At 40.2% G+C, this 68,309-nt stretch overlaps 7 protein-coding genes across 11 annotated transcripts; 3 read left to right on the forward strand and 4 right to left on the reverse strand.

The window, feature by feature from the left end:
• Positions 1-11,960: 11,960 nt before the first annotated feature.
• LOC118445550 (uncharacterized) lies at positions 11,961-13,776 on the reverse strand. Its single transcript, XM_035875223.2, has one exon. The coding sequence runs from the start codon at positions 13,740-13,742 to the stop codon at positions 12,159-12,161; it is 1,584 nt and encodes a 527-aa protein (XP_035731116.2). The 5' UTR covers positions 13,743-13,776; the 3' UTR covers positions 11,961-12,158.
• Positions 13,777-16,997: 3,221 nt separating this feature from the next.
• Cdc10 (cyclin-dependent kinase 10) lies at positions 16,998-25,723 on the forward strand. 3 transcript variants are annotated; one of them, XM_085664475.1, is made up of 6 exons: positions 16,998-17,227; positions 23,754-23,908; positions 24,035-24,635; positions 24,739-25,035; positions 25,207-25,340; positions 25,427-25,723. In XM_085664475.1, exons 1-6 carry the CDS (start codon positions 17,215-17,217, stop codon positions 25,460-25,462), a joined length of 1,236 nt encoding a protein of 411 aa, XP_085520601.1. In that variant the 5' UTR covers positions 16,998-17,214; the 3' UTR covers positions 25,463-25,723. The 3 variants fall into 3 exon arrangements, with proteins under 3 accessions (XP_085520601.1, XP_035731121.1, XP_035731120.1); XM_035875228.2 differs by lacking the exon at positions 16,998-17,227 and adding an exon at positions 23,219-23,376 and having other exon boundaries at positions 25,427-25,722; XM_035875227.2 differs by lacking the exon at positions 16,998-17,227 and adding an exon at positions 23,227-23,515 and having other exon boundaries at positions 25,427-25,715.
• On the reverse strand, positions 17,812-22,913 carry LOC118445549 (uncharacterized). Its single transcript, XM_035875222.2, has 7 exons — positions 22,281-22,913; positions 22,076-22,201; positions 21,776-21,984; positions 18,792-21,643; positions 18,575-18,711; positions 18,296-18,508; positions 17,812-18,195 (listed from the first exon to the last, which is right to left on the reverse strand). Exons 1-7 carry the CDS (start codon positions 22,710-22,712, stop codon positions 17,875-17,877), a joined length of 4,290 nt encoding a protein of 1,429 aa, XP_035731115.2. The 5' UTR covers positions 22,713-22,913; the 3' UTR covers positions 17,812-17,874.
• A 158-nt stretch (positions 25,724-25,881) lies between the features above and the next one.
• CSP6 (chemosensory protein 6) lies at positions 25,882-27,180 on the reverse strand. Of its 2 annotated transcripts, XM_035875229.2 has the most exons (3): positions 27,034-27,180; positions 26,722-26,960; positions 25,882-26,185 (listed from the first exon to the last, which is right to left on the reverse strand). In XM_035875229.2, the coding sequence occupies exons 2-3, from the start codon at positions 26,900-26,902 to the stop codon at positions 25,995-25,997; spliced, it is 372 nt and encodes a 123-aa protein (XP_035731122.1). In that variant the 5' UTR covers positions 26,903-26,960; positions 27,034-27,180; the 3' UTR covers positions 25,882-25,994. The 2 variants fall into 2 exon arrangements, with proteins under 2 accessions (XP_035731122.1, XP_085520602.1); XM_085664476.1 differs by having other exon boundaries at positions 26,722-27,115.
• A 1,223-nt stretch (positions 27,181-28,403) lies between these two features.
• Positions 28,404-29,129, reverse strand: LOC118445556 (uncharacterized). The gene is made up of 2 exons (XM_035875230.2): positions 28,839-29,129; positions 28,404-28,681 (listed from the first exon to the last, which is right to left on the reverse strand). Exons 1-2 carry the CDS (start codon positions 29,002-29,004, stop codon positions 28,524-28,526), a joined length of 324 nt encoding a protein of 107 aa, XP_035731123.1. The 5' UTR covers positions 29,005-29,129; the 3' UTR covers positions 28,404-28,523.
• Positions 29,130-29,704: 575 nt separating this feature from the next.
• LOC118445551 (chitinase-3-like protein 2) lies at positions 29,705-32,486 on the forward strand. The gene is made up of 6 exons (XM_035875224.2): positions 29,705-29,883; positions 30,304-30,564; positions 30,678-30,959; positions 31,043-31,279; positions 31,613-32,036; positions 32,117-32,486. Exons 1-6 carry the CDS (start codon positions 29,825-29,827, stop codon positions 32,258-32,260), a joined length of 1,407 nt encoding a protein of 468 aa, XP_035731117.2. The 5' UTR covers positions 29,705-29,824; the 3' UTR covers positions 32,261-32,486.
• Positions 32,487-33,720: 1,234 nt separating this feature from the next.
• LOC118445553 (UBX domain-containing protein 7) lies at positions 33,721-36,957 on the forward strand. 2 transcript variants are annotated; one of them, XM_035875225.2, is made up of 9 exons: positions 33,721-34,107; positions 34,396-34,635; positions 34,843-35,117; positions 35,204-35,473; positions 35,563-35,617; positions 35,701-35,831; positions 35,916-35,967; positions 36,298-36,386; positions 36,490-36,957. In XM_035875225.2, exons 1-9 carry the CDS (start codon positions 34,068-34,070, stop codon positions 36,646-36,648), a joined length of 1,311 nt encoding a protein of 436 aa, XP_035731118.2. In that variant the 5' UTR covers positions 33,721-34,067; the 3' UTR covers positions 36,649-36,957. The 2 variants fall into 2 exon arrangements, with proteins under 2 accessions (XP_035731118.2, XP_035731119.2); XM_035875226.2 differs by having other exon boundaries at positions 33,722-34,107; positions 35,704-35,831.
• Positions 36,958-68,309: the final 31,352 nt, after the last annotated feature.

Raw genomic sequence — 68,309 nt, forward strand, 5'->3', positions numbered from 1 at the left:
GATAGTTACGCTTTTATCTTTTCTTTTGCTCCTTTTTGCTTATTTTTTTCCTTCTCCTTCTATCTCGCTTTGTACCACCACGTTCGCTTTCTTATCCACGTCATTCATCGAAGTCGTGACTCGAATTACGTAGAGCGAATGAGAAGTGTAAGCGCGAATAATGTATTCCGCCCTCGCACGTATGATTACGTACGCGGAGAGAGACGCGCCTCTGTCTAATGTCGAATAATTACACGGAGTAATAATTACTAATCGTGCCTTGCGAGAACGGGACAACTGTAGAACGACGAGGAGGTAAATAGAAGCGGGGAAAAAAGAAAAGAGTCGAGTCAAATCGTCGGACACTTACTTAATGAGATTTCGAACTCTACCATCATAATATAATAACGAAGGTCTTTCTACATTGGGAACCGCGAGATAGTATCGAAATCGTCCATTCTCACGCCATAAAAATAGGTAAATTCGCACTACGTAATTTCGTAGTTTACGCGAGATGATAAAAATGCTGAGGACGCGCTGAGGAACAGGGACCAAAACACGGACCAACGTTGGGCGACTGGGAAAATAGTTGAGTAAAACTAATCGTCAATAGTCTCACCCCTCTGTTAAGCAACGACCAAAGTATTGGAATATTCGTGGAGGCAGGGGTCTCGACTGGCTCCCATAGACGAAACTCCAATGCAACCTCTGTCCATTGTACGAGTGTTTGTGCGTGCGCACCTTCTGCTCGATAATTCACATCCTACGAGAACGACGCTCGAACTCTTTTCGACGCGTGGGAACGTCCTTCTTGTCTTTCCTACTCTTTTCATTTACAAATTACGCTTCGTAAGATCGATCGGACTTTGAAAACTTTCGTAGAAAGTTTATATTACCGAGAATCGAAAACGTTTACTGCCTATCCATCCAGTCGCATTTAAGTCGCTTTCGAGGGAGAGAAAAGAGCGTAAGAAAAAAGTAGTAACAGCCTTACACTACTCGCGTCCTAAGTCCTGAGTCAAAGAATGCACGCGTGACGTGCCGGGGCCGGCTGATGCCTGTGAACCGAGGCGCGTATGCAAATGAATTCCACTTGAAAAGACGCGTGTCCTCGACTAGGGAAATTGAGAGAGAGAGAGAGAGAGAGAGAGAGAGAGAGAGAGAGAGAGAGAGAGAGAGAGAGAGAGAGAGAGGAGGGCGAAAAGAAATTTCTACGTTTTCCTCGCCTGCGCGAAAAAAAAAGACGGAATACGATCTGGGAGAGATAAGGAGAAGTCAAGGAAATGCGCCAGGAGGTGAAAAAAAGAAAAGAAAAAAAAAAGATAAAAAGAAAAGGAAAAGAAAACGATGGAGAGGGTGGAAAAGAAGGTAGCAACGTTGGTAGGAACGTTTAAAAATCAACGTTCGACGATAGGCGAACGTGTGCACGCTTCAACCGCGAGTCCTCGATTGCCTTAATCGAATCCAATTTCCTCTCTTTTTTTCTCTTTCGGACAGAAGAGGAAAAAGGTTGAAACGCGTGCGCGCACTCCGGCATTTACGTTAATAATTTTATCGCTCGCAGGCCGTTCTCGCGAGACCGGTCCATTTAGACGCACGCTCGATTCTCCCTTATTTTCGTTTACATTACCTACACGTATGCGTAGGTAACATACGTGTGGTCGCGTTTATATGCGTACTCGAAGCAGAATAGGCATAATTACTGCGTGCAAGAGACGGCAAACTGGCACGTCAGAGATATCTAGCACGTTGAGTCTATTTTATTTTTTTTTCTTTTCTTTTCTTTTCTTTCCTTTTTGTTTTTACAAGTCCCGCGACTTCCAAGAAATAATTCAATATGCAAAGAGGCCGCGACGAAGCGAAAGAACCGCGATTCGAGAGGGAGAGAATACTTTTTACTTGTGCCCGTCATTTGGAAAAAAAAAGGGAAAAGGAAATTAAAGCAACGATGCAAACGCTTCCTCGCGAGGCTCTTGGAAATTTCGGCATTTACCTCGGCGATTCTTTGCGCAACAAGTGCTCGATCTATCCTTCGCCAAAGCGAAAGTCGAACACGAACACCCTCGAGCATCGCATTGCCAACGCGGCACTCCCTTTACGGCTTAATTTTCAAAGTTCCGTTCCAAAAGCCCATGGACATCGAGGTCAGCTCGTTGAAATTATTAAGCGGAACGAGAGCTCATCGCAAGAGAATATCAACGATAGATGTTTTAGATAGGAATATGTGAGACATATTGAATGCCCAGACTAACTGCCTTCGCTATGCGATAATACATTCCGTTGCACATGACTTAACATCGCCGTGGGGAAGAACGCGCGCGATTTCATAGACAGAATTTCATAGCTTCCCATTAGCGGCTATCCCGAGCTCTCCTCCATCCTCGGTCCTTCGGTTGCGGAGTAATGGAACTCTGATTACAACTCATCGTACATATAGGTCCTTTTGTTATACGCGTGCGAACGCGCATAGATATATATATATATACATATATATATATATATATATATATATGTATATATATATACATATATGCGTCATCTTAACGCGATACCGTTTTACTCTAATGACACTTAAAACGTACAATCACATTATGAATGATTATGTTGCGCCTTTGCGATATCGATCGATCGTCGTTTGATCGTACCGAAGATAGCGACGCGTCCCAACATCGATCCTAATAGTTTTGCCAATCGTACGACGCGTCGAACTTTTTCTCGAAGACCTTTAGCCGTTGCCACTCTCTTCCTTAGAATCGCGTCGTTACGTTTAAAATCTCCGCGTCCGATATATACATTGGCATTAGCTCGATCAATATTGAAATCGTCGAAACGAGAGATACGTTCGAATAATATCGAGAATAAAATTCCGTCGTCGGCGATATTAACCTGTCGCTACGTGCATATCGATGAATAAAGAATACCATTTCGTTATACGCGACTTGGATGGGCTTATGGGACGCGTCTTTGGCGAATATAACAGTGAAATACTTGAAATGATATATCATCGGCTCGATATCATCGATATCATTGAGGGCTATGAGTTTGAGAAAAATTGATAAGAGGAGTTTGCATTAACGATACAACAAGGTGATTATTTCCCTGGACGGGATGTCCCATTTATAAGAATCTCTTATCTTGGAACGTTCGTTCGTCCTCTATATACCACACACACACACACACACACACACGCACGCACGCACGCACGCACGCACGCACGCACGCACGCACGCACACATATATAAATTAATAGATATCCTCTAATATTCACATTGATCCCAATCGAGAAGGCGAGCGATGCGTAAGCGCATGCATCTCTTACGCCGAAAGAGAAATCGTCGAGAGCGTCTGCGATCGACTGCTTTATTAGCAAGGAATTACGCAAGGTGGGAAAAATTAAGTACGCAAGATGTGCGCTCTCATCGAGGATCGCACAGGCGAACGTTGGATTTATGAGTCCGTTAGAAGGATCTACGACGTTCAAAGTTCCTCCGAGGATTCTCTGGATCATCGTAAACGTCACAGCAGGGATAGAAAAGCGCCGTCGATAGGAAATACGAGAGCAATCCGAACGGCATCGCTTTTCATCGATCGCCTAAAGAGGGACTTTCAGCGTGACGACGACTTTGTGCCACGTTTTCGTACTCATTGTCAAAGGAATTGGTGTCCAAAGTTTACGACGAAATATCTTTGCGAGCCGAAAGAGGGAGAACGGTCGACGACGTCTCTCCGTAGAAGCATCTCCAAGAGTCTCGTGTCCGTGACGCCAAAAGTCTATTCGATCGGCTTGTACGAATCGAGGAAAAAAACGAGAAGAAAGATTTATTTCGATACGGAAGATGACCGAGAGCGCGCCGTCGAATACTTTAAAGACCGCGCTCCTTTGGCACGCAGGTAATAAGAAGATAACAAACTTTTACTCCTCCCTATTGTTCCCTATGATATAAAAAATTATAAACAATCGTACGTTTAACCGCGCAGGAGTCTCTCCCGAAACGAAAACTGCTCGAAGAAATGGATCCCAGATTTGTTCTCGTCGTCGAGCATGTCTATACATCTTATTTCAATTCCTACCGAGTTACACTTACCCATTTTAAACGAAAGCGTCGTCCGATCGAATACCGCGACGACGAACGAATCGATTTACCGATCTCCCAGTCGGCAAGGTCTCCTTGTGGATTACGATAAATTCGATCGGAACGAGTGCGAAAGGAAAAAGAAAGTTTCAGACGCGACGTTCATCTCGAAACGGTTTATATCGAACGTAGGTACGTTAACGGACCAAGATCCTGATAAGGGACTCGCAAAGGATCTCCTTTTAGAAGATATTTCTTCGAACGGATCTTCCATGTCCAACCGTTGCAGAGAATTTTTCACTCCGATAGAAACGACGAGAGAACTGCGGTCCGAATCGGAAGAATACTACAGCGAGAACGGAATCCTCGAGGATATCAGGAAAAGAATAGACAAAGATTTCGATAGGTCTTCCTCGAGGGCCGAAGAAGACTTTTCTTATTCCGATGATACCAGCTTCTTCGACAAGGCCTGTTCTCTCGATCACGAAGACCTTTTAGATCCCAAAGACGATCATTTCTTAACGAGCATCGAACAATCGAAATCCTTACCGATAATACCCACGCACCGTCGATCCTCCAAATCCGTAACATCCTTGTCCGTTCAAGATGATTTTTTCGATCTATCCAGTCAACGTGTATCTATATCGAAGGACACGCTCGACGAATCCTACGATTTCAACGATCCTTCTCGTTCGAGCATTAATTCTACGATTTACCAGGACTACGCGATTTCTCATGATTTTCCATTTGCTCGGCAAGACGTCAATCCGAAATGGGATGATAAAATTCTTTCCGTAAGATCTTCGCTCGATTATCCCGACCTAGGAAGCGCGGCAAGCGTAGCAAGCGTATTCTCTATTTCGAACGGTTTAACGAACAAAAAGTTCGAAGGCCCTACGTATGAGGATAAACCGATTAAAACGGGTGCTTTAACTTTGTCGAAGAGGAAATTAGAGACAACGTTCTCGCGGGTTGGATCCTCGAGATGGGAGAAATTATCGGAACATCGGCTCGTTGAATCTATAGATTCGGGCGTACTGACGGACTATTCTCGGTACGATCTTCATGCTTGCGGGAGCACTTGCGAAGAAGGGAATGCAAATGCTTTTTATATTTACGAAAGACAAAAGCTTCACGGAGATACTTCGTACATCGCGTCGGATAGCGTTTGTTCCGACGATTCTCTCGATCGGCGCGTCGACAGTGCCGTGAGAAAATGTACCGAGGATTTGGTATTACTCGAACGACGAGTTAAACTCAAACTGAAGACCTTCGGAAGTCGGCTCGAAACATCGAAAGGGAATTTATTTGCTTTATTCGATTGGTCTAGCGGGGACGAATGTATCGGTAGTATTTCCACGCCTTCCTTGGTGTCTCTCACGGATTCCGAAGCGACCTGATCGATCGAATGAGAGGATATGACAGAAAAAAAAAACAAAACAAAAAAAAGACAAAAAAAAAAAAAGAAGCGTGTTCTCGTTTGAAAGTGTTCTTTTCTTTTGTTTCTACATTAATCTGCGCTTAATGTTTTGTTTTGATAGAACGACGATGACTAAAGTCTTCGATAAAATACTTCGGTGCGCGTTTACGTATGAACGTTCTCGCACGTTTAGAATATTCGCGTAAACAAGTGCGAAAGGAACAGAGTCGTCTGCGAAAAATAATTGGTAGAACGAATTGGGGTCGTACGATTCAATGAGTTAACGAGGTGTCGACGTACGAGACGATCGAGACGTAGTCACGATGTGGAGACACGTCGACACGTCGAATCTGATTGTAAGCTTTCAGGAGAGGTGCCGCGCGTTCGACCGCATCGTTAGACCATCCTGTTGTCCGCTTCTCTCTGTCCGTTTCCTCTGTGGTTTCCTTTGAAGCTGGACGAGAAACGAGCTCGCCCGTTCGTCCGTCCGTCCGCCGTCCGTTCGTCCGTTCGATGCCCGGCCGAGCGGAAATGCATAAAGCAGTCAGACGCGCGATTCAAGACGCGCGTATTGTTCCTATTTTAACAGACTTTCCTTGTCCTTTGAACAAGAACCGAGAATACATGTACACTCTCGATATAATACACTCTTGATCATCGTCATTGGGATCCCATCGGAGAGTTAGATCGAAACTCGTCTATTATAGGCAGTAGCCTATGCTGGTTGACTAGCGGTACCGTATGAAAGCGTATGAAGGAGTACGGAAGCGTATGGAGGTTTGATAGGAGCGACAAGGAGAATCCTCGAGCCCGGTCGTGTTCCACATCGCGAATCCGAGATTACCGTGATATTTATTTCCTTCTTTGGTCGGACTCACGTCGGAACGAGGGGTAATGCACGAACCGTAGAACGGCACGGCACGGCATCAAAGAAATCTGAGGGAATTAGGTAGCGCGGATATCTCGCGTAAGATGCTTTACCACGGCTGATCCCTCCTGGCATTGAATGCGAGAACCTTGATACAAGCCCACCGACCGGAATACGCTTCTTCCTAATTCCCATCTTACGATGAAAGTAATTATACCTACGTTTCTTAGACGCCTCTTCTTCGTAGGCGCAATCCAGACGTAAGCGCGCACCTTCCTATACAATTCCTTCCTTCTATCGCCTTGCGCGTCACAAAAAATCACTTTTAATCTACACTTTATACGTACATTTACACTTTAATCTTACCTATATACAGTAAAAATCCGTTCGCTTTTTAAAGCGATCTCCCAGCTCTCCCAACTTCGTCGATAAGCTGAAACAGCAGATCTTCGCGCAATATATCTTCGCCATCGGATGTCCGATTCTTTTATCGTCATTATATATTGTAACGATCCAAAAGTAAGTGCTTTTAATTTTTTCTCTCTCTCTCTCTCTCTCTCTCCCCCCCTCTCTACGCGTGTAACTGCGAAACAAAAGATAAAGTTTCTCTTCTTAAGGATTAAAGTTAATGACGATCAAACCTTAATCTTTTTCCCTTTACTTGCTTTCATCATTTCTTCTCGTCAACCTCACGTCGAAAGTCCCTTCACGTTGAAACTTTTATTCCAAAGACAGATACTCCAAATAGATTCTTCCAATCGGCAAATTCTCAAGACACGCCTCCTCCAAAGCTTTTACAGTTATTATCCTCGATATATTTGTCGTTTACGACGATCGAACATCGATGTGCGCCGACGATATTCTAGCGCGTACGAGCTACGTTTTTACGACAAGGGGGTTACAATTGTTTGCCCACCGATAAAAGCACCGTTTGTCCCGTCTCTGTTTGTTCATCTCTCAAATACCTAGTAAGTACTTACTCGCTTACTTACGTCGTCCACGTAAACGCACCGTGTCTTTTCGCCTATCGAGTTTCTATTCACGAGCTTTCTCCGCGCGACGAAACTTTCTCGGTCTACCTCAAAATGGATACTTCCCTTTTACATCTATGCGCATATCTCTCTATTTTTTATAATATCTCTCCATTCTAGGACTCGTATTATACTAGAGAATTTAGAAAACTTTGTAAAATCTATGAATATAATTGTCGCCGATGTAATTCATCGATCGGTGGTGGAAGAGCAAAGAAAAGTTCCAAGTTGACTCTCTGAGAATTCAGCTTTGTCATCATTTCAGAAATGAAAGCGTTTGTTTCTTCACAGATTACTGGAGCTATTGTAAGCATACACACGACGATATAGGGAGAGAACGGCGCGAGTTTATATAGGGGATTTGTCTCTATTCGGGCAGTGTCCCTAAACAGTAAGCGGTCGAAACAATTATATGATTTGCAACGATCTCCTTGATCCTACGGATTCTCGAGACGCGGTAATCTAATCTCCGTCAATTTCATGGTTGGCATTCCGGTCTCGTATCTTAAACGGTTCGAGTTAATGGTCAAACGGTTTTCCCAACCCCCCTCCCCAACCCTTATATATAGGCTTCTTTTCCGTTCCTTTTCGTACGATGGTAGATGTATGAAATTTCTGGGAAAAAATTCGTCAAAATACTAGCTTCGTCGATATATAGCATCATGATGATGGTGGTGGTGGTGGTGGTGGTGGTGTGGGTGTACCCGATAAGAGGCGCTCTTGAGCGACCAGGAAAATTCTATTTCGTCGGGCGAATAGCAAAGCGAAGATGACAAAGTCAAGGAGGAAAATTGCGAAATTGCTTCCTGCAACGGCGGCCAACGCAGTCGCTTAGGCGATATATCCTCGGTCTCGATCTCGCCCTCGCTCTCGTCCTCATCCCTCTCTAGTTCGTCCTCGTCCTCGCCTCCGCGACGAAAGACGTAGGTAAGACCCTCGGGACTAAAGTAGATTCCCTCGATCCCTTTGTCGGCCCTCAATCGAGAGAATGTCGGCACGATCTCTACCTGAAATCGCACGAATCTCCTAGAAATGCACCGCCAATCAAATTCCAGGTTGATGCCTGCTGGGTTGCCAGCTCGAACAAGGGGAGAAAAAGGAAAAGTAAAAGAAAAAGTTAAAGAAAGAGTGAAGATGATCTAACTAAAAATGATCGATGATTTTGGAATATATAATATTTTTTATTATTCCACGAGTTGGTAATTGTCCGGATAATACTAAATTATTCTTATTTATCTCGTTGGACGCGATCCGCCAGAGGATTAAACCCGCTGTTTCTTTCAGAGGCTTTCATCGTTCGGCAACTTTGATCGAACAGAAGTGAGAAAATTTCAACTAGCCAAGTAAGAGGGAACGTATTAGTAATCGTTGCGAAGGACTTTGAAAAATCAGCCTCTTGGGTTTAAAGCTCTTTATCCCCAGGGAGGGTGCGCGACACGTTTCTTTATCCGTTCGGCACAAAGGTTCCACGAAGATTACAGGACTACCGAATCCCTCTATACTAAGTCTATACGAAAGGGCATTATGGCGACAGATAGTAAAGTAATATGCCAGGGCATCGTGTGCATGGACAATAGAGAGAGAGAGAGAGAGAGAGAGAGAGAGAGAGAGAGAGAGAGAGCGAGAGAGAGAGAGAGAGAGAGTCGAATCATTTTGTCTTTGTCCTTTCCTTTCTTACGATAGTCGAAGTCGAACGCTTACCATCGTACTGGTAGCTGGAAATCATCTGAAGGAACAAGATAGAAAAAGAAAAGTCGGGTCTTCGATTTAATCTCTGTATCGTATATTTAAGAAAACCAAAACCTTATATATATATATATATATATATATATATATATATATATATATATATACACAATTAATATATGTACCTACATGATCAATGCTTGCAGGAGATTTATTCTCTCTCAAGTTACTTATTATCCGCGTCCTATCGTTAGAATATAGCTAAAGCGAGATACACATAAATAATTGTGTTATTATACATTTATACATACATCGCGTACGTACGTACAATAGTTTTATTCGTCATTCATTTGGATTCGCATGCAATTATGTAGTGACTAAATTTCTTCCTTTTGTGGATAGCAATAAAAATGCTTATTCGTATTGCAAGCGGTAACGCAGAGACTAGATCGCGGTCTTTCATAAAAGACTTTAATGGCTTTAATCAAACGAGCTTATATTACGAAAACGTAAATTAAAATTGCATTCTTCCCGAAGAAAAAAAACAAAACAAAAGAAAAACAGAAACAAAAAAAGGAGAAAGAACAAAAAAGAAAACAAAAAAATGGGCACTTTCTTGTGTAATTATAAGCCCTATTTTAAGCTGTTACACAGGTGATTAGATTCCCTTCTCTTCCTTTCTTCATTTGTTCTTATAAATATTTCTTACAATTACGACGATGATATTTACTTATACAATAATTACATTCATCTCGCATTCGCTTTGATTCTTACTTTGATTTTTTAAAAAGAGGAATCCATCGATCGGTCTTGAAAAAGTTTAAATACTTCGTTTAAACTTTTAAGCACGTAATACAAATAGATGCACAGATAGATGATTCATGTACATCCGCGGATAAAAATGCGGACGTGCATTTTGATCTGCAGCTGTACGTAGTTGTGCGATTCCCACTTTGTCGCTTAACTCAAATATGTTTGCTAAACGTTTAACGTTTCTATCAACGTTCCTTTATAATTTCATATCTTGGCATTCGAAAGATCTCTCTTCTATCGAGAATGAAATTTTTATTATAAGACTGTCGAGGTAACACGACATTTACATATATTATTTTCACTATAAAATACTCTTCCATTCTAAATGGTAGTAGAACGAAGAATATAACGCAAGATAAAATGAAAAGTTAACGATGGAACATTTTTCTTTCAATGTGTGCGTTACGAGTATCACGAATGCAGAGCTTCTGCGTTACACTAAAATCTATAAAATACGAAATTTTGCTATCGCGCAAATCCAACTCGTAATATCCTCGTAATATCAATTACAAAAAATTCGCATCTTTGTCGTTTTCACATTGTCGTTTCAAATATTCAGTTAGCAACTTGGCTCGTTCACACTTAACCCTTTCGCATTGGCACGCTTTTTCTGATAATGTTATCGCTGTAACTTGTATTTACGCTGTAGGTACGCCGTATGATACGCCGACGACTCGACACTGATATACACATATAGCATCTACGGACGCCAATAATCGATTACGAACGAAACGATAATGTTTCCTTCTATCAAAAACTTTTTTAATGAAGTTTATTTTCTTTTTTTTTCTTTTTTTTTTCTATACAATCCAAAATTACTCTTTAGAAAATAACGTCAAATTTATTTTACACAGGCAATTATATTCCGTTGGAAATATTATATTTTCGATCTATGCATAAGAATATAATGTCATTTTAATTTAATTACAGGGAGCGACGATATTGCAAAAATGTGAAAAATAAAAAGAGAGATAATTAATATTTAATTTTTTGCGAAGGAAAAGGCGGATAATTTAAAAACACGTTACGTTACACGCGCTCTTCGGAGCGAAAGGGTTAAAAGGAGTTAAAAATGTTCAATCAGAAACGCGTATCCAATCAGTAATAATGCTCCTAGGGAGAACACTTGACACTTGAGAATCGTATCCGTAAATACCGTTTCGAAAAATCGCGTCCACCTAAATATAATACATTTTATAATATGTACTTAACGGTAAGCTTGTAAAACGAAGCACGACTAGAGTACCGTTGGAGATTCTCGTGACTAGACGTCATTTGATTTAACCTTAACTATCTTTGATATTTAGCTGTATGACAGTGATACGTCGATCGTATCCCCTGGACCGGTGGATATATATATATATATATATATATATATATATATATATATTTATTGGATATCTTAAAACGAGTACTTTAACGCTAATACGTGCGATTGAATATTATCCAGTAACCAGACCGAAGCGAGCGAAGAATTTTACGCTCAACACGAATCGAGATCTTGACGCTTGATACGCTTCCTCCTCGCGCCTATGTACACCCTACCCTACAACCTGACCTACCGTCACTATCTACACATTTACATCGAACAAAATCCGCCCAGAATCAATTCCCACTTTTACAGAAATTTACAAACTCAAGCCGACACGTTCATTGCGCCCGTCTTATATTTTCCGACTCCTTACGCTTTCTTTTTTTCTTTTTTCTTTTTTTCCTTTTTCTCTGACAATACCAGCGCACACTTATCTAGTAAAATAATACTTTTTTCTGCCTGTGAAATAACAACGAACGTCGTTTATCCCTCCGTTCGAATCCAAGGGATCGCTCTCTTCGCGATTTCTTCCTTTTCTTTTCTTTTCTTTCCTTTCCTTTCCTTCCTTTGTTTTTCCTCGTTTTCTTTTTTTTCTCGTTTCTTTTTTTTTGCTTTTTTTTCGTTTTTTCTTTTTTTTTTCTTTTTTTCAATCTTTTCTTTCTTCTTTTCCCTTTTCTACTTAGTATATATTTCAGTCCTTATCTATAAACCGCCCATTAAACGTAAAATAATAATGAACTGATAGATCGAGTAGGAGAATTTTGATTGTGTACTCACATATTCGAAAATCTTCCGATAACCTAAAAGCTGAAATCTTTTTGAGGTGTGTTAAGTAGTATCAAGTAGTAGAACGAAGGTTCTACTACTACGAATTAGTACAAAGTAATAGTGCGAAGTAGTAGGAGTCTTACAAATCAAGGCCGTATCTCCAATAAAATCCGGGCCGTCGAGGTAGGGGTCGAGCAGGAAACTGGTGTCAGGGCATCACATTGCTCGAAAGAGTGTGTACACCGAGCTGACTACTGTCCAATTTCGATGTACCTTCTGCATCATCGAGCTTGATGTTCTTGCTGTTGCTGTTGTTATTGCTGTTGCTGTTGCTGTTGCTATTGCTGTCGCCGTTGCCGTTGCCGTTGCCGTTGCCGTTGCCGTTGCCGTTGCCGTTGCCGTTGCCGTTGCCGTTGCCGTTGCCGTTGCCGTTGCCGTTGCCGTTGCTGTTGCCATTAAGAACGTTCTCCGGATGTTGATTGACCATGTGCTTTCTCAAAGCAGCCTGTCGATTAAACTTGGCGTCGCATCTGGTGCAAGGTATCTCGGTGGTCATGGTGCTGGCCATGGATGAATTCGAAGTACCAGCGATTGATTCTCCGTTCGGTAATCTCGGCTTGTGCCAACGCCGATGGGAAGCAAGATTAGCCGGACAAGAGAACCTCTTGTCGCACTCTGGACACTTGTACTCGACATGAGCTATTCTGGAGCATCTGTGTTGGGCCAATTGAAAGGCATCCTCGTGGAGTTGCCGGCAGAGCTTGCACTGATACGGTCCCAGTCGATTTTCTATCTTGGCCAGTTCGGCTCGTGCCTCTTCGGTGACTTCGACGATATTGAAGGCTGGATCAATGTCGCCGGTAACCACTGCCTCGTCCGGTCCTAATATTACCGTTCCGGAAACAGGACTGCTCGTATCCTCGTCGAATTTCAATCTTCTCGCGTGTTTCTTCTTTGGTCTTGGAGTAGGCTTGTCGGATAATAGGTTTTGTCGGGGCGTAACGTTAACGTTGCCCATAGAATTCGAAGGCGAGGAGACGTCGTCCTCTCTGGTCTTCCTTCTTGGACATTGCGGTGGTGAGGGTGTGCTCGGTGGGGTCATAGGTGCATGTATACTTTGAAAGTGATGATGTTGTGGAGTCAATAGAAGCTGCTGATGATAAGATTGGATGGATTGCAGTCGAGTCGGACTGTTTAGTAATAGCTTTTGATTTTGTAATTGGTGATACTTTTGGATCGCGTCATTGCTCGGATAAGGAGGTGGCAATCCACGATTGGTCTCGTCTGGAAAGCGAGCCTTTTCGAATACTTCCTGAACGTGCAAGCCACTTTCTTTTACCGACAAATGTCTGTCGTAACTGCGCTGGCTGTGAGCGGACGAGCTACGCTGAGGCTCGGCCTCGGTGTCCTCGATCAACAGTAGATCCACGCTCTCGCTGTCCGTTCGATATCTTTGGTTTTCCGCTCGTCTTTGGGCCTCTTCGCGAATCCTCCTATCTTCCTCGTCGTCTACCTCGATAGCATCTTCGATGGTCCTTGGTGTGCTGGGCGTAGCCGGTGCTTTTAGGGACAAATCCAATGGGCAAGGTGTGGACGGTCTCGAAGATTCCCAACCGCGGAGTACAGTCTGATGCTGTTCGGCAATTCTACCGTACGTACTCGCTATGTTATCCGTTGGAATGTGCCAGCTCGTTCCTGGTCCCGCATACGGATGGTGAATTTCTTCCCCGTAATAACCAAAATAGTTGAGCCCAGGAGCGAGAAACGCTCGAGGCAAAGTACTGTGTAGCATTTTAAAAATGCGCTTTTCCTTTTCCTTCGCAAGATTCTCTCTCTCTCTCTCCCTCTCCTTCTCCCTCTCTCTCTCTCTCTCTCTCTCTCTCTCTCTCTCTCTCTTTGCCTGCCCCCTTCTCTGTTCTTTTATCGTATTTACTCGTATGTACTCGTTTTTGTCCTTGATGAATTTTCACGACGCGCTTCTCCTTCGTGATTCGAGCAGCTCCGTTTTCTCCATTATTTCCAAAAATTTCTTATCCCACCGACGATCGAACAAATTATCTGTCTCGGCAACCTGTCGATCTTTTTTCGTAAAGTCCACCTATTTAAATGAGAACGACACGACCCTCTACCTCGGCGATCGGACGCCGTTTGACAGAAGGACGCTCGTGCCACGTCTCGTATATCCCTATGCTCCGCCCGGGAGCTAACTGCTATCTTTATTCCTATTGGTCGGTTAGCTTATCCTCCCCTCTTTCGTGTTCGGGCGCGTGCTCGTTTAAACGCCCGACGCCCCTCGCGAAACGGGTAGACTTGGGTAGACGCGGCCAGACGCTGCCTACCAGCTGTAAGAGCTGGGTTCGTTTTCTCGTCTAATATTTCATCGAAATGTTTACGAAATCCTACGGACTACGGGTTTAAATAATACTTTTCTTTCCGCTTGTCAGCCTGATACGCGTTGGGCTACAAACGGAAAATTCCATCTTTATTGGAAATATAAATTGAACTCATTCGCATAAGCTATGATACATGATATTTCATGAATTTCAGATCAAGCATTACCTGGAAAAATAAACTGGAACGGTTCTTCGCGCAGCGAAAAGAGAATAAAGAGAAAACGAGCGAGTGCGTATATGTGCGCGTGCGTGTGCGCGTGTGTGTGTATGTGTGTGTGTGTGTGTGTGTGTGAGAGAGAGAGAGAGAGAGAGAGAGAGAGAGAGAGAGAGCAAAAGAGATTGAGGGGTCGTGCTTGAACCGTAAGATAAGGTGCGCAATTATACGGTTGCATTCGATACCTTTAATTGTATACCCGGGTCCCCACATAACGCAACGTTCCACGTCGTTGTTCTCTCACGCTGTCGCTACGCTTCGTGTCTGCCACCTCCTCTCATACTCTACCTACCTTTCTTGCTCGATCGATTATTTTTCTTTATACGGATAGGCATTTACGAACTCGCGCTTTATCCTTTCGATAGGTATACCAAAATGATATAACTGTATATATAGAAGATGGGTATTTATCCTTAATTATTTTCCAAATTTCTTTCCCGAGGCGACATTTGGATGCCTTATCCGTTGATCCTCTTAATTATAAGTATATCGAGCCCGTGGCCGGTTAATCTTTATAAATAATTCCTCGCTTATGATGGGCCTACGTTAATATCGGCTCATATATGTCACTCGTCCGTGAAGGTCGCGTGCTCGCGTGTGAAGCTATACGTGCACGAAGATCAGTCGATTCCGTTAGTTAATCCGCACCCCTGTGGGATCTACGAAGGTCGGACAATCACGCTGTAATTGGACGAGAGGCTGTTGAGATGCACTCAAGACGTTCCCACACCCTCCTCGCTCGAAGAATAGCTCGACAGCTCGACAATCGACGCAATCATTGACAATTATTATCAGAGGAATAGCGAAAAGAAAAAGAAATGGATTTGTTCGAGCGTGGATGATTGTTAGTGCCCGACGCGCGTTTAGAATTTAATTGATTAGTATTAATTAGAATTAATCTGACAATTATGAAGGACAATAAAGTGAGATTGAAAAAAGAGAAAAAAAAAGAAAAAAAAGAAAAAAAAGAAAAAAAGAAAAAAAAGCAAAAAGAGAGAGAAAAAAGCTACCGGTCGAAACGTTCAGACATTGATTCGGTCGGATTAATTCGGCATCGGCGTATATAGCTTATCTCGCGTAATCATTCCGGCGTACGAACGAAAACAGGTGGTACAATAGTCCATTATTATCCGCAAATATTATTCGAACTAATATGCCCAATGTATGTGTATGTAAAATGTGCGTATTGGGCCGCGAGGATGGAGGTCAATCGATACGGATTTCCAATAATTATTTGATACGACGTAAAACGTTTTCCTACGTGTTGCGCGCTGCTTCGGCTAATCTCCGCAGAATGTTCGGCGTGTTCCGAGAGTGCGAGCATAAAACGTAATGTACGGGAAATATTTAAAAGTACTTTTTTGCTTTTTTATTCTTTTTTATTTTAAAGTAAGCGTCAACGACAAACAAGTTGCCGATAGGCGATTTACTATCGCGCGTCGAATTAAATCAAACGACGCGCGTTCATTCAATATCGGGCGGCGCACAACCGGCTATATAACATCGATAACGACACATCATAATAATAATGTGGACTAATAATACGCCGCGACGTATCTAATTTATCTTGTTCGATGCGTCTCGTGAAATTCCTATGGTCTTTCGATACGTTGAAACAAAAGTATCGATCGTTTTTTATTTGTCACTTTTTGACAATGAAGAGAGCAATATATGCACGTAAATGCTAAAAGTTTAATCGTTTAATCATTGTCGTACGATCGTTAAGAGGATGGACAATTTTCCATAATAATGCGAATAAACGTTATTCTTGGGCCTGGGGGAAGGACGTGGTGTGCGTCTTGAAGAGAAAAAGAATGATGAAAAAGAAAGGATAAAGGGGTTGGAGGAGAGGGTAAAGGAGATTGGTTGGAGTAAGCTTTTCGCATACGCGAAATGCGGATGTAAGCGAGTGCTTTCGTAGAAGCAGTTCGGGAACATGGGTACTATGCTATGGGACGTACGATTGGAGGGGGGGGGGGCGGGGGGAACGGTGGTGGAAAAGAGCGAGGGATGCGTCTGCATATTTTATGCGATTTTAATGTGTCTCTGCCTGACTGTTCGGCTTGCACGCTGCTCAACCTCCCAATCCACCTTTCGCGGAGCATCAACGTGGTCTGCTCGTACACCACCCACGCATCTCCTTCCTCCTGCCTGCACGGACTAGGAGTGACTGCCGTGATGCTCTAATCGGCTTACGCAACAAACCACCCTCATTCCCCGTTTCCACCGCAGTCCTGAGCGCTCTCGAGTCTTTTCCTCCCGTCCCTTTCCGACCCTCTTTTCTCATCCTCTCTTTCTCTCTCTCTCTCTCTCTCGCACGCTCGCTCGCTCGGTCGCTCTCCTTCTCTTTGCGCAAAGCAGGAGAAAGCTTAAATGAGGAACCGTCTGTCTATTACTTTGTGGTTTACGACGATCTGTTACGACGCAGAGAAGAACATCCGCTGTTTATCCATCCATCTTTTTTATTCTTATCTCGATATCGTTTAGCTTTGAGAGTGTTAGTGTATCGTAAAAATACGAGCTCATCGAAGCGTTCTGAAATGACGATCGGGGTTAGGAGGACGCCGCGAATAACGTCACGAAGAACGACCGTCTTGAGATAGATTTAGAAAAAAATTAGAAGAAATTTGGCGAAAAAGCTCGTCTCTCACGGAGTCATGCGATTAAAATGTAAGTAATAAATGGAATGTTCTTGTGGATGAGTCAGGTCATAACGCGTGGTTGTGTGCCCACCTCAGCCCTACCTTTCGTGTCGTGTTTGCCGAGCGTGCACGAGGGGCACTCGGTTGCCCTAGGCCAGGACGTGCATTATTGGATAGAGTTACATTAAACATACGCTCCGTGCCGTATTGTTCGGATTATTTTCCAATACCGGTGTATAACGCGAACGCGAGCGCGCGCGCGCCCACTCACGCTCGCACTCGTGAGAGATACCTACCTACCTGCCTGCCTAGTACCTACGGCGCTATCCTCGGACGACGATATCGAATGAACCGGAATGAGAGTTGGTATCGAACAAATGTACTACGGCTCTCGTTACTGCCAGTACGCTCTCTTTTTTTTTCTTGTCTTCTTTTTTTCTTTCTTTCTTTTTTCTTTTTTTTTTTTCCCCTACCCCTTTCCGATCGACGGTCTTTTCCTTTGTTCTTTGTGCAAAAAAAGGAAACTAATGTCAATCATACGACGCATACGTATGTAAATATATTGAAAAAGTATTATATTTCAATGTATATTACGTGATTACTTATTATAATATCGATATTTACAATTTTCTTTTTCTTTTTTTTTCTCCAAGTAACGGCACGTGTGTGGGTATATCAAAGTGTTTTCTTTCCTTTCGTATCCGTTCGTTCTTGGTTAACTCTTTTTGTTGTTTTTGGCGTCGTACTCGACGACGGCGTTGCCTTCCTCTTTCTACGCCGGAACGTTTTGTCATTCGACTCGTTTTCATCCTCTTCGTGGATATTTTCGTTTTCTTCGTCATCGACTTTCTTTACGGGCGGAGTTACATGCGCGAATAAAAAGTTTTTCGTATTCGCTGGCGCCAAATTGATCGTATCATTCAATCGTACTCTCTTAGCGATACGATCTAATTCTTCTTCTCCCCGCGATAAGAACGAACGTTTCTTCATAATGGTCTGAAACCGTCAAAAATATAAATAATATAATTTGTAAACATATTGTCCTTTATAATACATACGATATTACTTGTATAGGTGTGTTTTAATTGTTACTTACTTTAATCGCACCTTTTCTTCCTCCCAATGCGGGCGCATTCAATAAATCGAATAAATTGCGCGGCATTATCGGTTCTATCATGGGCTCATTATCGTTTCCCGAAGAATCATGTTTCTCGGACTGTCCGGATTCGAGTTTTTTCAGCAATTTCACGCCAAATTTAAAGATTTTACTTTTCCCTAAATCCTCCTCGATTTCTTCGTCTACTGCTCTCTGTGAATGCGATCCGCTCCCTTGAGAATTCGTTGAGTTCACATTTTTATATGTTAAATTCCTTACCTTTTTCTCCTCGAGAAACTTGTCTCTTTCGTGTCTAAGTTTACACCATTCCAATTCATTTTCGTTATCTTGTAAATCTAGTCCAGCGTCTGTATCGTCGTCCATACGAGAAGCCTCGCCATTCTCTCCGAGTTTATCTAAGTTAAAAAACATTCGCAATTAAGTTTACGAAATGCCCTCAACAGAACTCGTTTCCATTAGATATATCTCGGAATACCTATATTTTTCCACTTGAACTTTCGCTCTCGCCCATTACCCTCCGTATGCAAATCACCATCTTCGAATAATAATTCTTGCAACATTCTCACTTCTCTTTGATCCTGATCCAATATTTGTCTCATATGAATTTTCTCTAATTGATTGCGCACTTTATTTTCATCTATTTCGTCCTCATCTCCTTCCTCGAATTCCAATTTGTCTAAATCTTTCTCATCTTCGTCTGCCGAATCCCAATCGCTATCGCTCAACTCGGCTTCTTCTTCGAAAAATTCAGCGGCAACATTATTCTTGCTCTTTTTCGAAACAATAATTTCATTTTCTTCGGAATCATAATCGACATAATCGTCTACCTTTTCCTGATCCGATCGTAAATCACACTGTTGACTATCGTTTTCGTCGTCGTCGTCGTCGTCGTCGTCGTCGTCGTCGTCGTCGTCGTCGGATAATTGTAATTTTTTCGTACGTCGTTTCCTTGTTATTTTCACTTTATCTCCATCTTTATCGGGGTCATCTTCGTTGTCGGAAGAGAAGACAGCCGATAACTTATTCCACGTCGACCCATTGATATTTTTCATATTTTCTCGAGGCGAAGCAGAACTTTCGTCCAAATAAAGTTTCACGTCCTGAGAAGTTTCCTTTTCAAATGATGTATCTTTATCTGATTTTTCTACGTCTACGGGACATACATTCAATGTCAATGAAGTCGTCAATGAAGATTTTTCCTCAGATGATGTCGGATTTAAAACGGTCATTTGTGTCGAGGGAAACTCTCCTGAACATAATTGCATGAGATCTTCGTCGTTCGCTACGTCATTATAATCATCGAAAAGTTTCTTTTGTGGTTTCAATTTTTTATCAATATCATAACGACTTTTACATGTTGCATTGAATGGCATATGTGTTTGAGAAAATGACTCGGTACTATTGACAAATGTGAATTCGTCCTTCTTGGCTGAATTCTTTCTACTAGAATTCGAGCTTGCATGCAATATTGTTAGTTGCGTAATTGGAGACACAAAATCAAGAACGTTCGTTTTAATCGATGGCGTCTTACACATTTGCGTTAAATCAGGCTGATTATTTTTTTGAAGAATCGAAACATCATTTTCTTCATCGCTGTTCCAGTCGATTGGACAATTATTTGTTTCAAATAAATCTACATTCGTTGTGATCCTTTCAAAAACACTTGTTTTCGCTTCGTTAATCCTGTCTGTTGTAGTTTTTAATGGCGACAAATTAGAATCATCTTCGAACGCTTTTATAATTCTCTTTGGTTTCCATTTCTTTGTAATTCTGATGCAATCGTCGTTAGAATCATCATCATTTTCGTATATACGATTCTTTGCACATTTTTCTTCGTCGTTGTCCTCCTCCTCCTCCTCCTCCTGCTCCTCCTCCTCCTCCTCCTGCTCCTCCTCCTCCTCCTGCTCCTCCTCCTCCTCCTCCTGCTCCTCCTCCTCCTCCTCCTCCTGCTCCTCCTCCTCCTCCTCATTCTCACTTTCCTCAGCTTCATCATCTGCAAATTCACACAAAGACCTCTTCTTATCTACCATAGGAATATCGTTCTCTTCCGGTTCACTTTCTTCTCCACTTCCGCTAGATTCGTCTTGTAGTTTTTCCTCGATATCTATACCGTGTACGTTTATATCGTCCATTTCTAATTCATTATCTCTTAACTCTTGTTCCTTTTGTTTCCATTCTTCGTTACGCTTCATGGCCATTTTAAACTTCAAATCTTCCTTCAAACGTTTCAATTTAGCTCCGGGCTTATCTAATTCTGGATCTTCTTTTTCGATAACAGGCTTTTTATAAAAAAGTGTACGTTTAACTGTCTTTAATCCATCAGCGGTATTTTCCAAGTGAACAACATTTATCTCGGCTGTTTCCTCTACGTCTTTATCACTAGCAGTATGCTTGGAAAGAAATCTATTTATTAAATTTTCTACACCTTTCTTATTCGATTTCATGTCGCACGATAAATCAATTATCATACCCGGGGAGCCTTTTAATCGCGGCTCTATATTTATCCTCGTATCGGACAATGATTGTCTTTTTATGCGCTTTTCTTCTTTGCAAAAGAAACTCGGTAATGGTAAACTTTCTATATGTTCCACTGTTTTTTCAGTGGTATTTCCAAAAACGGAGTTAGCTAGATCATGATCATCGCCGCTAGCTCGAGCATGCAGTTTATCATTGTCATTTTTATCTAACGATAGATTATTATCAATAGCTTCCGTTAGTACTTTATACTCTTTTTCCTCCAAACATATTTCACTCGTAGTCTTTTCCAATAGAATATTCTTTTTCAATTTATCTTTGTCACAATGTTCAACTTTACAGTTCACTAATTCGAGCAACTTATCTATTATCTCTTGTACAATTATTTCATCATTTTTATCATGATCATGATGTTTCAGATCATTTTTGGCATTTGTCACAGCATAGTCATCAATATATGTTGATAAATCTGCATCAGTTTTTCCTACTTCATCACTTACATTCAATGTAGATAAGCAATGAAAATTGCACCTATCTAATAACTCAATATTTTCATTAGATAATCTTTCTGAAGTATCGGTTATAATCGATTTACATTGGGAAATATCTTTATTAATGGGAAGAACTTGAGCATTGCCTTCACCTTCATCATTGACCATTACCTTTTCAATATTTTCATCGGGAAGACAATTAATATCGCCGAAAGGTGTTGTTTCGTTCGTAACGTAAGACGTAGCTGCATCTTTGATAATAGGTTCAGAAATACGCATTGCTAATTCCTCCGCATCTTCCTCCGAGTCGGAAGATTTGTAAAATTCTTCTGCTTCTTTTTCTTTATCTTCAAGTACCTTGCTATGTAGAAGAAAAAGAACTCTGATTGATATATAACTTTAAAAGTATATATAATATTTTTGTATTTTATATTTCTTACATTCGAAATGTTACATATGTCACATATACTAAGATAACGCAGAAGAATATTACCTTACAATAGCGTAAGACATCTTCAGTTTAGAAGCCGTCGTAGGTGCGTCTGGAAGCGTTACAGATACTTTTTTCCTATTTAAAAATTCCTGTAACGTTCGTAATTTTGGCCTATGATACGGTAAAGATATTGCAGTTTCTCTAATTAATCTTTGGGTTTCGCTGTGAATTTGTTTCATGGCTTCTTCCTTGCAGGCTCTGATAGAAGTCTGTGAATAATAATTTTATAAGCAATTTATAATAGATATGCAATAGATAACTAGAATTATATCTTGTAAGTAAGAAAAAAAAGTGACTCACTTTCCTATTGCTTTCCTTCTTACTATCCGTTGACTTTGTCACGTTTTTAAGTATCGACAATTGAATTTCATCTTCATCTGAATCGCTATCAACCAGTGTCTCAAACCTTTTCGCTGCCTTTTTCAACTAGATAAATTTACAATAAATTTAATAATTGATATAATTTATTATTACTCCAAATGTAAAATGCAAGGAATGAACTTACACTTCCCTCTTTCTCTTTCTCTATTGTATACTGGTATCCATCTATAGAATCATTATCCAATGCCATTGTCTCATTTTTTTTCCTATTAATATTGCCTCTATCTATACTTCCATTGGAAACAACGGATTCAGAATCATCTTCTATCACATTTATCCTGCTTCTGAATGATGAAGAAATAGCAATATCATTGTCCTCAGTATCATTGTCTATGATGCCTGAATACGATGGTCTTACTCTTTTAATTTGATCGTTACTCTCTAAGAAATCTTTCTCTTTAACTACAGTATTTTGATCAAAGGCATTCTCAAAGTCATCCCCAACATTATCACAATTAGCCATGTCCTTATTAGGATTAATATCTCTTGAATCTTTTTCAGAGCCACCATCTCTGCTGAATTGATCATGTGTAATATTGCCACAGGACGTTTCCATAATTTCATTCAATTTCTCATCACCGTTATTGTCATTATTATTAATAACTTTATTATTAATCCGTTCGTAACTCTCATCAATGTCGGCAATTATTTTAATATTTATTATTTTCTTGCACGATACCAATAGCCATATTTTATAAAGGAAATAAATAAGCAGTTTAATAATATGACATTATTCGACAGATGGATAAGAACCACTGCTCCGTGTACTCTCTCGTAGTAGCGCGAAAGCTCGAAAGATATGCGCACTGGCGCCAAATCGTTGCCAACTTTAATAAAACAAAGTAAATGTAATATTCTCTCGTCCATTTTCACTCGTCCACAAAGTTGATATTAAGTTGATAATTAATTGCGCATCATTTTATAAGGCCCTTATTTTACATTCATTAACGTCGAGCTCGTCGTATTTGTACATTGTTGTTTGTCAGATTAAAAAAAAAAAAGAAGTAATAATTGTATTTCTGTAACGTTGGCAAGAGACTTATGGCATCGATCTGACCCTAGGAATAATTCACGCATCGATACAAACTTATCGGTAAAACTGTTAAACGTCGGTTTAATTAAATTCTACTTTTGTTTATTGATGCGTAAATATTCAAATAAAGGACAAATTTAATTAAACAAATTATAACCCATATATACAGCAGCAAATATGACAAAAGGTATGTCTAAATACTGTAACGTTGTGTACTAAATACCAGTACAAGAGGTTAAGTTCCGAACGAACGCTTACAAAGAGTGAGGAGTATAAATATCAAGGAATTATGAATTTTGAGACATCCTTTTTTTCAGGCTTCGAAGGTATAATAAAATGTTTACTTATTCATACATCATTGATGTATTCAGTGTTCATGTATGTGCGAATAATGTTCGTTATATTCTATCATCAATGATATATATATATACACATATATATATATATATGTACATACATATATATATATGTGTATATATATATATATATATATATATATATATATATATATATATATCTAAGAACAAAGAAGCCCTTAAAATGTTTATCATCGTTATATTTTAGACGAGGCTTTAGAAAAGAAATCGGTAGAAAATAATGATACCGACAAAAAAGCAGCCTCCGAAGCAGGACCGGATCCATCGGCGCCGATTACAAGGAAGGGTGTTTTAACCTCATTTTTAACTGGAAAACCGATGGAAATTCCCGATCAAGATATTGTAATTATTTGTATTATTAGAAATTTTATAATTTGTTTTTATCTATCTTAAATGTTACGTTTAAATTTCGTTTATTAATACTTACTTATGTACAAATAAGTAATCCTATAATATCACTTTTAACAGCTTGGCAAATGTCGATTCGTATCAGAGTTTGAAAAGTTGAACCGCATTGGCGAGGGTACATATGGGATTGTGTACCGAGCTAGAGACACAAAAAATGATAAAGTTGTAGCCCTTAAGAAGGTTAGGATGGAGCATGAAAAGGATGGATTGCCAGTAAGCGGACTTAGAGAAATTTCGGTCCTTTTATCGTGCCGTCATGAAAATATTGTCCATTTGAGAGAGGTCGTAGTCGGAAGGAGTTTAGAAAGTATATTCCTTGCAATGGAGTATTGCGAGCAAGATTTAGCAAGTTTATTGGATAATATGCAGGCGCCATTTTCTGAAAGCCAAGTCAAATGCATCGTTTTACAAGTGTTGAAAGGATTGCGATACTTGCATCATAATTTTATCGTGCACAGAGACTTGAAGGTTTCTAATTTACTCATGACCGATAAAGGATGCGTCAAAATAGCTGATTTTGGACTTGCCAGATGGTTTGGATTGCCTTTAAAACCGATGACTCCCAGAGTAGTGACACTGTGGTATAGAGCACCAGAATTGTTATTACAAGCAAAAACACAAACAACTTCTGTCGATATGTGGGCAGCTGGATGTATATTAGGTGAATAAGAAATAACCTATGTCGCTTAATATATCTCCTATATATATTTATATACGTCGCGAACCATCTAGATTTATCATATTGTATGTTATTTTTATGATAGGAGAACTATTGGATCATAGACCTCTTTTACCTGGACGTTCAGAAATTCAACAATTGGAACTAATAGTTGATTTATTGGGTACACCCAGCGAGGCTATTTGGCCAGAATTCAATTCTTTACCAGCATTACAAAATTTCACACTTAAGCAACAACCGTATAATAATTTAAAACAAAAATTCCCTTGGTTAAGTGCAGTTGGTTTGAGATTATTAAACTTTTTATTCATGTACGATCCGAAGAAACGTGCAACCGCAGAGGAGTGTTTACAAAGTAGTTACTTTAGAGAGCCACCTCTACGTTAGTACACTATACATACATACATACATACATATATATATATATATATATATATATATATATATATATAAAATTTATTGCGCGCGTGCGTGCGTGCGTGTATATAATATTACAATTATCGCACCCTCGTCGCGTATCGGTACAGAAATTTCATGTTTATTTACTCAACAGCCTGCGACCCAAAACTTATGCCCACATTCCCACAACATCGAAATAAGAAGAAAGTCTTGCCACCGAAAGAAAATCGTGAACAAGAGGGCAACGTCACAGACCAGACTAATAATTTACCAGCAATTTCGGATCTTGTAAGTTCAGAAATGTAATTATACATGCATAATTGAGTAAAGAATTTGTCAATCAAGTTATTGAAACATTTTATTTTATTTTACAGTTGGGATCTTTAGTTAAAAAGAGACGCGTGGAATGAACGGAAGCGTAGTCTTATTTTCACAGACATTTTTAAATATTTTTTCTGGATTACAAAAAAAAAAAAAAAAAAACTTGTTTCATAATAAACGGAATATAAAAGACTCATGTATAAGAGTACATGTATAAGAGAGAAAATAGTTTTTATTTACGTGTCGTATAGTTTGAAAAATGAAAGAATATATTAATTTTGATTTGTTTGATCGCGATTCCTTCGAAACATAAATGAGATAAAGTCAATTTTGAATTGACCAATGTCAATAAAACCTTCATCAAATTCATTAGACGCGTACCATTTGAGAACAAACATAGGGGTGGGGGGGAGGGAGAAAAATTTCTTTTAAAGAAAGTGACATATCGAAAAATCATCGATTTCAGTCTTGAATCTGTATAATATATATATATATATATATATATATATATATATATATATATATATTTTATTACTACTAAATGATTACTTTCGCTATTATTATCTCTTAGGAATATCTCGTAATCATTCTTCTTACTGTTTCACCCGACGTATTTCTTACTTAAATCTTCTTGCTGTTGTGCAAATTTTCAAAGCGCTGCTTATATTCACCCTGTGGATCGTATTTAGTGATCAGGCGATCCCAATCTTTCGATCTTTTTGTCTTAAGATGATTAATAACTTTTTCAGCCGTAACCTTTTGCCTCTCGTTGCATTTAATACAATCTGTAGCAAGAGCGTCTGGTAGAATTTCTGTGTAAAGGAACAACATTAAAAATCTGATTAAATTATGTTTCCTACAATTTCGGCGATAATATCAATAACGATTACGGATTATGTTTAATAATAATTCGCAGTTCTTATGAAAAATATTTTTACACGACAAAAAATAACTACTTCATTCTTTATTTTAGCTTCAATTTCCTTTATATTTTTACTTCAAACGCATATACATATATATTATGCAATAGATTCATATGAAACGTTAAATTTTTTTTTGTTTATTATTACCGACAAACGCATATTTCAAATTAGTGCACATAATATGCGTGTAAAAGATTCAAAAGAGAAGAGCGTAAAGAGTTAAAAGAGTTGATCGAAAAGCGCGTCGTCTTATGCAATCGTCGCCGGAGAATATCGGCCGGTGGACATAGGGGGTTGGATGGGGAAGGAAATAGTAAAGTCTAAACCATAAATCTTTCAATTATTCAATATAACTATTTATTATATCTATTCGTACCGAATGAAGAGATAATAGACGCGTATGCATATAGGAGGTATATACTTACTTTTCAATTCGCGACCTTCCGCGGTGCAGGAACCCTCGTCGAGCATGCACCGAATATAATTGGTAAGAACGCGATCGTTTCGAAGAATTTTATCCACGTCAACGTCATCGTACTTGGTAGAATATTTTTCAACTCCAAGAACGACTGTCACCAATGCCAAAATTATCAGATACTTTGTCATTTTGCACGGCAATTCTTGTCTTATGGAAAATAATTTAGGTCGAAAGTTTCACTTTCCTCTAAAATAAGATAAAAGAACCGTCGAAGAAGGATAAACGGAGAATATGAAAGAAGAAGTAGCGATTGGTTTACCTCTCGCAAAGGGAAAGTTTTTAATGAGTATACCGATATATATATATATATATATATCTGTCTGCCTCGGGAAAAGTTGGATAATCAAATGGCATTCATGTTAAGTCACCTTTTATATAGCTGACCAATCATCACTGGAGGGGTATTCGCGTTCGCGATGGAGGATGCTTAATACGACGTGGGTGTGCAACGCGATGCGAAGTATGAGGCAACGGGGGACAGAGAAAAAACACGTACTTTTCAAATTCTTCGTTCGATCTCACTTAATATTGTTATATTATAAATTCAATTTTGATTATACATAAGTTTTGCAAAATAAGTTTCTGGCTCTTTCTTGTGAGAGAAAAGGATATAATACTCGCGAATCATTCTTTTAATCACGTAGCCATCTTTCACGTTAATAAAACAACAAAATTTATTGATTTGATAGGTAAACAGTTTACAATATCAGTTTAAAATCTTAGCTGAAGTTATTCATATGCAGCACGTATTAGGGCATTGACACACTTTATTACCTTCTGATTACGTCAGGAGAAATCGCTTAGTCGCGATTATCTCGTTCGTCTAAAGAAAACTAACGCCGGTCTTTTTTTTTTTTCTTTTTTTTTTTTTTTTCTCTTTTTTTCTCTTTTTTTTTTTAGTTAGGACGAGCTTAGACAAACATAGACGTAGAAGACGAATATTTCTTTATTACCAATTATTATAATATTCGATTATATATTACTTAACTACTACGGTATTTAACGATAATATCGATGGGATATTTAATAATTATCTTTATGATTAATTATTAAACTCGACGTATACACATAGAGTACATAGACGTGGGATGTTTCGGTCGGAAAGTGTTTGCGAACGGACGACATTGAAATGATATTGATAGAAAACAGAGATAAGAATCGGCTAGAAAAGAATCGAACGGTTGAAAAAATAGTTTTACAGTCTAATGTACATCTCGTCCGTAGATATATGCGAAGGGACTTATTGATTATAATCTGAAAATAATACGTATCTAATGGAGGATTGTCTCACAGTAGTTGCATATCGTAAGATCCAACAGCTCCTTCTCGGGTCCTCTTTTTCAATTTTCTCGAAGAATTTTGAGGTCAATGCAAATATAGTTCCGATCTTTATTACGATGTTTCCTCTTCGTTAATATAAATACTTGACATGAATTTGACGAAACGCAAAACGTGCAAAGAGAAAGTGATTTCGACACGAGTGAGTGTATAATCGATTTTAGAGATGTCGCATGATGAACGTGTGTGTATTTAAATAATCTTTCAAACAACAGACCTACCGAGAGATTAACCGATAGTTTTCATTTCTTTTTGACGCAATTAGCAGAAATTGACAATAAATTACGACAATTTACGAGGGATAATGCCAGTTTTATTTTTTCTTAAATCGTCAAAGTCATTTTAAAAATTATTACTGTACAGCAGCTTAAGGACAATCGTGTTAAAACAAAATGATTGGATTATACTGATTTAACCTTGAATAGGCGGACCTCTTGAATAACGTCGAATTATAGCATTCCATTCGTTAGGATAATGTTGTAGCATGAAGTTTCGCAATATTGCGTAGCGTTGTTTTAAATGTGGATTGCATCGCTGGCAATTATTATACGCTATTATTGGAATCAAATCTGTAACAATGCCAATACAACAACACAACAACAACAATACGATATTGATTAATGTTTGAAACATTTTCTCTCTTTCTTTTTTTCTTCCTTTTCTTTTTTTCTTCCTTTTCTTTTTTCCTTTTAATCAAATTTTCCTCTGACCAAAAAATACACATACCTTTCATATTTTGTCCCATTTTGTCACACGGTCTTCTTTCTAAAATACAATCGAGCTGTTTCTTCACGAAAGATTTATCCCTTAAACGATTCATATCACCATCTTGCCTTTGGCAGGATACAAGAATAACGGCAAGAGAAAAAGCGATGATAATCCGTGCCTTCATAATTGCGTTAAAGTCGACAATTATTCTTCTATTCGATGTTTCGTGATTTTACAACTACCGTTATACCTTCAACTTGAAATTGTTCCAGAACTGTTCCATTTCTATGGGCTTGCAGATTATTATATATATATATATATATATATATATATATATATATATATATATATATATACACATATTATTCCCCTTTTTCTTCCTCTTCTTCTTCTTCTTCTTATAATCCAAAAAAAATTTCCAATGTACGTTTGGAAAGTTTGAAATTTCCACGATAATTGTATTATAATTTTGACAATTTAATACTACTTTGATAAGTACGATAAGTAAGAAATAACGATGCATCATAGGAACGACGAAAATATGTTTTGATTTGGAGAGATGTTTAAAAATTATTAAATTAAACGATTCCAATTATTTTAATTCTAACGTTATTGATTTTGAATTTACATTTATTATCGTTAATATCGGTGCGTAAGCGAATGTATTGGTGGTTGTGCCATTTCGGTTTTTGGCGCGACAATTTCCGCATTTAAATGTACATCATACGTTTTGGTTAAACATTAATTATTTATGCAGTAAAGAATTCAAATCGCCTTTAAAGCCGTCTATATTTATACATTTATATCTATTCCAGTTCACTTATACGTTTAAAAAATATAATAAAATATAAAACATAATAAAAGATCATTCTAATTGGAAAGGCCTAAGATGGCGCAGGTGCGGTATAGCAGCGACGTGCGATAGAATACGACATGACAAATGACTAGACAAAAATGTAGGAATTACATTTGTGCAATTGGTTCTTAAATATGTATATTGCTTAATGATCATAGAAATTTCTATGTCTCAGATCAAGTATAAATTATTAATTAATCCTCAACAGTAAGTTAAATGCACATTATCAATATTTAAATGCATATAAATATTAATCTTTCACTTATGAGCTTCTTGAACGTTGATTATTTTATAAATAAAAATTGACCGTGTACTATTGACCATGGGTTATTGCAAATGCAATCTTTACTTTAGACGATTCCAAGTTATTAATATACTTTAATGCTCGTTAATGTTTTAATATTATAAATTTGTATTTCATAATCCGATTACTTTAAAGGTTATTTACTTTTACTAACTTTTACTTTTATTCCATCATAATTGTTAACATTTTTATTTACTTACCAAGTAAACATTTCATTTATTATTATATCTTTTTTTCCTTTTTTCTTTTTTTCTTTCTTCTTTTTTTTCGCATGTACAAAGATTTTATAAACTCAGAATTATGTTGATATTTGTTTCAAATAGGTCACAATGGAAGACACAGATTTTTTATTTCATCGTAATATTTTTAATAATCGGTACACTATGTACTTGGGTCAGTATATTGATATTGAAGATATTCTATGTTCAAACTATGGAGGAATTAAACCAAGAAGAAAAGACATTAGCTCGTACATGGTGGTTACGTGGTAAAGCACAAATGCATGCGAAATCAATGAAAGAGAATCATAATGCAAATAAAAATATAAACATTGATCGTGAATGGGAATCTAATAATTCAACAGAGTAAGAATTTTAACTTCTTCTTCTCCTTCTCTCTTTTTATAATAGAGATATAAATTAGATATCGTTGTATATAGTTGTAACATAGTTTTTTTTTCTTTTATAATAAATCGCAGAAAAATTATTGTATGCTATTACACGGTACCGAAAGACTCCAATACAGTGCGGAATCTTTTTCCGTCGCAAATAGATCCACATATTTGCACCCACATTATTATAGGTTTTGCAAGTATCATAAATTGTACGGTTGACATGGGTGTCAATACCAGGATTTACGAGGATGTCGTTGATCTCAAGAAAAATAATTCGAACTTAAAAGTTATGATTAGTATTGGCGGTAGTAATGAACTTAATTCTGGGTTTCCAGAAATGGTTAAGAACCATGCAAATCGAAAACGGTAATGTCATTATAATTATTTATAAATTCTTTCAAATAGTACTCAATGGATAATATTTCCTTATTTATTCTTTCTTCTTTCAGATTTATAAGATCCGTGTTAAATGTAACAAAGAAATTTAAGTTTGACGGATTAGATCTCGATTGGGAGTTTCCAGGATTGTTCGAATCTAAAGAAAAAGAGAAAATACATTTTGTACAATTAGTTCACGAAGTAAGGAAGGAATTTGATCATAGGAGTGAAAAATTAATCTTATCAGTAGCCGCGGCAGCTCCACAAGTTATCATAGATCAAAGCTATAGTGTTCCTGAAATTGCAGAGTAAGCATAATGATATTGTAACAATGATTGTAAATTATAACGATATAAACATTGAGAGACGTTTAATATTACTATCTGAGATCATTTTTCTTTTTTTGAATATGCATTATTATAATATTAACTTATTTATATTATAAAAATAATATAAAAGTCTCTCCAATGTTAATGCGTAAAAGTATTATATTTCATATTATGTATTTAAGAAAATTATTTAATATTGCAATTTCACCAGTACCAGTCGACATATCGACGAAAGAAAGTATTATTTTAGTTATTTAATGTGCTTCAATAATTAACAGTTTTACATATTGAAGTTATATAAAATCTTTTTAGGCACGTTGACTTTATAAACCTTATGTCATATGATTACCATTATTACATTTGGTATTTTCCTGTAACTGATTTAAATGCTCCTTTATTCCCGTATGTTATGGAATCGGGATACTTGGACACACTTAATGTAAACTTTTCTGCACATTATTGGATAACGAAGAGGATGCCAAGATATAAAATTGTCGTTGGCATACCAACGTATGGTCATTCATATAAATTAGATAATCCTTTAAATCACAAGTTACAAGCGCCGGCTAATGGATTTGGTAAACTTGGTTTAAATGGCTTCGTATCTTATTCGACTATTTGTCAATTCTTGAAGAACGGAGCAAGTAATGTTTTTGTAAATAAGAGCAAAGTACCATACGCTTACAGAGACGAAGAGTGGATATCATATGATAATAATGAAAGCATATATTATAAGGTAAACATTTATTATACAATTTTGTAATGTCAATAATGAGTCATTGCCAAAAGAAATTTATCATGCTTTTCAATTTTTAGACAAAGTGGATACTTGCTAATGGTTTCAAAGGTGCTATGATTTTTTCTCTGAATACCGATGATTGGAAAAATGAATGTAATACAAATGAAACCTTTCCATTGACACGTACTATTACAAAATTATTTAACAAAGAAAAAGATTAATATCTTTAAATAAAAAGATTAAAAAAGATTAATACGTAAGGGATCAATGAATTTTTACTTTTTGCGATCTGTGATATTGATGAACATAACAAAAACCAAAGAGTAAAGAAACAATATGAGATTGGCATAATTCAGATAACAAAATGTTCTTGTTTTCTTTCTTTCCTTTTCTTTTTTTCTTTTTTCTTTTTACGAAATTTTTGTAACCTGTTCTACTTAAACAAATTGTTTAAATATATTACGATTAAAATATTGATCAAAATCAAAGAAAGAATTTTTCATACTATAGTGTATGCAAATAAGTACATATATACAGTATATAATAGTAAGTGCATATATATATATATATATATATATATATATAGTACATATATACAGGGGTATATATATACAGTATATAATAGTAAGTGCATATATAAGTACATATATACAGGGGCGGGGATTGGGCGCGCATTACTTACGTATACGATCCTATACACAGAAAAAGGAAAAACATTTATATTGGATGTAATACAGCAATAGTTCCAAGTAATTTTTATCGACGGATTAAAATTTAATCGATTTGGATTATCGAACGATAAATTATAGATGAAATGTCGTAAAGGAGAAAAATTTGGGCATTTCAAACGTTCTAAAACCGACTGTAAAAATTATTATTGAAGCGGTATTCTATGACAATGAAAGGTATGTCTTCTTAATCATTGGACTACGGAAATAATATGGGGTGTATTACAATATCGTAAAAAAATGTATTTCTACCATTCACCGAATAATATAGTATACCAGAAGAATAGATCTATTGGGCGAACAATTATTCAAAACGTTCTCTATGCTAGAATCGTCAAGATATTTTTGATTGACAGTATTATTCGTATAACGAAATGGCCGAGAAAATCTACGGATCTAAATCTAATCGAGATGCTGTCGATTAATATTGGCAAATAGGTAAAAAGAAACAAACAAAAGCCGAAAAATACTGAAGATTTATATATTATTGTACAAGAGACATGGAACTTGCTAGTAAATTTCTTCGATTTATCATATCTACACGTCGCAAGGGTGTGCTGAAATTATTAGAAATAAGGATGTACACATGAAATATTAATATAGGCGTTTCGATGTATACTTCAGTACTAATATATTTATGTAAGTATTAAAAAATAAGAAATTTTATAATTATAGTCGATTAGAAAAGACTGTTTTGTCTCTTATTTCATTATGACACACAACATCCATACATACATATATACATACTTACGCATATACATATATACATGTACATATTTATACATATACGTATATATATATATATATATATATATATATATATATATATAGCAAACTTATAAAAAATATAATTCAATAAGTAATTGAATAATAAAATAAGTAACAAGTAATATTAGTTTTATTGACTCTACATGTAACTACATGTCCGCGCCACTGTGCGTGCGTGCGTGTATTTATATATATTTATATATTTGCATGTCAATGCATAATGTGTGCAGGAAACATCGTTAATTTTCAAACATCAACGAACTATTTTCAAAAAATGTTAATATTCAGGGTTGGTATAAATAGTCTTTTAATGATAAGATGGTAGGAAATGTATTTTCTCAAAGATGGCGCTACTAAAGTTGAATTTAATGTATAAGGATTCGTGTTGGTTGCCCTGTTAAAGCTGTTTGTATACTATCCGATATTATTCCATGTTTTACAGAAAGAGTTAGAAATAAGAACAAATCAACAATAAGGTAATAACGTTCGTTTTGTTAATTTTTGTGTGAGCTCGAATTTGGTTTAACTTAAAATGGATCGAGAACTTGTCGAAAAATTTATGGAAATAACTGGTAAGAATCATCTACATTCTATTTAGACATTTTTTTAAAAACTTCACTAGTTTGCATATTTGAATGTTCATGGTTTAGTCATTCATTTTTAATACATTAATATAAACTTTTGGTAAAAAATTTGTCATTTTTTCTGACTTATTGACACTATTGTATTACATTTTATTAATGATATACAATTAAGGTTATTCCAAATATATTAAAATATTATTTGCGTGTCATAATTGTAAAACATATATTAATTGCGCATATTTTTTTTTTTTTTTTTTTTTTTTTTTTTTTTTTAAGGAAAAAGCGAAGCTACAGCATGCCAATATTTATCACTAGCAGATGGAAATGTAGAAATGGCTGTTACTTTAATGTTTGAAGAAGGACAGGTGCCTCAAGTTCAAGCAGTAGATTCTGAGCCAGAAGTACGACCACCTATATTACCTACTCAAGAAATACTGGTTGATTCTGAACCAATGTTTTCACTTCCAAGGTTGCCCAATGCTTTTGATAGATTTAGAGATTTCGCTCTTGAAACTCGTATGTATTACAATTATCCATTATAGTATTTTATATTTTTAAAATACTAAGCTATAAGTAAAAAAGAAAGAAAAAGGAATTAATTAATTTTAAGATTGTAAGATTGCTTAATGAAGAGTTTTATATTTCAAAAACAACAATTAAATATTATAAATATAGTGATTTAAAATATAGTATGATAATTTATAACTGCATTTTCTTTCGTAGAACGGCAAGAAGAGGAAATGACTTTAAGAGTTGCCGGTGTAAAAGAGAGCTCTCAACCTAAATCAAAGCGTTTGGAAGATTTATTTAGACCTCCGAGTAATATTTTATTTCTTGGTACATTTGTGGATGCAAGAGAACACGCAAAGTCTTTAAATCGTTGGTTACTCGTTAATGTTCAGGATTCTCAGGAGTTTGTTTGTCAAGTTCTTAACAGAGATGTGTGGTCCAACGAGCAAATTCAAGAAATTGTGAAGGATCATTTTGTTTTGTGGCAGGTATATAGTAATTGATAATAGTTGTTGTATTTTGATTATAAAACGAACTCATCTGTCTTATTTCGAATATGTCCCTTTTTTAATAGGTATTATCAAATACCAAAGATGGAAAGAATTACATAGATTTTTATAAAGTAATAAATTATCCGTACCTAGCAGTCATAGATCCTAGAACAGGGGAATGTATAAGAAAATATAATCACATTACTATAGACAGCTTGATATCCGATTTAAATGACATTTTAAGTATTCATGCATCGCCAGAAGGTGCTTCTAATGACATAATCAATCATAAATCTGATAATATTTCTTCGTTACTTGTGAAAGAGAGTCAATTATCAGAAACATCAAAAAATGTTTGTATACCAATAGAGGAGTATTATTATCTGTATACTTGTACAATTTTCTTTTAATAATTATATATAAGGTTAATTTTATTTTTTAGGATTACGCATCATGTAGTAAAAGTACAAGAAATGTAGCATCCGATAGAGATTACGGTCAGTACTTGTTTAAGATTTTCCATATTATTAATATTTTGTCGTTTATTGAATTAATAAATTTTAAGTTTTTTATTTTATAGCAGACAATACGTCTAAACAGCTGGATAGTCAAAATAATAGCAATTCAAATATTTCAAGCAATAGTCCATGTATTCTGAAAAAAAGGAGACGACTCGACAATACAAATCAGAAGGTTGAATCTCCTGAAAGGGTAAATCCTAATTATGTGAATATTTTTTTAATCATTTTTTATGAAAAAAGAATTAATTAATTGCTTTTATTTTTGTGCAAATAGAAGGAAGAAATGGTAGACAAAATGCAAGACGGTAAAACTGATGTAGATACAGGTTAGTAGATATAGATACTAACATTCTCTCTGCTGCTGCTGGTGTGTGTGTGTGTGTGTGTGTGTGTAGCATTATATTTAGCTGTAGTATAATGTGTTTGAAGAAAAAGAAAGTTTGAGATTCAATGACATTTAATACTAAATTGAATAAAACAAAAATGTTTATGTATTATGTTCATAAATTTTTTCTTCAGCATAGAACAATTTTTATAATAAAATTACGTATTTAATATAAATTTTCGTAAACATTGTTGATTATGTTGTAACAGACTTTGTCAACTAGTTTGCGTATATATTTGCTTTCTTTAATTGTTTTTTTTTTTTTTTATAGATAATGACAAGCCGCTCTTACGATTATGTTTACGATTACCCACTGGTGACAAGGAAACAATATCCATGTGTGCTAATAATACTATTGAAGTAAGTGGGAGATATTTTACGACGTTCTCTTAATTAGTTTAATTACGTATCATAAAATTATAACAATATATAATGTAATATAATATATATAAATTAATTGCAGGATTTTTTGAAAAGAATGAAAGACATGGGTTATCCGTTAGCCGATTATACGTACTTAGTTCCATTTCCAAAAACAAATATTGGTATACTCGCAGTAAATATTCGATTAATAGACACGATTTTATTTCCGTCAAATACAGTGTTCATAACGAAAACGTGAATATGTGTGTGCATAGTACTTTTATCTTTAAATAAGTTATTTAGTTATAAAGGATGAAGTATACCTAAGATATAAGTTATCCAGATATCTAACACCGTGAAAGATATTCGGTATATGATATTTTTGTTGAGTACCTTATCTTATATATTTAAAAAATTACCATGTGTCCATGTTTATATTCTACTTGTTGCTCAAATATATTAATATCTTCTTTTTATATTACCTATGAAGTTTGAATACAAGCACAATAATTATAACAGTAAATTGTAGTTTTTGCAATACTTGTATACAGCACTTTTATATGCTTTTTATAGGAATATTAAGTGAAACAAAAAAAGATTTTAAATAAATATGTGTATAATATTTTAATTTTTACATAAACAATGATATAATGATAGAATAAAATAATAAAAAATAAGTTGAAAGATTTTGATTTATTACAAAACAGCTTACTAAGCATAAAACAATCCCAGTACGTTATACATTATATATAACTCTATGTTGAATGAAATCTTTAACGTATACCACGACAAGTTAAATGTTGATATAAGAAAAAAATCTTTTCCTAATAGGTAACATAAATGCAAAAGAAGCTAATAAATTGGAAAAAGTAAAAATAGAAATATGATTAAAATTCAAAAAAGCAAAGACAGAAAGAAAAAACGCAAGTGAAACAAAGAAATATTACAAGTTCTTTATCACTTTTATCTTGTACAAAACATTTACTTTATTCAATGAATATTTCAATCTTACACCGATAAATATTGAAATTCAATACATGCATACATATATGTATATATAATTATATTTAATATTTTGTGTTTGGCTTTAGAATAGCATACACACACACACACACAAATAAGGAGAAAATAAGAGAAAGAGAAGAAAAGAGACGAGACGTGCATGCACGTGAAAATGATGAAACTTACAACATGAGGTTCACATAGTGAAAATTGCTCGCTGATCCCTCCATGATTCCTCGATGATCTCTTCATGATCCCTTCATGATCCCTTCATGATCTCTCGATGATCCTTATGATTATGCGATGATCTTAGAAAAATAAAAGCAAAGAGAGGCGGAATAAGAAAAGAAAAGGGATGCATTTCTACAAGATGCTGAGACAACAGTACGCACAGAAACCCACACCAACGGGTCCCTCCCATGGGTACCACACGAGACTTATAAATAATAATAAGTACGAGAAAATGAGAATAAATGAGATAGATTGAGAACATAAGTGCGATAGAAAAGCTTTCTACGCTAAATACTTACTCTGGTGTTCTATTATATTTAATCATTTGTTTATTTGAAGTTCTTAGAAATGTAAAAAGGAGTACGTTAATGTTTAGTTGGAATTATATTGAAAAGATATTGGAAATATCTTAAAATATCCAGGCAGTCGCTCCGTAGTATTTGTGCTACATGATTTAGAATTAGACTTAGCAAGTAATACCGGCCTAGGTCTCATTACGTGGAAGTTGCTGCACATGGACACCCACGGGATTACGAAAATATAAAATATACGTATCTATAAGACGATTGAACGTAGCGGTACGGACAAATTTCATTTCAACATTTACTTCCCGGGGTACGTAAGGAGACTGACCGTGGTATATCGTATCGTCCTTCCAATGGTCCTTCTTCTTGGAATTATCGAACAACAAAGAGAGACAGAAAACTATTTTATCTAATGCATTTTACAAGCTATGCAAAGCTTTACGTACGCCTATATAGTTTAATTACTATCTCATCGTACTCCGAGTGCACTATATTTTGTTTAAATAATTATAAAATAATCGTATCTATAAGACGAGCAAATGTAGCGGTACGGAAACATTTCATTTCGACGTTTACACCTCGGAGTACGAAAAGAGACTGACGTGGTATCTCGTATCGTCCTTCCAATGGTCCTTCCTTGTTGACATTATCGATCGACAAACAGTGAATGAAAACTATATTATTTAACGCGCCTTACGTGCTACGAAACGCTTCACGAAATGTAAAATTATTTAATTAATGTTTCATCATACTATGAGTGCATTGTATATTGTTTATATAATTATAAAATGATCGTATCTATAAGACGAATGAATGTAGCGGTATGGAAAGATTTCATTTAGACGTTTACATCACGGAATACGAAAGGAACATGAAGTGGAATTTCATAACACAGTGGATTTTCTGTTGCACTCTGACGTGTGCTCATTATAATCTCTCTATTTTTAAGTACGAAAACTTATTAATTAATAATTTCGGAAATTTTATAATTATTTAAACAATATAGGTGTTCACAGAGTACAAATAAAGTAATATTTAAACAACAGTAGATACGTTCAAACGTTATAAAGAAGGAAATTCGCGAGAAACTTAAAATAGTTCTAATATAAAATTCCAATACTTAAAAATTTTATTTCGGGGTTGTTGGACTTGTGCAATATAAACCTAAACGGTCAGTTTCGATAAACTTTGAAAATTAACGAATTAGTTTACCTTTGCAATCCGACAAGTGCAATTCGACTCTGTCGTTTTCTAAACGCTAAAGCTTATAAATAAATGTCCTCGGTAATTTTATAATTATTTAAACAATTTATAATGTACGCGAGATAGGATAAAGTAATATTTAAACAATAGTGTATTTATTTAAACGTTAAGAATACGTATAGGAGCGCGGGGCTTGAAATAATTTTAACACAAAGTACTATTACTATAAAATTTTAATTTCGGAGTAGTTGCCTCGTGTAATATAAACATAAACGCACTTTATCTCGACTTTGACAGTTCGCGAGTTAGTTTTCTCTCGATCTTCGACCAGTCTACATCGCGATTCTCTTTTCTAAACGCTAAAGCTTATAAATTAATATTTTCGGTAAGTGTGTAATTATTTAAACGATTTTTATTGCACGCGGGATAGAATAGAGTAATATTTAAACAACAATACATTTATTTAAACATTAAAAAGTCTGAATCGCACGCGGGTCTTAAAATAATTTTGATATAAATTTCTATTACTTAAAATTTTAATTTCGGAGTAGTTGCCTCGTGTAATATAAACATAAACGCAATTTTTCTCGACTTTGACAGTTCGCGAGTTAGTTTTCTCTTGCCCTCCGACCTGTGTACATCGCAATACTCTTTTCTAAATGCTAAAGCATATAAATTAATATTTTCGATAAGTGTGTAATTATTTTAACGATTTTTATTGCACGCGGGATAGAATAGAGTAATATTTAAACAATCGTACATTCATTTAAACAATAAAAAGTCTGAATCGCGTGCGGGACTTAAAATAATTTTAATATAAACTTCTATTACTTAAAATTTTAATTTCGGAGTAGTTGCCTCGTGTAATATAAACATAAACGCACTTTTTCTCGACTTTGAGAGTTCGCGAGTTAGTTTTCTCTCGATCTTCGACCAGTCTACATCGCGATTCTCTTTTCTAAACGCTAAAGCTTATAAATTAATATTTTCGGTAAGTGTGTAATTATTTAAACGATTTTTATTGCACGCGGGATAGAATAGAGTAATATTTAAACAACAATACATTTATTTAAACATTAAAAAGTCTGAATCGCACGCGGGTCTTAAAATAATTTTGATATAAATTTCTATTACTTAAAATTTTAATTTCGGAGTAGTTGCCTCGTGTAATATAAACATAAACGCAATTTTTCTCGACTTTGACAGTTCGCGAGTTAGTTTTCTCTTGCCCTCCGACCTGTGTACATCGTAATACTCTTTTCTAAACGCTAAAGCATATAAATTAATATTTTCGATAAGTGTGTAATTATTTTAACGATTTTTATTGCACGCGGGATAGAATAGAGTAATATTTAAACAATCGTACATTCATTTAAACAATAAAAAGTCTGAATCGCGTGCGGGACTTAAAATAATTTTAATATAAACTTCTATTACTTAAAATTTTAATTTCGGAGTAGTTGCCTCGTGTAATATAAACATAAACGCACTTTTTCTCGACTTTGAGAGTTCGCGAGTTAGTTTTCTCTTGCCCTCCGACCTGTGTACATCGCAATTCTCTTTTCTAAACGCTAAAGCTTATAAATTAATATTTTCGGTAAGTGTGTAATTATTTAAACGATTTTTATTGCACGCGGGATAGAATAGAGTAATATTTAAACAATCGTACATTCATTTAAACAATAAAAAGTCTGAAGCGCGTGCGGGATTTAAAATAATTTTAATATAAATTTCTATTACTTAAAATTTTAATTTCGGAGTAGTTGCCTCGTGTAATATAAACATAAACGCAATTTTTCTCGACTTTGACAGTTCGCGAGTTAGTTTTCTCTTGCCCTCCGACCTGTGTACATCGCAATACTCTTTTCTAAACGCTAAAGCATATAAATTAATATTTTCGATAAGTGTGTAATTATTTTAACGATTTTTATTGCACGCGGGATAGAATAGAGTAATATTTAAACAATTGTACATTCATTTAAACAATAAAAAGTCTAAATCGCCTGTGGGACTTAAAATAATTTTAATATAAACTTCTATTACTTAAAATTTTAATTTCGGAGTAGTTACCTCGTGTAATATAAACATAAACGCACTTTTTCTCGACTTTGACAGTTCGCGAGTTAGTTTTCTCTCGATCTTCGACCAGTCTACATCGCGATTCTCTTTTCTAAACGCTAAAGCTTATAAATTAATATTATCGATAATTTAATAATTATTTAAATGATTTTTATTGCAAGCGGGATAGGATAGAATAATATTTAAACTATGGTACATTTATTTAAACATTAAAAATTCTAAATCGCGATTACCGAATCATTTCTCCTTTTTCTTTTGACGAGTAAACATCTCAAGTGTCTCAAGATGTCTTCGCTGCAAGTATCAACGAATATTAAGGTAAATATATTATTATATCTTACGTTTCTTTAATAATTTATACAAGTTCTTATTATAACGGTGATATTAATAATTTTGTTTTTATTTTGTTGTTTCAGAACGTCATTGCAATTACTCGGGAACCAATGTTGTAATCGAATATTTGTATCTCTTAAATATAAATATCGCGAAGTAGAAGCAGTGTTTGTTCGTTCGCGTTTCGCGATTTAAAAAGCAAAAGTTTTTGCAACGCCTGCGTGCAATGCAGTCGTTAGAGTCAGTGTTTGTTCACAGACTGTAATAATTTTTTGACAGTTGCATAGGCTGTATTTATAAAAGACTGTAGAGTTTCGCGAAGTAAATTCAGTGACCGTTCGTTAAAAAATAACTATCGCGATATAGAGTCAGTGCATCATTGAAGAAATTCTTGATCAACTTTGATGTCGACCTAATTTTCAACCACATACGAATCGTCCGCTCTCAATTTCGATCTGAACGAGTGTTTTGGAGACATCGCAGAACTTCTTAAGTAGTAAGTGAATTTTTAAGTCCCTCCAATCACTCAATCATGTCGAGGACGAAAGGTCCGAATCAGCACGGGTGATTGGTTGTAATTAATTAGTAGAAGAGCATTGAGTGACCACGAGTTAATTTCTTCGGAGATTTACTCGTGAATGGTTTCTTATTGTTTCATTTATTTATTAGATCAGGATAGAGTCTTCTTGCTCAAACGCGTTTATAATTATTTGAGATTTTGAATATTTTAATACATTTTTAAATATTTTACTCGCGCGGAAATAAGTAAAGAATCGATATTTATAAGTTCTAATAAGGAACGAGTAAGAAGACATTCGCGATGGATAGTCTCTGGATTACAAACGAAACTGTGTATGATTTTATTACAATAATTAAAATATTCGTTTGTAAGAAGGAACGCCCAAGGGTTTGCTTTATATTTTTAAATAATTAGTAATTAAATATTTAATCAATTTAAATTGATACAAAAAAAGTCTCGATAGAGACTCATTGGTTTTGAAAGAGAAAAATCGAGTAGAATGTTTGCTAAAAGACAAAGAGACGTAGTACGTAAGCCTAGATGATAAATTAATTATTTTTTAGCTCAGGATTTTCAGCAATTAATATACTATTATCTAATTTCTAATTTTTTTATAATTAATATCTAATTTCTCCCACGCAGCGAAAAAGTATCTTTTGAAAGAATAATAATAAGTTTTTAGATTCGTTAGGGTTGTATTAGGGTTTTCTTTTATATCTTAGAATTTGGAATCAAATTTTGTCGTTACAGTTTTAGAGTGATAATCGATTAGGTTGAGGCACGAAGCAAAGAAGAAACTATATGCCGAAGACAACATGTGGCTCAAGAGGACAACTATTAGGCTATTGAGTTATTTTCGAAGGTTCACTAGGAACTTTCGAGAATGGCTCTTAGTTTTACTATATTAGTATTTTAATTTTACCATGTTGTCACTCAAAATGCTCTTATGGTGATGGGTGTAGGGGTGTAAATATAAAAAACTGAGAAGGAGTAACTTTCCGTAAATAATATTCCCACATTGCCACGCGTACACGAATAGGATTATTTCATATTTTATGCCTTTTTAATATTAAACTTTTTTTTAAAACTTAATTGAATTTATGATTCTAGTTTAATAAAATCAAATTTTACGTTAAAGTCGATTGATAAATTTAGCACATTTTTTCTTTTCTAAAGTTCAATTCAATTCATAATTTTATTTTAATAAAATCGAGTTCTATATTAAAACCGCATATCTATGAAATGTAAAAGTAATATAATATTTCTTTAGATCAGTATTCAAAATTTTTCATTCTTTTTTAATAAATATTTTTTTTTCTTAGCTTTTAAGTTTAATTAAATTAAATTCCGAATTTTATCGTTCGTATAATTAATATACATATATACATATTTTTTCTTTTTCCTTATTTCTTTTCAGCTAGGTCTAAGTCATGAGATCGCGAACACGGGAAGGAATAATTAATAAATAGGATTATCTTAACATTTAAACAATGTACGATATATATAAAGTATAATTAATTAATATTTAAACAATAAGATATTCTTTACAACGTTATAAAAATCATATACATGTATTGTCATTTACTATCGATTAATAGATATAATAATATTTCTTTCAGAGAGAATAATATTTATTTATATTAATCATAAATTAATAATAAATTTTATATTAATAATAAATTTATATTCTTCATAAGTTTAATCAAAATAAATTTAGCATTTTATCGTTCGTATAATTAATATACATATATACTAATTCTTTTTTCTTTTCTTAGTTCTTTTCAGCTAGGTCCGGTCGTGGGATCGCGAACACATGAGGGAATAATTAATTAATATTTAAACAATAGGATATTCTTAGCAACGTTATAGACAACATGTATATATATTATCGTATATTATCGATTAATAAATATAATATTTATTTCAGAGAGAATAATATTTATTTATATCTGTGTTCAGAATATTTCATTCCTTTTTAATTAATCATTTATTTTTCTTAAGTTCAATCAAATTTAATTCAACATTTTATCGTTCGTATAATTACTGTCATTTCTATTTTTTCTTATTTACTGTCATTAATTATCCTCTATATATATCTCGGGTGGGACCCATGGGATGGGGACATGGGTGTGGGCCTCTGTGCGGGTTGCTTTCTCAGCATCTTATAGAGCTGCTTCTCTTTTCTTCTCTTTTTGGAACACTCTTTTCTATTTCACATTTTTCATTGTTATTTGCTCCTATTAATTATGATTTTTAAGTCTCGGGTGGGACCCATGGGATGGGGACATGGGTGTGGACAGTGTGGGACTGTGCGGGTTGTTCTCTTAGCATCCTGTAGGGCTGCTCCTATTTTCTTATCTTTCTGCAGCTTCCTTTTCTATCTAATAATTTTCTTATTTAATTATGTTTTTAATTATGTTATTAATATGTTATTTCTTTTCATTATGTCTTTTCAGATTATTATTATGTTATTTCTTTTCATTATGTCTTTTCAGATTTTTATTATGTTATTTCTTTTTAATTATGTTTTTAATATATTCTTATTAATTATGATTTACAGGTTTTAGGTAGGCCCCATGAAATAGAGAGGACTGTTCTTTCAGCATCGTGCAGAGCTGCTTCTATTTTCTTATCTTTCAGCAGCTCTCTTTTATTACTCATATTTTTCTTCTTTAATTATGTTTTTAATTATGTTTTTAATTATGTTATTAATATGTTATTTCTTTTTATTATGTCTTTTCAGAATTTAATTATGTTATTTTCTTTTAATTATGTTTTTTTAATATTTATTTATGATATTTCTTTTTAATTATGTTTTTATGTTTTTAGGTTTGTTATTAATATGTTCTAATTAATTTTAATTTTTAAGCATTAGGACCAATCAGATAAAGCGGATTGTTGTTTCAGCAGCGTGCAGAGCTACTTATATTTTCTTATCTTTCTTTTATTCATCTACATTTTTTCTTTTTCAGGGATGATCGAGCAATCATGCAGCGATATTCAATATGTCTTTTCCTTTCTTTTTCTTATTTTTTCCTTATCTTCTTTTTTTTTTCAGGATAGATCTTCAAGGCATAGGTTCACCTCTGGACGAATGCGTCATTGCCTGGCACGATTCATCATCGATTTTTAGCGCGGTTACGGGCAGGATAGGAGAACACTGGCGTGCGTGTCGGCGTGCACAAGCGTTGGTGTTCTCGGGCGCGATTAAACTTCGTTTGATTGCTCGTATCGAAAACGCGAATTTAGAGTAGAGTCATCGTTTTTCTAACACTCACGTGAATGAACGCGGGCGCGACTTAAAAGTCCTACCGGGGACTTCGTTTAAATTTTTGCTCGAATATTCGATTAGATTACCACGCGAACGCGTTATTTTTAGAGTAGAGTCACCGTTTTCCGAGCACTTGCGTGGGTGTCCGGGCGCGATTAAAAGTCCTACCATGGACTTCGTTTAGTGTTGAAATTCGGGGTGCGCGAACGGTTTACCTTGTAGTGCTGTACATAGCTGGCTGATGTTATGACAATCCTAATGTTTGGTAGCGGGGCGGAAATCCCGACAAATATCATGGAAAGTCTAAATACCGGTTAGCATATGTCACTTTGGATTTCAACTTAGAGTCATCGTTATTCTAACACCCGCGTGGGTGTTCGCGTGCGCGATTAAAAGTCCTACCGGGGACTTCGTTTTGTTTGCTCGAATATTCGATTAGTTTATTTAGAGTAGAGTCACCGATTTTCGAACACTTGCGTGGGTGTCCGGGCGCGATTAAAAGTCCTATCATGGACTTCGTTTTAGTGTTGAAATTCGGCATGCGCTTCGGATTTCAACTTAGAGTCACCGTTATTCTAACACTCACGTAAGAGTTCGCTTGCGCGATTGAAAGTCCTACTGGGGACTTCGTTTTATTTCTTCGACATATCGATTAGATTACTTCGCGAATTTGGATAGAACTGTAGAATCTACGTAATAATAACACACGTGAGTGTCGCGAACGCGATTAATGCGCTTTGATTGTTCGAAATTCGGATGCACGAATTCAGATGTGCTTAATAATCCCTTATGCCTGAGGCGGAGGGTGTCGAACGGTTAAGCTTTCTGTAAGCGGAGTCCCTGTAGCTAAGGCTAGATACTTCCTGTTAGCTTTGTCCCATGCCCAAGATATCCGAAGCGGAAGGCATAAGGGTCGGTATCGCGGAGCGCGAATTTTAGAGTAAAGTAGAGTCACCGTTAGCTCGTGGGTCTCCACATGCAGCAACCTCCACGTGGTGAGACCTGGATCGTTAATACTTGCAAAGTTTAATTGTAAATTTTTAAATGCAAGTATTAACGAACGAATAGCTGCATATTGAATTACTTTTCCAATATCTATTCAAACTAATTCCAACTAAACATTAACATATTTCCATCTTATATAGCTAATAATTCTTCGAGAGAAGAAATATAACAGAATTTATTGTACAATAATTTCTCGGAGAAACGAAAATGAAATTTTTCTATCACAATTTTATATCCGTTGCCATTTCTATTTTTTCTTATTTATTATCAATAATTATTCTTTATAAATCTCGGGTGGGACCCATGGGAGGGGCCTGTGGGTGAGGGCTTCTGTGCGGGCTGCTGTCTCAGCATCATATAGAACTGTTCTCTTGTCTTATCTTTTTGGGGCTCTCTATTCATCTCTTTCTGGGGCTCTCTTTTCTTTCTTCGGCACTCGTTTCTATCTCAAATTTTTCTTTTTGAATTATGTTTTCAATTATGTTATTATTATTTTATTTCCTTTTTAATATGAATTCTTAATATTTATTTATGTTGTTTCTTTCTAATTCTGTATTTAATTATGTGTTTTATGTGTTTATGTTTTTAATTATGTTTATTTTCTGTTTATATTATATATATATCGTTTTCTGTTTTATATATTCTTTTGTTCTTTTATTTCCCCTTTATCTTTTTCATTTACAGGATAGGTCATCGAGGGATAGGTTCATCTGTGGACGGATGCATCATCGCCTGGCTGGATTCATTCTCGATTTTTACGCGTGAATACGGGAAGGATAGGAAGAACACTGGCGCGCGTGTCGGCGGGCACAGGCGTTGGTGTTCTCGGGCGCGATTAAACTTCGTTTGATTGTTCGAATCGAAAACGCGAATTGTAGAGTAGAGTCATCGTTTTTCTAACACTTGCGTGGGTGTTCGGGCGCGATTAAAGGTCCTACCGTGGACTTCGTTTGATTTTTTCCAAATTTCGATGGGGGTACTTCGCGAATTTCGGCCTAACAGTAGAATCTACGTAATTACAACACACACGTGAATGTCGCGACGCGATTAGTATTTCTAAGGAGTGCGCTTTGTTTGTTCGAAATTCGGGAAGCACAAATTCAGATGTGCTTAATTATCCGTTATATCTGAAGTGGACGGTGCAAACGGTGGAGCTATCTGTAAGAGGTGTGCAGTAGCTAAAGCTACGCATACCCTGTTAGTTAAGAAGCCAGTGCATTGAAGCGGAAAGGTATCTCGGATCGGTATCGTGGAACGCGGATTTTAGAGTAGAGTCACCGTCAGTCCGTGGGTCTCCACATGCAGCAACTTCCACGTAGTGAGACCTGGGTCGGTATTACTTGCAAAGTCTAATTCTAAATCATATTACGCAAGTACTACCGAGCGAATGGCTGCATATTTTATTACTTTTCCAATATATTTTTAATCTTATTCCAAATGGACATTAATATTTTTCCATTTTATATCGCTAATAATACTTCAAAAGTAGGAATATGAGAGAATTCTGTTGTGCAATAATTTCTTAGAGAAACGAAAAGGAAATTTCTCTATCACACTTTAATGGCCGATGTCATTTCTATTTATTCTTATTTACTTTCATTAATTATCCTTTGTGTATTTCGAGCGGGACCCATGGGAGGGGCCTGTGGGTGAGGGCTTCCGTGCGGGCTGCTGTCTCAGCATCTTGTAGAAATGCGTCCCTTTTCCTTCCTTCGGCTCTTTTCCTATTACGGTTCTTTTTTCTATTTTTACTCCGGTTCTTTTATATAATCTTATTCCGGCTCTTTTTCCTATTCTTATTCCAGCTCTTTTTTTTTCTTCCTCCGCCTCTCTTTCCTTTTCTTTCAATAGGATCATCGCATGATCATAAGGATCATCGAGGGGATTATCGAGGGATCAAGAGGGGATCAGGAAGGGATCATTAATGGATCATGAAGGGGTTATGGAGGAATCATCAAGGGATCATCGAAGAATCAACTAGGTATCGTTAAGAGACATTGAGGGATCATCGAGCGATTTTCAATATGTGAACCTTATGTTTCGAGTTTCATCGTTTTCGTGTGCACGTACGTCTCGTCTCTTTTCTTCTCCTTCCCTTATTTCCTCCTTATCTTCTTCTTTCTCTACTCATCGAAGAATCATTGAATGGTAGATCTCCTTGTCTCCAAGAAACGTATTAGTTGATGGTTAGTTACCCCGTACGTACTATTTTCCATGTTTTCCTCTTTTTTTTTTCTTTTTTTTTTTTTTAGTATCGCTTGTTGGCACCTTCGGCTACTACCCCGCGCCGTATTGTCCCGGACGGTAGTTACCACTCCTAACGTCCCTTTCGCATCTTAGTTGCATTTCACTTGTATTATATTTGCCTTTCACCTGTATCTTCATGCGTTAGATTTGCAATTACGTGCCACTTATATAATCTATTCTGGTAGTGGTTTCGTCAAAGTTGCGTCACTACTGTGACAATGTTTCGACAAAGCTACGTATGAAATTGCGTAAAAGATTCGCTAAGTCGGGTCTAAATTTGCGTCAGAGTTGTGTTTGGTTGCGATCGTATTTGCGACTGCATACGTCCGTAATCTCGACTGGTTACGTTCGTAGTTGCGATTGCTTACGTCCGTAATTCCGACTGGTTACGTTTGTAGTTGCGACTGGTTACGTACGTAGTAGGGACTGGTTACGTTCGTAGTTGCGACTTGTTACGTTCGCAGTTAAGACTGGTTACGTTCGTAGTTGAGGCTGGTTACATTCGCAGTTGCAACTGGATACATTCGCAGTTGCGACTGCTTACGTTTGTAGCTGAGACTGGTTACATTCGCAGTTCCGACTGGTTACATTCGCAGTTGAGACTGGTTACGTTTGTAGTTTCGACTTGTTACATTCGCAGTTGAGACTGGTTACGTTTGTAGTTGCGACTGCTTACGTTTGTAGTAGCGTCTGGTTATGTTCCTAGATGAGACTGGTTACATTCGCACTTCCGACTGAATACATTCGCAGTTGCGACTGGATACTTTTGTAGTTGCGACTTGTTACGTTCGCAGTTGAGACTGGTTACGTTTGTAGTTGCGACTGGTTACATTCCCAGTTGCGACTGCTTACATTCGTAGTTGCGACTGGTTACATTCGCAGTTGCGACTACTTACGTTTGTAGTTGAGACTGGTTACATTCGCAGTTGCGACTGGTTACATTCGCAGTTGCGACTGGTTTCATTCGCAGTTCCGACTGGTTACATTCGCAGTTGCGACTGGTTTCATTCGCAGTTGAGACTGGTTACATACTTAGTTGCGACTGGTTACATTCGCAGTTGCGACTGGTTTCATTCGCAGTTCCGACTGGTTACATTCGCAGTTGCGACTGCTTACGTTCGTAGTTGCGACTGGTTACATTCGCAGTTGCGACTACTTACGTTTGTAGTTGAGACAGGTTACATTCGCAGTTGCGACTGGTTACATTCGCAGTTGCGACTGCTTACGTTCGTAGTTGAGACTGGTTACATTCGCAGTTGCGACTGGATACATTCGCAGTTGCGACTGCTTACGTTCGTAGTTGAGACTGGTTACATTCGCAGTTCCGACTGGTTACATTCGCAGTTGCGACTGCTTACGTTCGTAGTTGCGACTGGTTACATTCGCAGTTGCGACTACTTACGTTTGTAGTTGACACTGGTTACATTCGCAGTTGCGACTGGTTTCATTCGCAGTTCCGTCTGGTTACAATCGCAGTTGCGATTGGTTTCATTCGTTGTTCCGACTGGTTACATACTCAGTTGCGACTGCTTACGTTCTCAGTTGAGACTGGTTAAGTATGTAGTTTCTACCTGTTACGTTTGTAGTTGCGACTGGTTACATTCGCAGTTGCGGCTACTTACGTTTGTAGTTGAGACTGGTTACATTCGCAGTTTCGACTGGTTACATTCGCAGTTGCGACTGGTTTTATTCGCAGTTCCGACTGGTTACATACGCAGTTGCGACTGCTTACGTTCGTAGTTGAGACTGGTTACATTCGCAGTTGCGACTGTTTACATTCGCAGTTGCGACTGGTTACATTCGCAGTTGCGACTGGTTACGTTCGTAGTTGAGACTGGTTACATTCGCAGTTGCTACTGGATACATTCGCAGTTGCGACTGCTTACGTTCGTAGTTGAGACTGGTTACATTCGCAGTTCCGACTGGTTACATTCGCAGTTGCGACTGCTTACGTTCGTAGTTGCGACTGGTTACATTCGCAGTTGCGACTACTTACGTTTGTAGTTGAGACTGGTTACATTCGCAGTTGCAAATGCTAACGTTTGTAGTTTCGACTGGATACATTCGCAGTTGCGACTGGTTACTTTTGTGGTTGCGACTGCTTACGTTCGCTTTTGAGACTGGTTACATTCGCAGTTGAGACTGGTTACGTTTGTAGTTTCGACTGGATACATTCGCAGTTGCGACTGGTTACTTTTGTAGTTTCGACTGCTTACGTTCGTTGTTGAGACTGGTTAGATTCGCAGTTCCGACTGGTTACATTCGCAGTTGAGGCTAGTTACGTTTGTAGTTTCGACTGGATATATTCGCAGTTGCGACTGGTTACTTTTGTAGTTGCGATTGGTTTCGTTCGTAGTTGAGACTGGTTACATTCACAGTAGCGACTGGATACATTCGCACTTGTGACTGGTTACTTTTGTAGTTGCGACTGGTTACATTCGCAGTTGCCACTGATTACATTCGCAGTTGCGACTGCTTACGTTCGTAGTTGAGACTGGTTACATTCGCAGTACCGACTGGTTGCATTCGCAGTTGCGACTGGTTACGTTTGTAGTACCGACTGGATACATTCGCAGTTGCGCCTGGTTACTTTTGTAGTTGCGACTGCTTACGTTCGTTGTTGCGACTGGTTACTTTTGTAGTTTCGACTGCTTACGTTCGTTGTTGAGACTGGTTAGATTCGCAGTACCGACTGGTTACATTCGCAGTTGAGGCTAGTTACGTTTGTAGTTTCGACTGGATATATTCGCAGTTGCGACTGGTTACTTTTGTAGTTGCGATTGGTTTCGTTCGTAGTTGAGACTGGTTACATTCACAGTAGCGACTGGATACATTCGCACTTGTGACTGGTTACTTTTGTAGTTGCGACTGGTTACATTCGCAGTTGCCACTGATTACATTCGCAGTTGCGACTGCTTACGTTCGTAGTTGAGACTGGTTACATTCGCAGTACCGACTGGTTGCATTCGCAGTTGCGACTGGTTACGTTTGTAGTTTCGACTGGATACATTCGCAGTTGCGACTGGTTACTTTTGTAGTTGCGACTGCTTACGTTCGTTGTTGAGACTAGTTAGATTCGCAGTACCGACTGGTTACATTCGCAGATGAGACTGGATAGGTTTGTAGTTTCGAATGGATACATTCGCAGTTGCGACTGGTTACTTTTGCATTTGCGACTGGTTTCGTTCGTAGTTGAGACTAGTTATCTTCGCAGTTGCGACTGGATACATTCGCAGTTGTGACTGGTTTCATTCGCAGTTCCGACTGGTTACATTCGCAGTTGCGACTGGTTTCATTCGCAGTTGAGACTGGTTACATACTTAGTTGCGACTGGTTACATTCGCAGTTGCGACTGGTTTCATTCGCAGTTCCGACTGGTTACATTCGCAGTTCCGACTGGTTACATTCGCAGTTGCGACTGCTTACGTTCGTAGTTGCGACTGGTTACATTCGCAGTTGCGACTACTTACGTTTGTAGTTGACACTGGTTACATTCGCAGTTGCGACTGGTTTCATTCGCAGTTCCGTCTGGTTACAATCGCAGTTGCGACTACTTACGTTTGTAGTTGACACTGGTTACATTCGCAGTTGCGACTGGTTTCATTCGCAGTTCCGTCTGGTTACAATCGCAGTTGCGATTGGTTACATTCGCAGTTTCGACTGGTTACATTCGCAGTTGCGACTGGTTTTATTCGCAGTTCCGACTGGTTACATACGCAGTTGCGACTGCTTACGTTCGTAGTTGAGACTGGTTACATTCGCAGTTGCGACTGCTTACGTTCGCTTTTGAGACTGGTTACATTCGCAGTTGAGACTGGTTACGTTTGTAGTTTCGACTGGATACATTCGCAGTTGCGACTGGTTACTTTTGTAGTTTCGACTGCTTACGTTCGTTGTTGAGACTGGTTAGATTCGCAGTTCCGACTGGTTACATTCGCAGTTGAGGCTAGTTACGTTTGTAGTTTCGACTGGATATATTCGCAGTTGCGACTGGTTACTTTTGTAGTTGCGATTGGTTTCGTTCGTAGTTGAGACTGGTTACATTCACAGTAGCGACTGGATACATTCGCACTTGTGACTGGTTACTTTTGTAGTTGCGACTGGTTACATTCGCAGTTGCCACTGATTACATTCGCAGTTGCGACTGCTTACGTTCGTAGTTGAGACTGGTTACATTCGCAGTACCGACTGGTTGCATTCGCAGTTGCGACTGGTTACGTTTGTAGTACCGACTGGATACATTCGCAGTTGCGACTGGTTACTTTTGTAGTTGCGACTGCTTACGTTCGTTGTTGAGACTAGTTAGATTCGCAGTACCGACTGGTTACATTCGCAGATGAGACTGGATAGGTTTGTAGTTTCGAATGGATACATTCGCAGTTGCGACTGGTTACTTTTGCATTTGCGACTGGTTTCGTTCGTAGTTGAGACTAGTTATCTTCGCAGTTGCGACTGGATACATTCGCAGTTGTGACTGCTTACGTTCGTAGTTGAGACTGGTTACATTAGCAGTTCCGACTGGTTACTTTTGTAGTTGCGACTGGTTTTGTTCGTAGTTGAGACTAGTTATATTCGCAGTTGCGACTGGATACATTCGCAGTTGCGACTACTTACGTTCGTAGTTGAGACTGGTTACATTCGCAGTTCCGGCTGGTTACGTTCGCAGTTGAGACTGGTTACGTTTATAGTTTCGACTGGATACATTCGCAGTTGCGACTGGTTACTTTTGCAGTTGCGACTGGTTTCGTTCGTAGTTGAGACTAGTTACATTCGCAGTTCCGACTGCATACATTCGCAGTTGAGACTGGTAACGTTTGTAGTTACGACTGGTTACGTTTGTAGTTGTGACTGGTTACGTTTGCAGTTGCGACTGGTTTCGTTCGTAGTTGAGACTAGTTATATTCGCAGTTGCGACTGGGTACATTCTCAGTTGTGACTGCTTACGTTCGTAGTTGAGATTGATTACATTCGCAGTTCCGACTGGTTACTTTTGTAGTTGCGACTGGTTTCGCTCGTAGGTGAGACTGGTTATATTCGCAGTTGCGACTGGATACATTCGCAGTTGCGACTGCTTACGTTCGTAGTTGAGACTGGTTACATTCGCAGTTGCGACTGCTTACGTTCGTAGTTGCGACTGGTTTTGTTCGTAGTTTCGACTGGATACATTCGCAGTTGCGACTGGTTACTTTTGTAGTTGCGACTGGTTTCGTTCGTAGTTGAGACTGGTTATATTCGCAGTTGAGACTGGTTACATTTGTACTTTCGACTGGTTACGTTCCTACTTGAGACTGGTTGTGTTTGTAGTTGCGACTGGTTCCCTTTGTAGTTGTGGCTTCTTACATCCGTAGTAGCGATTTGTTACGTTTGTAGTTGCGACTGGTTACGTTCGTAGTTGAGACTGGTTACATTCGCAGTTGCTACTGGATACATTCGCAGTTGCGACTGCTTACGTTCGTAGTTGAGACTGGTTACATTCGCAGTTCCGACTGGTTACATTCGCAGTTGCGACTGGTTTCATTCGCAGTTCCGACTGGTTACATTCGCAGTTGCGACTGGTTTCATTCGCAGTTGAGACTGGTTACATACTTAGTTGCGACTGGTAACATTCGCAGTTGCGACTGGTTTCATTCGCAGTTCCGACTGGTTACATTCGCAGTTGCGACTGGTTTCATTCGCAGTTCCGACTGGTTACATTCGCAGTTGCGACTGCTTACGTTCGTAGTTGCGACTGGTTACATTCGCAGTTGCGACTACTTACGTTTGTAGTTGAGACAGGTTACATTCGCAGTTGCGACTGGTTACATTCGCAGTTGCGACTGCTTACGTTCGTAGTTGAGACTGGTTACATTCGCAGTTGCGACTGGATACATTCGCAGTTGCGACTGCTTACGTTCGTAGTTGAGACTGGTTACATTCGCAGTTCCGACTGGTTACATTCGCAGTTGCGACTGCTTACGTTCGTAGTTGCGACTGGTTACATTCGCAGTTGCGACTACTTACGTTTGTAGTTGACACTGGTTACATTCGCAGTTGCGACTGGTTTCATTCGCAGTTCCGTCTGGTTACAATCGCAGTTGCGATTGGTTTCATTCGCTGTTCCGACTGGTAACATACTCAGTTGCGACTGCTTACGTTCTCAGTTGAGACTGGTTACATTTGTAGTTTCTACCCGTTACGTTTGTAGTTGCGACTGGTTACATTCGCAGTTGCGGCTACTTACGTTTGTAGTTGAGACTGGTTACATTCGCAGTTGCGACTGGTTACATTCGCAGTTGCGACTGGTTTTATTCGCAGTTCCGACTGGTTACATACGCAGTTGCGACTGCTTACGTTCGTAGTTGAGACTGGTTACATTCGCAGTTGCGACTGTTTACATTCGCAGTTGCGACTGGTTACATTCGCAGTTGCGACTGGTTACGTTCGTAGTTGAGACTGGTTACATTCGCAGTTGCTACTGGATACATTCGCAGTTGCGACTGCTTACGTTCGTAGTTGAGACTGGTTACATTCGCAGTTCCGACTGGTTACATTCGCAGTTGCGACTGCTTACGTTCGTAGTTGAGACTGGTTATATTCGCAGTTGAGACTGGTTACATTTGTACTTTCGACTGGTTACGTTCCTACTTGAGACTGGTTGTGTTTGTAGTTGCGACTGGTTCCCTTTGTAGTTGTGGCTTCTTACATCCGTAGTAGCGATTTGTTACGTTTGTAGTTGCGACTGGTTACGTTCGTAGTTGAGACTGGTTACATTCGCAGTTGCTACTGGATACATTCGCAGTTGCGACTGCTTACGTTCGTAGTTGAGACTGGTTACATTCGCAGTTCCGACTGGTTACATTCGCAGTTGCGACTGGTTTCATTCGCAGTTCCGACTGGTTACATTCGCAGTTGCGACTGGTTTCATTCGCAGTTGAGACTGGTTACATACTTAGTTGCGACTGGTAACATTCGCAGTTGCGACTGGTTTCATTCGCAGTTCCGACTGGTTACATTCGCAGTTGCGACTGGTTTCATTCGCAGTTCCGACTGGTTACATTCGCAGTTGCGACTGCTTACGTTCGTAGTTGCGACTGGTTACATTCGCAGTTGCGACTACTTACGTTTGTAGTTGAGACAGGTTACATTCGCAGTTGCGACTGGTTACATTCGCAGTTGCGACTGCTTACGTTCGTAGTTGAGACTGGTTACATTCGCAGTTGCGACTGGATACATTCGCAGTTGCGACTGCTTACGTTCGTAGTTGAGACTGGTTACATTCGCAGTTCCGACTGGTTACATTCGCAGTTGCGACTGCTTACGTTCGTAGTTGCGACTGGTTACATTCGCAGTTGCGACTACTTACGTTTGTAGTTGACACTGGTTACATTCGCAGTTGCGACTGGTTTCATTCGCAGTTCCGTCTGGTTACAATCGCAGTTGCGATTGGTTTCATTCGCTGTTCCGACTGGTAACATACTCAGTTGTGACTACTTACGTTCTCAGTTGATACTGGTTACATTTGTAGTTTCTACCTGTTACGTTTGTAGTTGCGACTGGTTACATTCGCAGTTGCGGCTACTTACGTTTGTAGTTGAGACTGGTTACATTCGCAGTTGCGACTGGTTACATTCGCAGTTGCGACTGGTTTTATTCGCAGTTCCGACTGGTTACATACGCAGTTGCGACTGCTTACGTTCGTAGTTGAGACTGGTTACATTCGCAGTTGCGACTGTTTACATTCGCAGTTGCGACTGGTTACATTCGCAGTTGCGACTGGTTACGTTCGTAGTTGAGACTGGTTACATTCGCAGTTGCTACTGGATACATTCGCAGTTGCGACTGCTTACGTTCGTAGTTGAGACTGGTTACATTCGCAGTTCCGACTGGTTACATTCGCAGTTGCGACTGCTTACGTTCGTAGTTGCGACTGGTTACATTCGCAGTTGCGACTACTTACGTTTGTAGTTGAGACTGGTTACATTCGCAGTTGCAAATGCTAACGTTTGTAGTTTCGACTGGATACATTCGCAGTTGCGACTGGTTACTTTTGTGGTTGCGACTGCTTACGTTCGCTTTTGAGACTGGTTACATTCGCAGTACCGACTGGTTACATTCGCAGTTGAGACTGGTTACGTTTGTAGTTTCGACTGGATACATTCGCAGTTGCGACTGGTTACTTTTGTAGTTTCGACTGCTTACGTTCGTTGTTGAGACTGGTTAGATTCGCAGTACCGACTGGTTACATTCGCAGTTGAGGCTAGTTACGTTTGTAGTTTCGACTGGATATATTCGCAGTTGCGACTGGTTACTTTTGTAGTTGCGATTGGTTTCGTTCGTAGTTGAGACTGGTTACATTCACAGTTGCGACTGGATACATTCGCACTTTTGACTGGTTACTTTTGTAGTTGCGACTGGTTACATTCGCAGTTGCCACTGATTACATTCGCAGTTGCGACTGCTTACGTTCGTAGTTGAGACTGGTTACATTCGCAGTACCGACTGGTTGCATTCGCAGTTGCGACTGGTTACGTTTGTAGTTTCGACTGGATACATTCGCAGTTGCGACTGGTTACTTTTGTAGTTGCGACTGCTTACGTTCGTTGTTGAGACTAGTTAGATTCGCAGTACCGACTGGTTACATTCGCAGATGAGACTGGATAGGTTTGTAGTTTCGAATGGATACATTCGCAATTGCGACTGGTTACTTTTGCAGTTGCGACTGGTTTCGTTCGTAGTTGAGACTAGTTATCTTCGCAGTTGCGACTGGATACATTCGCAGTTGTGACTGCTTACGTTCGTAGTTGAGACTGGTTACATTAGCAGTTCCGACTGGTTACTTTTGTAGTTGCGACTGGTTTTGTTCGTAGTTGAGACTAGTTAAATTCGCAGTTGCGACTGGATACATTCGCAGTTACGACTACTTACGTTCGTAGTTGAGACTGGTTACATTCGCAGTTCCGGCTGGTTACGTTCGCAGTTGAGACTGGTTACGTTTGTAGTTTCGACTGGATACATTCGCAGTTGCGACTGGTTACTTTTGCAGTTGCGACTGGTTTCGTTCGTAGTTGAGACTAGTTACATTCGCAGTTCCGACTGCATACATTCGCAGTTGAGACTGGTAACGTTTGTAGTTACGACTGGTTACGTTTGTAGTTGAGACTGGTTACGTTTGCAGTTGCGACTGGTTTCGTTCGTAGTTGAGACTAGTTATATTCGCAGTTGCGACTGGGTACATTCTCAGTTGTGACTGCTTACGTTCGTAGTTGAGATTGATTACATTCGCAGTTCCGACTGGTTACTTTTGTAGTTGCGACTGGTTTCGCTCGTAGGTGAGACTGGTTATATTCGCAGTTGCGACTGGATACATTCGCAGTTGCGACTGCTTACGTTCGTAGTTGAGACTGGTTACATTCGCAGTTGCGACTGCTTACGTTCTTAGTTGCGACTGGTTTTGTTCGTAGTTTCGACTGGATACATTCGCAGTTGCGACTGGTTACTTTTGTAGATCCAACTGGTTACGTTCCTACTTGAGACTGGTTGTGTTTGTAGTTGCGACTGGTTCCCTTTGTAGTTGTGGCTTCTTACAACCGTAGTAGCGATTTGTTATGTTTGTAGTTGCCACTGGTTATGTTTGTAGTTGCTACTGGTTAAGTTTGTAGTTGAGACTGGTTACGTCCGTAGTTGAGACTGTTTCCGTTTGTAGTTGCGACTGGTTATTTTTGCATTTGCTACTGGTACAGTTTGTAGTTGAGACTGGTTACGTCCGTAGTTGAGACTGTTTCCGTTTGTAGTTGCGACTGGTTATTTTTGCATTTGCTACTGGTACAGTTTGCCGTTGTGACTGGTTACGTCCGTAGTTGAAACTGTTTCCGTTGGTAGTTGCGACCGCATATGTTTGTAGTTGCTACTGGTTTAGTTTGTAGTTGTGACTGGTTACGTTCGTAGCTGAGACTGGTTCCGTTTGTAGTTGAGACTGGTTATGCTTGTAGTTGCTACTGGTTTAGTTTGTAGTTGAGACTGGTTACGTTCGTAGTTGAGACTGGTTATGTTTGTAGTTGCGACTGGTTCCCTTTGCAGTTGCCACTTCTTACATCCGTAGTATCGACTGGTTACGTTTGTAGTTGCGACTGGTTTTGTTTGCAGTTCCTACTGGTACAGTTTGTCGTTGTGACTGGTCACGTTCGTAGTTGAGACTGGTTCCGTTTGCAGTTACGACTGGTTATGTTTGTAGTTGCTACTGGATAAGTTTGTAGTTGCGACTGGTTTCATTCGCAGTTGAGACTGGTTACGTTTGTAGTTACGACTGGTTTCGTTCGTAGTTTCGACTGGATACATTCGCAGTTGCGACTTGTTACGTTCGTGGTTGAGACTGATTACATTCGCAGTTGCGACTGGTTACTTTTGTAGTTGCGACTGCTTACGTTCGTTGTTGAGACTGGTTAGATTCGCAGTACCGACTGGTTACATTCGCAGATGAGATTGGATAGGTTTGTAGTTTCGAATGGATACATTCGCAGTTGCGACTGGTTACTTTTGTAGTTGCGACTGGTTTCGTTCGTAGTTGAGACTGGTTATATTCGCAGTTGAGACTGGTTACATTTGTAGTTTCGACTGGTTACGTTCCTACTTGAGACTGGTTGTGTTTGTAGTTGCGACTGGTTCCCTTTGTAGTTGTGGCTTCTTACATCCGTAGTAGCGATTTGTTACGTTTGTAGTTGCCACTGGTTATGTTTGTAGTTGCTACTGGTTAAGTTTGTAGTTGAGACTGGTTACGTCCGTAGTTGAGACTGTTTCCGTTTGTAGTTGCGACTGGTTATTTTTGCATTTGCTACTGGTACAGTATGTAGTTGAGACTGGTTACGTCCGTAGTTGAGACTGTTTCCGTTTGTAGTTGCGACTGGTTATTTTTGCATTTGCTACTGGTACAGTTTGCCGTTGTGACTGGTTACGTCCGTAGTTGAAACTGTTTCCGTTAGTAGTTGCGACCGCATATGTTTGTAGTTGCTACTGGTTTAGTTTGTAGTTGTGACTGGTTACGTTCGTAGCTGAGACTGGTTCCGTTTGTAGTTGAGACTGGTTATGCTTGTAGTTGCTACTGGTTTAGTTTGTAGTTGAGACTGGTTACGTTCGTAGTTGAGACTGGTTATGTTTGTAGTTGCGACTGGTTCCCTTTGCAGTTGCCACTTCTTACATCCGTAGTATCGACTGGTTACGTTTGTAGTTGCGACTGGTTTTGTTTGCAGTTCCTACTGGTACAGTTTGTCGTTGTGACTGATCACGTTCGTAGTTGAGACTGGTTCCGTTTGCAGTTACGACTGGTTATGTTTGTAGTTGCTACTGGATAAGTTAGTAGTTGCGACTGGTTTCATTCGCAGTTGAGACTGGTTACGTTTGTAGTTACGACTGGTTACGTTTGCAGTTGAGACTGGTTACATTTGCAGTTGCGACTGGTTACGTTCGTACTTGAGACTGGTTACATTCGTACTTGAGACTGGTTACATTCGCAGTTGCGACTGCTTACGTTCGTAGTTGCGACTGGTTTCGTTCGTAGTTTCGACTGGATACATTCGCAGTTGCGACTTGTTACGTTCGTGGTTGAGACTGATTACATTCGCAGTTGCGACTGGATACATTTGCAGTTACGACTACTTACGTTCGTAGTTGAGACTGGTTTCATCCGCAGTACCGACTGGTTACATTTGGAGTTGAGACTGGTTACGTTTGTAGTGTCGACTGGATACATTCGCAGTTGCGACTGGTTACTTTTGTAGTTGCGACTGGTTTCGTTCGTAGTTGAGACTGGTCATATTCGCAGTTGAGACTGGATACATTCGCAGTTTCGACTGGTTACATTCGCAGTTGAGACTGGTTACGTGTGTAGTTTCGACTGGATACATTCGCAGTTACGACTGGTTACGTTTGTAGTTGAGACTGGTTATGTTTGTAGTTGCGACTGGTCCCCTTTGTAGTTGCCACTTCTTACATCCGTAGTAGCGACTGTTTACGTTTGTAGATGCGACTGGTTATGTTTGCAGTTACGACTGGTTATGTTTGTAGTTGCTACTGGATAAGTTTGTAGTTGAGACTGGTTACGTTCGTAGTTGAGATTGGTTCCGTTTGTAGTTGCGACTGGTTATGTTTGCTGTTCCAACTGGTACAGTTTGTCGTTGTGACTGGTTACGTTCGTAGTTGAAACTGATTACGTTCGTAGTCGTGACTGGTTATGTTTGTAGTTGCGACTGGTCCCCTTTGTAGTTGCGACTTCTTACATCCGTATTAGCGACTGGTTACTTTTGTGGTTGCGACTGGTTATGTTTGTAGTCGTGACTGGTTTCGCTCGTAGGTGAGACTGGTTATATTCGCAGTTGCAACTGGATACATTCGCAGTTGCGACTGCTTACGTTCGTAGTTGAGACTGGTTACATTCGCAGTTGCGACTGCTTACGTTCGTAGTTGCGACTGGTTTTGTTCGCAGTTGCCACTTCTTACATCCGTAGTTACGATTGGTTATGTTTGTAGTTGCGACTGGTTATGTTTGTGGTTGCTACTGGTTTAGCTTGAGTTGAGACTGGTTACGTTCGTAGTTGAGACTGGTTATGCTTGTAGTTGCGACTGGTTCCCTTAACAGTTGCGACTTCTTACATCCGTAGTAGCGATTGGATACGTTTGTAGTTGTGACTGGTTATGTTTGCAGTTGCTACTGATTTAGTTTGTAGTTGAAACTGGTTACGTTCGTAGTTGAGACTGGTTGTGTTTGTAGTTGCGACTGGTTCCCTTTGTAGTTGCGACTTCTTACATCCGTAGTTACGACTGGTTCCGTTTGCAGTTACGACTGGTTATGTTTGTAGTTGCTACTGGATAAGTTTGTAGTTGAGACTGTTTACGTTCGTAGTTGAGATTGGTTCCGTTTGTAGTTGCGACTGGTTATGCTTGTAGTTGCGACTGGTTCCCTTTGCAGTTGCGACTTCTTACATCCGTAGTTACGACTGGTTACGTTTGTAGTTGCGACTGGTTATGTCTGTAGTTGCTACTGGTTTATTTTGTAGCTGAAACTGGTTACGTTCGTAGTTGAGACTGGTTGTGTTTTTAGTTGCGACTGGCTCCCTTTGTAGTTGCGACTTCTTACATCCGTAGTTACGACTGGTTACGTTTGTAGTTGCGATTGGTTATGTTTGTAGTTGTTACTGGATAAGTTTGTAGTTGAGACTGTTTACGTTTGTAGTTGAGATTGGTTCCGTTTGTAGTTGAGGCTGGCTTTGTTTGCAGTTGCTACTGGATTAGTTTGTGGTTGAGACTGGTTACGTTCGTAGTTGAGACTGTTTATGTCTGTAGTTGCGACTGGTTCCTTTTGTAGTTGCCACTTCGTACATCTGTAGTAGCGACTGGTTACGTTTGTCATTGCGACTGGTTATGTTTGTGGTTGCTACTGGTTATGTTTGTAGTTGCTACTGGTACAGTTTGCCGTTGTGATTGGTTACGTTTGTAGATAAGACTGGTTCCGTTTGCAGTTATGACTGGTTATGTTTGTAGTTGCTACTGGTTTAGTCTGCAATTGCGACTTTTTACGTTTGTATTTACGACTTCTTTCATCCGTAGTAGCGACTGGTTACGTTTGTAGTTGTGACTGGTTATGTTTGTAGTTGCTACTGGTTTAGTTTGTGGGTGAGACTGGTTATGTTCGCAGTTGTGATTGGTTACGTTTGTAATTGTGACTGGGTATGTTCGTAGTTGTGACTGGTTACATCGTTAGTTGGGTCTGGTTTCGTCCGAAGCTACGTCTGATAATGGTCGTAGTTGTTACTGGTTAAATTTTTAGTTGCGTCAGGGTTGCGTCAGGGTTGCGTCAGGGTTGCGTCAGGGTTGCGTCAGGGTTGCGTCAGGGTTGCGTCAGGGTTGCGTCAGGGTTGCGTCAGGGTTGCGTCAGGGTTGCGTCAGGGTTGCGTCAGGGTTGCGTCAGGGTTGCGTCAGGGTTGCGTCAGGGTTGCGTCAGGGTTGCGTCAGGGTTGCGTCAGGGTTGCGTCAGGGTTGCGTCAGGGTTGCGTCAGGGTTGCGTCAGGGTTGCGTCAGGGTTGCGTCAGGGTTGCGTCAGGGTTGCGTCAGGGTTGCGTCAGGGTTGCGTCAGGGTTGCGTCAGGGTTGCGTCAGGGTTGCGTCAGGGTTGCGTCAGGGTTGCGTCAGGGTTGCGTCAGGGTTGCGTCAGGGTTGCGTCAGGGTTGCGTCAGGGTTGCGTCAGGGTTGCGTCAGGGTTGCGTCAGGGTTGCGTCAGGGTTGCGTCAGGGTTGCGTCAGGGTTGCGTCAGGGTTGCGTCAGGGTTGCGTCAGGGTTGCGTCAGGGTTGCGTCAGGGTTGCGTCAGGGTTGCGTCAGGGTTGCGTCAGGGTTGCGTCAGGGTTGCGTCAGGGTTGCGTCAGGGTTGCGTCAGGGTTGCGTCAGGGTTGCGTCAGGGTTGCGTCAGGGTTGCGTCAGGGTTGCGTCAGGGTTGCGTCAGGGTTGCGTCAGGGTTGCGTCAGGGTTGCGTCAGGGTTGCGTCAGGGTTGCGTCAGGGTTGCGTCAGGGTTGCGTCAGGGTTGCGTCAGGGTTGCGTCAGGGTTGCGTCAGGGTTGCGTCAGGGTTGCGTCAGGGTTGCGTCAGGGTTGCGTCAGGGTTGCGTCAGGGTTGCGTCAGGGTTGCGTCAGGGTTGCGTCAGGGTTGCGTCAGGGTTGCGTCAGGGTTGCGTCAGGGTTGCGTCAGGGTTGCGTCAGGGTTGCGTCAGGGTTGCGTCAGGGTTGCGTCAGGGTTGCGTCAGGGTTGCGTCAGGGTTGCGTCAGGGTTGCGTCAGGGTTGCGTCAGGGTTGCGTCAGGGTTGCGTCAGGGTTGCGTCAGGGTTGCGTCAGGGTTGCGTCAGGGTTGCGTCAGGGTTGCGTCAGGGTTGCGTCAGGGTTGCGTCAGGGTTGCGTCAGGGTTGCGTCAGGGTTGCGTCAGGGTTGCGTCAGGGTTGCGTCAGGGTTGCGTCAGGGTTGCGTCAGGGTTGCGTCAGGGTTGCGTCAGGGTTGCGTCAGGGTTGCGTCAGGGTTGCGTCAGGGTTGCGTCAGGGTTGCGTCAGGGTTGCGTCAGGGTTGCGTCAGGGTTGCGTCAGGGTTGCGTCAGGGTTGCGTCAGGGTTGCGTCAGGGTTGCGTCAGGGTTGCGTCAGGGTTGCGTCAGGGTTGCGTCAGGGTTGCGTCAGGGTTGCGTCAGGGTTGCGTCAGGGTTGCGTCAGGGTTGCGTCAGGGTTGCGTCAGGGTTGCGTCAGGGTTGCGTCAGGGTTGCGTCAGGGTTGCGTCAGGGTTGCGTCAGGGTTGCGTCAGGGTTGCGTCAGGGTTGCGTCAGGGTTGCGTCAGGGTTGCGTCAGGGTTGCGTCAGGGTTGCGTCAGGGTTGCGTCAGGGTTGCGTCAGGGTTGCGTCAGGGTTGCGTCAGGGTTGCGTCAGGGTTGCGTCAGGGTTGCGTCAGGGTTGCGTCAGGGTTGCGTCAGGGTTGCGTCAGGGTTGCGTCAGGGTTGCGTCAGGGTTGCGTCAGGGTTGCGTCAGGGTTGCGTCAGGGTTGCGTCAGGGTTGCGTCAGGGTTGCGTCAGGGTTGCGTCAGGGTTGCGTCAGGGTTGCGTCAGGGTTGCGTCAGGGTTGCGTCAGGGTTGCGTCAGGGTTGCGTCAGGGTTGCGTCAGGGTTGCGTCAGGGTTGCGTCAGGGTTGCGTCAGGGTTGCGTCAGGGTTGCGTCAGGGTTGCGTCAGGGTTGCGTCAGGGTTGCGTCAGGGTTGCGTCAGGGTTGCGTCAGGGTTGCGTCAGGGTTGCGTCAGGGTTGCGTCAGGGTTGCGTCAGGGTTGCGTCAGGGTTGCGTCAGGGTTGCGTCAGGGTTGCGTCAGGGTTGCGTCAGGGTTGCGTCAGGGTTGCGTCAGGGTTGCGTCAGGGTTGCGTCAGGGTTGCGTCAGGGTTGCGTCAGGGTTGCGTCAGGGTTGCGTCAGGGTTGCGTCAGGGTTGCGTCAGGGTTGCGTCAGGGTTGCGTCAGGGTTGCGTCAGGGTTGCGTCAGGGTTGCGTCAGGGTTGCGTCAGGGTTGCGTCAGGGTTGCGTCAGGGTTGCGTCAGGGTTGCGTCAGGGTTGCGTCAGGGTTGCGTCAGGGTTGCGTCAGGGTTGCGTCAGGGTTGCGTCAGGGTTGCGTCAGGGTTGCGTCAGGGTTGCGTCAGGGTTGCGTCAGGGTTGCGTCAGGGTTGCGTCAGGGTTGCGTCAGGGTTGCGTCAGGGTTGCGTCAGGGTTGCGTCAGGGTTGCGTCAGGGTTGCGTCAGGGTTGCGTCAGGGTTGCGTCAGGGTTGCGTCAGGGTTGCGTCAGGGTTGCGTCAGGGTTGCGTCAGGGTTGCGTCAGGGTTGCGTCAGGGTTGCGTCAGGGTTGCGTCAGGGTTGCGTCAGGGTTGCGTCAGGGTTGCGTCAGGGTTGCGTCAGGGTTGCGTCAGGGCTGCGTCAGGGTTGCGTCAGGGTTGCGTCAGGGTTGCGTCAGGGTTGCGTCAGGGTTGCGTCAGGGTTGCGTCAGGGTTGCGTCAGGGTTGCGTCAGGGTTGCGTCAGGGTTGCGTCAGGGTTGCGTCAGGGTTGCGTCAGGGTTGCGTCAGGGTTGCGTCAGGGTTGCGTCAGGGTTGCGTCAGGGTTGCGTCAGGGTTGCGTCAGGGTTGCGTCAGGGTTGCGTCAGGGTTGCGTCAGGGTTGCGTCAGGGTTGCGTCAGGGTTGCGTCAGGGTTGCGTCAGGGTTGCGTCAGGGTTGCGTCAGGGTTGCGTCAGGGTTGCGTCAGGGTTGCGTCAGGGTTGCGTCAGGGTTGCGTCAGGGTTGCGTCAGGGTTGCGTCAGGGTTGCGTCAGGGTTGCGTCAGGGTTGCGTCAGGGTTGCGTCAGGGTTGCGTCAGGGTTGCGTCAGGGTTGCGTCAGGGTTGCGTCAGGGTTGCGTCAGGGTTGCGTCAGGGTTGCGTCAGGGTTGCGTCAGGGTTGCGTCAGGGTTGCGTCAGGGTTGCGTCAGGGTTGCGTCAGGGTTGCGTCAGGGTTGCGTCAGGGTTGCGTCAGGGTTGCGTCAGGGTTGCGTCAGGGTTGCGTCAGGGTTGCGTCAGGGTTGCGTCAGGGTTGCGTCAGGGTTGCGTCAGGGTTGCGTCAGGGTTGCGTCAGGGTTGCGTCAGGGTTGCGTCAGGGTTGCGTCAGGGTTGCGTCAGGGTTGCGTCAGGGTTGCGTCAGGGTTGCGTCAGGGTTGCGTCAGGGTTGCGTCAGGGTTGCGTCAGGGTTGCGTCAGGGTTGCGTCAGGGTTGCGTCAGGGTTGCGTCAGGGTTGCGTCAGGGTTGCGTCAGGGTTGCGTCAGGGTTGCGTCAGGGTTGCGTCAGGGTTGCGTCAGGGTTGCGTCAGGGTTGCGTCAGGGTTGCGTCAGGGTTGCGTCAGGGTTGCGTCAGGGTTGCGTCAGGGTTGCGTCAGGGTTGCGTCAGGGTTGCGTCAGGGTTGCGTCAGGGTTGCGTCAGGGTTGCGTCAGGGTTGCGTCAGGGTTGCGTCAGGGTTGCGTCAGGGTTGCGTCAGGGTTGCGTCAGGGTTGCGTCAGGGTTGCGTCAGGGTTGCGTCAGGGTTGCGTCAGGGTTGCGTCAGGGTTGCGTCAGGGTTGCGTCAGGGTTGCGTCAGGGTTGCGTCAGGGTTGCGTCAGGGTTGCGTCAGGGTTGCGTCAGGGTTGCGTCAGGGTTGCGTCAGGGTTGCGTCAGGGTTGCGTCAGGGTTGCGTCAGGGTTGCGTCAGGGTTGCGTCAGGGTTGCGTCAGGGTTGCGTCAGGGTTGCGTCAGGGTTGCGTCAGGGTTGCGTCAGGGTTGCGTCAGGGTTGCGTCAGGGTTGCGTCAGGGTTGCGTCAGGGTTGCGTCAGGGTTGCGTCAGGGTTGCGTCAGGGTTGCGTCAGGGTTGCGTCAGGGTTGCGTCAGGGTTGCGTCAGGGTTGCGTCAGGGTTGCGTCAGGGTTGCGTCAGGGTTGCGTCAGGGTTGCGTCAGGGTTGCGTCAGGGTTGCGTCAGGGTTGCGTCAGGGTTGCGTCAGGGTTGCGTCAGGGTTGCGTCAGGGTTGCGTCAGGGTTGCGTCAGGGTTGCGTCAGGGTTGCGTCAGGGTTGCGTCAGGGTTGCGTCAGGGTTGCGTCAGGGTTGCGTCAGGGTTGCGTCAGGGTTGCGTCAGGGTTGCGTCAGGGTTGCGTCAGGGTTGCGTCAGGGTTGCGTCAGGGTTGCGTCAGGGTTGCGTCAGGGTTGCGTCAGGGTTGCGTCAGGGTTGCGTCAGGGTTGCGTCAGGGTTGCGTCAGGGTTGCGTCAGGGTTGCGTCAGGGTTGCGTCAGGGTTGCGTCAGGGTTGCGTCAGGGTTGCGTCAGGGTTGCGTCAGGGTTGCGTCAGGGTTGCGTCAGGGTTGCGTCAGGGTTGCGTCAGGGTTGCGTCAGGGTTGCGTCAGGGTTGCGTCAGGGTTGCGTCAGGGTTGCGTCAGGGTTGCGTCAGGGTTGCGTCAGGGTTGCGTCAGGGTTGCGTCAGGGTTGCGTCAGGGTTGCGTCAGGGTTGCGTCAGGGTTGCGTCAGGGTTGCGTCAGGGTTGCGTCAGGGTTGCGTCAGGGTTGCGTCAGGGTTGCGTCAGGGTTGCGTCAGGGTTGCGTCAGGGTTGCGTCAGGGTTGCGTCAGGGTTGCGTCAGGGTTGCGTCAGGGTTGCGTCAGGGTTGCGTCAGGGTTGCGTCAGGGTTGCGTCAGGGTTGCGTCAGGGTTGCGTCAGGGTTGCGTCAGGGTTGCGTCAGGGTTGCGTCAGGGTTGCGTCAGGGTTGCGTCAGGGTTGCGTCAGGGTTGCGTCAGGGTTGCGTCAGGGTTGCGTCAGGGTTGCGTCAGGGTTGCGTCAGGGTTGCGTCAGGGTTGCGTCAGGGTTGCGTCAGGGTTGCGTCAGGGTTGCGTCAGGGTTGCGTCAGGGTTGCGTCAGGGTTGCGTCAGGGTTGCGTCAGGGTTGCGTCAGGGTTGCGTCAGGGTTGCGTCAGGGTTGCGTCAGGGTTGCGTCAGGGTTGCGTCAGGGTTGCGTCAGGGTTGCGTCAGGGTTGCGTCAGGGTTGCGTCAGGGTTGCGTCAGGGTTGCGTCAGGGTTGCGTCAGGGTTGCGTCAGGGTTGCGTCAGGTTGCGTCAGGGTTGCGTCAGGGTTGCGTCAGGGTTGCGTCAGGGTTGCGTCAGGGTTGCGTCAGGGTTGCGTCAGGGTTGCGTCAGGGTTGCGTCAGGGTTGCGTCAGGGTTGCGTCAGGGTTGCGTCAGGGTTGCGTCAGGGTTGCGTCAGGGTTGCGTCAGGGTTGCGTCAGGGTTGCGTCAGGGTTGCGTCAGGGTTGCGTCAGGGTTGCGTCAGGGTTGCGTCAGGTTGCGTCAGGGTTGCGTCAGGGTTGCGTCAGGGTTGCGTCAGGGTTGCGTCAGGGTTGCGTCAGGGTTGCGTCAGGGTTGCGTCAGGGTTGCGTCAGGGTTGCGTCAGGGTTGCGTCAGGGTTGCGTCAGGGTTGCGTCAGGGTTGCGTCAGGGTTGCGTCAGGGTTGCGTCAGGGTTGCGTCAGGTTGCGTCAGGGTTGCGTCAGGTTGCGTCAGGGTTGCGTCAGGTTGCGTCAGGGTTGCGTCAGGGTTGCGTCAGGTTGCGTCAGGGTTGCGTCAGGGTTGCGTCAGGGTTGCGTCAGGGTTGCGTCAGGGTTGCGTCAGGGTTGCGTCAGGGTTGCGTCAGGTTGCGTCAGGTTGCGTCAGTTGCGTCAGGGTTGCGTCAGG

This window comes from Vespa mandarinia, unplaced genomic scaffold, assembly GCF_050613455.1.
Source record: "Vespa mandarinia isolate Hongniang unplaced genomic scaffold, ASM5061345v1 scaffold_59, whole genome shotgun sequence".
NCBI classification, from domain to species: Eukaryota; Metazoa; Arthropoda; class Insecta; order Hymenoptera; family Vespidae; genus Vespa; species Vespa mandarinia.

What these genes read in the sequence shown, in the direction of transcription:
- LOC118445550 (XM_035875223.2), bottom strand. Translation starts at nt 13,742, where the DNA reads ATGCTACACAGTACTTTGCCTCGAGCGTTTCTCGCTCCTGGGCTCAAC.
- LOC118445549 (XM_035875222.2), bottom strand. Translation starts at nt 22,712, where the DNA reads ATGGAAACGTCCTGTGGCAATATTACACATGATCAATTCAGCAGAGAT. An exon ending in GTTCAAGTGGAAAAATATAG is followed by an intron (nt 18,712 to 18,791) that starts GTATTCCGAGAT and finishes TTTTTAACTTAG; the next exon opens with ATAAACTCGGAGAGAATGGC. An exon ending in GAAGAAAAGGTGCGATTAAA is followed by an intron (nt 18,196 to 18,295) that starts GTAAGTAACAAT and finishes TGACGGTTTCAG; the next exon opens with ACCATTATGAAGAAACGTTC.
- Cdc10 (XM_035875227.2), top strand. Translation starts at nt 23,479, where the DNA reads ATGAATTTTGAGACATCCTTTTTTTCAGGCTTCGAAG. An exon ending in AAATTCCCGATCAAGATATT is followed by an intron (nt 23,909 to 24,034) that starts GTAATTATTTGT and finishes CACTTTTAACAG; the next exon opens with CTTGGCAAATGTCGATTCGT. An exon ending in GGCAGCTGGATGTATATTAG is followed by an intron (nt 24,636 to 24,738) that starts GTGAATAAGAAA and finishes TTTTTATGATAG; the next exon opens with GAGAACTATTGGATCATAGA.
- CSP6 (XM_035875229.2), bottom strand. Translation starts at nt 26,902, where the DNA reads ATGACAAAGTATCTGATAATTTTGGCATTGGTGACAGTCGTTCTTGGA. An exon ending in GGAAGGTCGCGAATTGAAAA is followed by an intron (nt 26,186 to 26,721) that starts GTAAGTATATAC and finishes TCCTTTACACAG; the next exon opens with AAATTCTACCAGACGCTCTT.
- LOC118445556 (XM_035875230.2), bottom strand. Translation starts at nt 29,004, where the DNA reads ATGAAGGCACGGATTATCATCGCTTTTTCTCTTGCCGTTATTCTTGTA. An exon ending in AATGGGACAAAATATGAAAG is followed by an intron (nt 28,682 to 28,838) that starts GTATGTGTATTT and finishes GCATTGTTACAG; the next exon opens with ATTTGATTCCAATAATAGCG.
- LOC118445551 (XM_035875224.2), top strand. Translation starts at nt 29,825, where the DNA reads ATGATCATAGAAATTTCTATGTCTCAGATCAAGTATAAATTATTAATT. An exon ending in TTATTAATTAATCCTCAACA is followed by an intron (nt 29,884 to 30,303) that starts GTAAGTTAAATG and finishes TGTTTCAAATAG; the next exon opens with GTCACAATGGAAGACACAGA. An exon ending in AGTGTTCCTGAAATTGCAGA is followed by an intron (nt 31,280 to 31,612) that starts GTAAGCATAATG and finishes AAATCTTTTTAG; the next exon opens with GCACGTTGACTTTATAAACC.
- LOC118445553 (XM_035875225.2), top strand. Translation starts at nt 34,068, where the DNA reads ATGGATCGAGAACTTGTCGAAAAATTTATGGAAATAACTG. An exon ending in TATCAGAAACATCAAAAAAT is followed by an intron (nt 35,474 to 35,562) that starts GTTTGTATACCA and finishes TTTATTTTTTAG; the next exon opens with GATTACGCATCATGTAGTAA. An exon ending in GTGCTAATAATACTATTGAA is followed by an intron (nt 36,387 to 36,489) that starts GTAAGTGGGAGA and finishes AATTAATTGCAG; the next exon opens with GATTTTTTGAAAAGAATGAA.